At 38.3% G+C, this 61,710-nt stretch overlaps 2 protein-coding genes across 2 annotated transcripts; both read left to right on the forward strand.

Moving 5' to 3' along the window:
• Positions 1 to 1,608: 1,608 nt before the first annotated feature.
• LOC114472631 (uncharacterized) lies at positions 1,609 to 19,515 on the forward strand. The gene is made up of 10 exons (XM_028461941.1): positions 1,609 to 1,889; positions 2,953 to 3,072; positions 5,328 to 5,473; positions 6,327 to 6,447; positions 6,536 to 6,668; positions 7,714 to 9,130; positions 10,267 to 10,364; positions 12,078 to 12,144; positions 12,254 to 12,361; positions 19,400 to 19,515. Exons 1-10 carry the CDS (start codon positions 1,771 to 1,773, stop codon positions 19,513 to 19,515), a joined length of 2,445 nt encoding a protein of 814 aa, XP_028317742.1. The 5' UTR covers positions 1,609 to 1,770.
• Positions 19,516 to 22,599: 3,084 nt separating this feature from the next.
• LOC114472633 (uncharacterized) lies at positions 22,600 to 32,385 on the forward strand. The gene is made up of 6 exons (XM_028461942.1): positions 22,600 to 22,646; positions 25,357 to 25,502; positions 26,338 to 26,458; positions 26,549 to 26,678; positions 27,716 to 29,384; positions 32,300 to 32,385. The coding sequence occupies exons 1-6, from the start codon at positions 22,603 to 22,605 to the stop codon at positions 32,383 to 32,385; spliced, it is 2,196 nt and encodes a 731-aa protein (XP_028317743.1). The 5' UTR covers positions 22,600 to 22,602.
• Positions 32,386 to 61,710: the final 29,325 nt, after the last annotated feature.

The raw sequence follows: 61,710 nt of genomic DNA on the forward strand, positions 1-61,710 counted from the left end.
CGAACATCTGGAACTGTCTGATTCTCCTCTGAAGCAAAACTCTGCAATCAAACACAAGATAATTCACAGTCATTAGTATAAAAGTCATCTTTATTTTTACATTGAACATGTTCAGATTCTTTCTGTGTAAATGAGAGGCTTTACTTACATGGATTGTTTTGGCCCATCATGGTCCCGAAGATGAAGAGCGTGAAGAGGAAGAGAGCCACCAGAGCCTTCCTGCGCAACCGCGTCATGGTCGCTGTCCGTGGTGCTGCTGAGCCAGGCATCGGCTCTCATAGGCCGGGAGCAGGCATCACAGCATCCCCCAGCCCTGGGCTCCACCACACACCCGACAGAGCTCACATCATCGGCTCCTCCACCCGGATCACATTCAGGCTTTGTGTCCACCAACAACCCGGAACCCGCGGTGCTTTATTCCTGCAGGAACTAGCGTCACTGTCGGAGGGAGGAGGCTGTATGGAGGAAGATTAGTGCCACACATGATGCAACACTGACGTTACAATGAGGGGTGTAACCAGGGCCTGACCTACACATATTGGGGCCCTAAGCAGGATACCTTTTGGGGGCCCCACACTGCCAACTTAGAACAGTTAAGGAACACAAAAACCGATACAGTATTTTATTATAGTCTTTCATATATATATATATATATATATATATATATATATATATATATATATATATATATATATACATTGTGCATATTTGTGCAAGTTCTCCCTTTTAAAAAGACAAGAGAGGCCAGTAATTTTTTTCATTGATATACTTCAACTATGAGAGACAAAATGAGAAAAAAAAAATCCAGAAAATCACATTGTATTTAATATATTTAATTTTCTGAATGGCTTGCATTATATTTATTATTATTATATTATATTATAATATATAATAATTATATACTGTATATATAGAGAGAAGTTAGGCTAAGTCACCAAATAAAGGCATGGTTAGATGGTTGCTGAGCAACAAGAGAACATGTTGTATCCTGTATTGATTAATACTTATCAAGTCGGGAGGACTGTATTACCTTAACATTACATATCAAATGTAATTTACTTCTAAATAACTCAGAAGAGGTTTCCAGACAATGTGCTTCCATAATGCTAAAAGCACAACATTTTAGTGTTTTTCTATTTTAAGTTAAAGGACTAGTTTAATCTTTCACCAGTGAATTTTAACAACTAACTGCAGGTCTCACTGGACACAACATATATATTTGCTAAGCACTTCATTCATATGAAGTCATAATAGTAAACACTGTACAGAATGTTTTTATTATTATTATTATTATTATTATATTTAATGGTTTTTTTTTTACTTTTAGTGAAAATAAACCTTTTTGGGATTTTCAAAAGATTATTTTTCATTTTCAAGTTTGTCAAGGGAAAATGTGACATGAGATTAATCTGAGCATTAATACAGGAAAGAACAAAGAATGCTTTGTTCTTTGTGTGTTTTTGTGTTGATTTGTGACTCTTTAGTGTCATTTTGTGTATGTTTGTTGACGATTTGTGTGTTTTTGTTATTATTTTGTATGTTCCTACAGACAATAAATAAATAAATAAAAATATCCCTTTAAATATGACGCCCTCTGCTGGACTTCAAAGTAAAGTCAGTTCTCAAGCGGTTGCTAAGGAGACAACACAACAGACGCTGTTGTGTTGAAAGTGGCTTCGAAATTCTATAAGTTAACAGACTACACTGTGAGGTCTATGTTTCTTTGTTTTATTAAAATATTCACACAAGCTACAGCTTATCTTTTAGTTGATGTTACCGTGTTTTTCTGGCGGAATGACTTATGCTTTAAACGGAGTTCAGATCGGACCAGGAAACAGGACCATGACCAGGACCAGGCAGGGCCGCCAGGACTGCTACTTCTACCAAATGTATTCTTCATGCTTTGGTTTATTATATGATGATGAATTATTATGATTAGTAACATTATGTTGTTAGCTTCATCCACTCGTTTAATTTATATAGTTTTATAATGCTTTCCTTAAGTCTTAATGCAAGATTTATTAGAAGTGTGCTAATATATCGATTATTAGAATAATAGCGATTTATTTTGTAATATGATTACAAATAAATGGTAAATAAAAAAATTAAATAGATAAAATAAAAAATAAAATAAAATAAATAAATAATAAACTTAATTAATGGTACATAACCGACACATATACCTTGTTTAAAAGTATATGAAATAGCCACAAAATGAGAAAAATTAAAAAATATGCATAAAAAAAATCGTGATAATCGTTAATATCATAATAATTGTTGAATCGTAGTACCCTGAATCAAAATCTAATCGTGAGGTCCCTTAAATGGCACAAACCTACTATTTATTTAAACATGATGTGGATTTTATTTAAAAAAAAATATTATTTATCTATTTATTTATTTTATGTATTTATTTATTCATGTCCATCCAAATTCTGACCCACTTGTTCCTCCGAAAACAGTATTAAACAATTAGTATTTATTGTTTTTGCTCTTTATGTTTTTATTTTATCAAGCAAACCACAATAACATGTATTGTTATTGTTACAATGTTTGAACGTCAATATTCCAAAATTACCAATTGTGTGACTGATTTTTAATTAAACTGATGTTTTACATGTATTTTTTTTATCAATCATCCAGTCATTTTATTTCTACTTGTTTCCCTATTGTTAAATATGAGCTGATATATTTGTTTGCTGGCTTGCGTTGAGTCTTTTTTTTAATTTTTTTTCATTATTCCTAAGTTGTTTCATTAACATTTAAACATCAACTAACTATGATTGATCAATCATTTCCCTTAATTAATTGTTTTTTTTGTTGTTAAATTCATATTTAAAAATGCATTTATTTATGCATTTGTTAATTTATTTTGATCAATCTCCTAGTACTTTTCTTTCTACCCCCCCATTGTTATTTTATTATTATTATTTCTGACTTGATCTTGTTCAGAAATCCCATCCTGAGAGCAGACAAAACCGTCGAAAGTGAACGACAACTTTTGGTAGAGGAGCAAAAAGAATGCAAAGACAAGAATCGCAAGTTTTGCCAGGAAACCAACAGTCACAGAAGGTCAGTGTTTAAATGTTTTTTATTTGTTCGATTTCCTTCTCTGGCTTTTATCTGTGGATTATTCTCTGTGTAGCGATGAAAGCAGTGAGTGCAGTAGTAGTCACCCAACCGTCACCTTTGTGTTGATTTAAAATCCATCACAGATATTTTTAGCCATCTAAATATATTTGTTTCTAAAATGATATGTAGAGGCCTGGGAGCATGGGAGTTTGAGGCTAGATTAGAAGAAAACAGAGTTCAGGATTGGTTATGTAATAACCCACAGACAGGTCAACTATTTTAAAGAAGAGAGTGATGATTAAGGACCATGGATAATCTTTTTTAAATGATAGCTGATAATACACTGCACTTAAATTATTATCTACTGATGATCAACAACTATCTGCACTGTTCATTGTATGTATCATAAACTTTATTACAGTCCCTGACTCTTGTTAAATTCAGGGACTTGGTGGAAATGTGTGTGTTTACAGACAATAACATCCCATATCAGGTTGATCAATGGTAAATTAAACTTTTTTAAAAATGCATGAACTGTTATGCTTTATATCAGAAATAGGCAACTGGCGGCCAGGGGGTCACATGCGGTCCTCGGTCTAATTTAATGCGGTCCCCAAAGTAAACGTACAAAATGACAGAAAAATACACAAAACAAAAGCAAGAATACATTAAAAAACACAAATAATTACAACATTGCAGGAAAATACAGTAAAATGCAAAAGAAAAATACAGAAAAGTTTTCAAAAACACAAAACTACAGCAAAAATGTACAAAACTACAACAGTAAAACACAAATTTACTCAGAAATATATAAAATCACAGAAAATGACAACTAAAGTATAAAAAACAAAACAAAAACACAAAAAAACAAAACAAAAACACAAAAAATGACTCAGCAAACCCACAGTACTCACAAACAATAGAAATAAATAAAAAATTACTCTATAAAACGCCAAATGACAGCACAAATACACAATATAACTCCAAAAACATAATTTACAGGAAAAATACACAAAAAGACAACATAAATGCACAAAATTCCTCACACTGAGCAAGACAACAACAAACATAGACAGAATGAGAGAAAAAACACAAAGTTACTATAAAAGCCTTTTATTCTTTCCTGTGTTAATGCTCAGATTGCTCATTATTCTAAATGCTGACATGAATGTTCATCATGTGGTCCTCTGATCAAACAAACACTTTTTTGTGGCCCTGCTGTGATAAAAGTATATTTTAGTCTACTAAAAACCAAATGTCATTTAAATGAGTAAAACCAGACTATAACTGAAATAGTCCTGATGACTATATTTTGGCTGAAACTAAATTTTAGTCATAAGACTAAATGATTACTGTGTAAATCAACAATGCTGTGCTGCATGTTGTAGTGCTCTAGTTCTGGTTCAGGGCTTTACTGGTGTTTCTCACTATAAAGTTTGGCCACATTAGGTGTAATTTGGCAATTCTGAGAGTTTTAGTCCAGGCTTGGTGCTCTTTTTTTATCTGTAAATATTTTGTTTGTTCTTTTTAATCATGTTGTATTCTCTCTGTATTTGAATACCTTTTACATTCAAGTTTGCCTTTTAAAATCTGGCCACAAACACCAGTTGAAAACGAGCCTCTTTTGGCTAACTCTGGCTCATTCAGTATGGGGTGTCGATTGTAAAGTTGTGCATGCTAAAATAAACGTTTTAAAAACGTATGTGAATTTTTCATGTTACTTTTGACTAGATTTACAGCAATATTTGCGAAATTTGTGATATTTCTTTCTTTTAAAGAAAATACATGTCAATGTTAAATCTAAATCTAAATGTTAAATATTAAATCTAAATGTTACATTTAAATATGAATGTTAAATCTAAATGCTAAATGTTAGATCTAAATGTTAAATCTAACAGAACAATTTTACATTTAGCATTTAGATTTCACATTTATATTTAAATGTAACATTTTGATTTAAATTTAATGTTTAGATTTAGATTTAAGATTACATTTAGATTTACTATTGACATATTTTGACGAGAAAAGTAAATATAACAAAAACTTACAAATATTGCTGTAAATCTGGTCAAAAGTAAAAATTCATATATCTTTTTTAAACATGGTTTGTTGCTATAAATTTGTTTATTTTAGAATGCACAACTTTACAATCGATGCCCCATAATTTACAGCATGTCTGTTTATTAATGTGCTTCGTCCCTTTGAAATAATCAATAAATTCAAAATAAAATGTCTGTTGTTTCCTTTATTCACAGGAAGTTGGACGATAGACGCAGACAGTGGAACATGCAGGAGAGGCGTCGAGAGGAAAAGATCCTACAGCAACGCCGGGAGCAGATCCAGGACGCCACCGAGCGCTGCCGGAGAGCCAATCAGCCTCCTGCACAGAAACGTAGACCAAGTGAGTCGTTTGAAATTTAAAAAGTCGATCTCTTACCAGGGGTGGAGCAGTGATTTTAAAAGTGAGGGTGTTCTAAGGGCAGGGCTACCGTCAAATTTAATTTATTAAATTAATTTACTAAAACCATGATAAAGCTGTTATTAGTCAGTGATACTCAACATGTGGCTCCTCATGTCTTAATTTTAATTATAAATCCCACAGAAAACCTTAAAATTTAGAAACCTTTTAACTTCTTACCTTTTTTTGGCCCACATTGCAACTTCCTCTGTCCCATTTTTGCCCCTTTACCCAAAATTCTTTTGGAAGATTTCAATTTTAGCTTCCTTTTGTCAATACATATTACTTTTTCCTAATTGTTGTCCATTTTTGTAAGTTCTTTTTGACACTTTTATCCAATTTTTATCAATTCTTTAACCATTTTTTGACACTTTTCATCCATATAAGTACCTTTTTCCATTACATACCACTCGTATCTCCTTTATGTCAATTTTTTTCTGGCACTCTTGACTGCTATTGGCCCATTTCAGTCACTTTTCACTCTTTTCTTGCCACTTTTGGACCATTTTTTTTACCACCTGTTACAAATTCTTTGCCACTTACACTTTACTCATCACTGTTACTGTAACTCTTTGTTTACCTTCTCAGAATGACGGTTTTGTCAAATGGCTGGCTATGATTGGCTTGATCACCATTCAATCAATCTAAAAATGAATCCCTCTGTAAAAACTGGGAAGATTAATTTTAGTTTTTTTGAAATTGCAGGTGTCGCATCCGAGACGCACCTGTTTTTTGCACTTTGTCATGCATATCTACTCACTGATGTCTTTTCTTTTTTATTAATTATTATTCTTAGCTATTCCAGCCTTCAGTGGAAAGGTCATCAATCTGGACGATGCAATGAAACAAATTGGAGGGTCTTTCAATATGCCCCATTCCCAGTCCTCCTGCCTGTCTATGGAAACCATCAGAGCCAGGTGAGCAGTTGTACTAATATTCTCACTAAAGTTTTTGATTGATTATGGATTGATTATTCCATAACTCTTCCTTGTTTTTCTCATCAAGCAGCTTAATTCCTATCGAACCAGCCACTGTTTCTACATCCCATCATCACCCATTGCCTTCTGCTGTGGAGTCCAACACTGACGTTGTTCAGGAGCAGAACAAAACGGAACCAGAACAGGATCCCAGCCCACAGGTAGCCCACTGTTCTAAAGTCATGTCAAACCTCACAAATGCATAAAACGGGTTTTACTCAAGATTCACAAACAAACTCAGTGTGGTTTGCAAAAAACATTGTTTACAAACGAATGCTATACTGTTTTGTTTTGCAAATAAGAAACACACCAATCAACCAAATACAGCAAGTGCAAAAAAATCCTTTAAGTACAAACTAAAAAACAGGACATTTCTTAGAAAATTTACTGGCATTTATGTGTGGATCTGCAAAGTGAAAAATTAGTGGCCAAAGTCGAGTTTTTTGTAGTTGTATGTTGTTGCTTTTGTACTTGAAGACATGCTTCTTTGTATGTGTGAAACATGCTGTGTTTGTTTTTGAAGCATTATGTATTTGTGTAATTGGTACATTTCCTATTTGTAAAACAAAATCCATTAGTTTGTTTAGGAGCGCCGTGAACACAACCGCTCTCAGAGCGGAACAAACACAGCAAGTATCAGAGATGACGTAGAGTAAAGTACATGGGATTGTAGGTGATCAGCAGAGCCGGCAACAGCGCAAAACAGGGCTTTAAAACCACCAAAAAGCACGTCAACTTGTTGCTGCTTCATTGTTGAATGTTGTGAAAGAACAAACGGAGATGGCACAAGTTTCTGTGCACTCTTAAGCCCTCGCTTTGACCCATAGATGAGCCTCTTCTTCAGGTTTCTGTTTTTCTGCAGAGAGAAGTCTCTACTCTAGTAATGGCGCCCTCAAGCAGTTAGTTCATGCAACTGCACCAGAGGTTGTTTTGAACGAATCAGAAGATCAGTTTCTAATGCAAACCGAGCCAAACCAAGTTAATAAAATTATCATTTGTCCTTTACCCATTCGAACCGAGTCCAGGACTAAACCATTGTGAAACCAACTTTACACATTGATGTTAACTGGAATGTTACAGTCTACCAAAGCTCTATCTGACTGTCCAAATTAGCTGTGTTAATGAATAAGAGAAAGGAAAAACAATATGAATAATTAGCTATAATTAATTTTTCTCTAAACATCTTGGCTTTGCTTTCTGTTTCAGGACATCCATCAGTCTGACTGCCTCTTGTTTAAAGACAGTTTGGAGTGTGAGGACGATGTCTGCGACACAAACAAAGATCAGCAAGTCTTTTCATCATTTTTAATGAATGCGGAGAAAGCCTCTTCAAACCTGCACAGCCAGTACAATCCAACATTGGACTTAGCTCCCTATGCAGGGTTGACCCTTGTCGGCGTTGAGGCGTCAAAGAAACCGACAAAACGCAATCACAACAACCGAGACAAAACTGAATGGCGCCATGTTTCTAAACCTTCATGGGAGTTTACGCCCTTTGAAACACTAAGTCATGAAGAGTTTCAGAAAGCTCCACACAACTACAACTTTTGTGGAGGTATTGGTGAGCCCTTTGTGATGCACGCCAGGTCATCTGAGGTTTTAAGTCCCAAACTAGAAGCTTTGCTGGATCTCAAACAGAAAGTGATCCTTGAATCGCTACAAAGTGCGAGCACGTTGAAGTCACACTCGGACGCTGCTGCTGGTCCTGAGGAGGAATCACACGTGACTCAGATTTCAGGGGGACGTTCGGATATATCGGATGAGGTCGGGTGCACTAAAGGAATCCTTAAAATAAATCAATATGAAAAAAAGTCAGGACATTTGGGCTTTAAAAAACAAGAGACAATAAGGGACAGCATTGAATTAACAGAAGCAAAGTTTAAGAAAACAGAAGGTAGCAATGCAGTGAGAAAGAAGGTTCGTTGGCTGCATTTGGAGGAAGAGGCTCAGAAGCAGAACTCCAACAAGTCGGCTGAATTTATTCAGTTAAGAAACGACTACGAGGACCACCAGCCACTAGCGACCACACCCCCAGGAGCTCCCAGGCTTGCAGACTCCACGGCTTCTCGCCGTACAAAAAAGACCTGGACTGAGGTCGGGGTTCAAGTCAGCTTGGTCGTAGATGAAACAAATGAGGTCACGGTGCCACAGGACTGCAACAGGAGAGCTGGCCTTGAGGTCCCCCGGAGAGAGCATGCCACCGCAGCCAGAGCATTTCCTGTTTCCTCCACAACACCAAAGCGCATTCTGGTACGAACTCAATCCGCCGCCGAGCTGAGTCGAATTGCCAAAAGCAAAGGGAAGAGCATGATTCCCCGTCTACCACCTCGAACGAGGGCGGTGAAAGGACGGACAGCATGTGATCAAAAGGCTCCATATGGTGCGGCTCAAGCATCACATGTAACCCCAGCAGACAGAAGCCATGCTGCATATGCACCTCTACCATCAGCATTCACCCCCACATTCTCAGAGAACAACTCTAAGACCCCACACACCTCGTTACACCAGGACGCCCACAGCAGAGCAAGAGAGACATCTTCAAAGAAGTTACAGCTCACTCGCACAGACGAAGAGGTTACTCAGCTCTGGCAAGGACTTCGTAGAGGCCTGACGCCAAAGGAAGGTAAAGTATATCTTAGTTATTTACACAACAACTAAAAGCAAAGCAGACAAGGGCTGTGCTGGAAACTACTCATACTAAGTCTAACGTCAAATTTAGTATGTGTGTTCACATTAGATAGTATGGAAAGATTAAGTACACGAGAAATACCCATATGTAAACTATATTGGGACATTTTTTGAGAATGCATGGTAGACAGACTAGTCATACTCAACAGTCCCATGATGCATTGCGAAGGGAATGTAAAATGGTCCTGGGACCGGCTTCAAGCTAAAAATCAAACATCCCCTTTTCAAAATAAAAGCATCTCTTCTTTTCTTCCATTAGTTTATTTCAACGCTTTTGTAAATAGGGCTCTTGTTTTGAAGTTAACTGGAAGCTTGGTCAGTAGAACAATGGAGGGTCGGCATTAAATGTGTTTACGCAGGTTTTATGTAACAAATGAGCACATGTTGATATTCTTTTTGGTCACTTTCTCACTTAAAATGCTTTCAGAACTTTCAAAGGTGGAGAATCAACAGAGATATTTAGCTTCAGTGTTCTTCAGGTTTTTGTCGTCGTAAGTTCCAAATGCATCCTGGGAAACTTGGAAATATACTTCAGTGGGAACAATCATCATCCTAATCATACTTGTCATATATAGTAGAGAGTATATAAACTCAGTGAGTTTGTAGTGTATAGTACAGAGTGGGACATTGTATTACTGTAACTGCACAATTGCCTTGGTTTGTTTTATATACAATACTGATATCATGATATTTAGAATATTAATTTAGAAATGCAGTATTATTGTTTTATGTTTCCTCCTATTTTAAAATCTATATCCTCATCATTGGGTTGATTTCGTTTTCGTTAGGCACATTTGTGTCATTTTTTACTAATTTTTGTAGATGTTCGACAAAAAACATTTTCATGCATTTTCAAAGTAAAAGACCCCTAAGGTAAAAAAGTAAACGATTCTAGGAATTTGTATTGCATGACATAATGTAAGCAGCACCTGTTAGACTGCACTCACAATACGCCTTCACTGCAAGCAAGTTCAACACAATACTGACAAACATATTCAATGATTTATAGTTTTGTTTTAGGAAACTCGAGGTACTAACAATTTGAAATAATTTTTTTTTTTTTTTTTGTAGGTAAAACATCAACTAAAGGATATAAACCACCAGGGAGCGGCTTTAGAAACCCTTGCACTCAGCCTTGGCCTCCAGGGAACAGACATCTGACCCCTCAGGTACATGCATGCAGATGCCTGTATGTCAGTGTAAGTGTGTGTGTGCAGTGGCGCTGCCAGGATTAGATTTCAAACATTAGCCTGACAGTCAAGGACACAAGAGGTTTGTTTGTCACATATAAACAATTATCATTACTTAGAAAATGAGTATTTAATCAGAATCAGAATCAGAAATGTTTTATTTGCCATGTACAGTTTTAAGGACAGTACAAGGAATTTGACTTGGTGGTTGGTGCACAAAACAAGCAACAAAAAGAAATAAAAGAAATAAAAACAAAACAACAAAGAACAACCCAGCAACAATAATAATAATAATAATAATGATAAATATAAAGGATGAGGGATAAATAAAGGATAGATAGAGAATAAAGGATAAATAGGATAAATATAAATATATATATACAGTGCAGCAGGTATCAAGCTGGTGGAGGTGGTGATCGGGTTGGGGGGGGGTTCAGTGGGTGACTTGGGGTGTGTTCATGTGGATGGTGGCAGAGGGAAAGAAGCTGTTTTTGTGTCTGGAGGTTCTGGTCCTGATGGACCGAAACCTCCTACCAGAAGGGAGAGACAAGCTACCTACTTAACAACCGCTACAAACACTGGCATTAGAACGATTGGAGCAGCCGTAAACTACACAAAACATGGGAATTTTGATTATTTCACATTCTCAAGCTACTTCACTTCCTGCCCTCCATCTGAATTTTGCGCTCTCGCAATGCAGCAATGTGATGTCACGTGAAAGCAACCTAATGTCATAAATGACAATCATTGGCCTTTATGTTAGGCTTCAATTAATTGGCTTAAAAAACAGGTGCACTCAGCATGTTTAGCCTATTACAAACCAGCAACTGTATTATCCCCTCCCAAAAACAATAAAAAAAAACCCTTTAAATTATTATTTTTTTCCACACCTTGAACAGTACGTACAGTATTCCGGTTGGCGGCGCCACTGTGTGTGTGTGTGTGTGTGTGTGTGATGGGGGACAGCGGTGTCCGTGGGGTGTTGAGTTGCAAAAGCCTAGTCAGTCAGTCTTAGTGGATGAGTTTGAACTTGTAGAGTCAGGTTTGAAGCCTCTTTGTGAATTTTTGTTTATAAAAGTGATCAGCAACACTTATTAAGACAAGATATTGTGGCTCAACTTTGCAGAGCAGGTTTTCATACTTAATAAATGGGGGAAACCTTCTGTATGTGCTCACTGTTATTGTTTACATCCCCATTTATACATGTGAATGGCCTTGAACAGACAAGGGCAACTGGTGGCCAAGGGTAAATGCCCAAATTGACTCCAAAAACAAACAAAGTGACAGTGAAATATATAACTAACTCAAAAACACACAAATGGACAACAAATGAGGGTCAAATACACAAAATGACAATAAAAATACACAAAATGAAAACAAAAGCACCCAAAAATAATCCCCAAAACACACCTAAATTGACAACAAATGTGAGTAAAATAAAGTTTACAAAATGACCACAGAAGCACAGAACAATGATCACAAAATGGCAACAAAAATACACACATTAACGCTTTAAACCAAACAATAATAAAATGAGGAACTGATGAAATGAGAGTTTAAATATACCAATTGCTCATTATTCTAAATTCTGACATGAAAGTCGCCCTCGGATTATCAGTCAATCACATTTTTGTGACACCGTTGTGATAAAAGCAATAATAATAATAATAATGTTTTCTTTATTTCCTGTAGCCAATAAACCTGAATGCACAGCAACTCAAGTCATCAAATATAGACGGCTGGGACTTTCGAAATGAAGGTAGGAAGGTTTTTCTCTATATATATTCTTAACATATATTTTATAAAGTTATACAATGTCATTTCCAGTATTCCATGTGCTATATAACCTATGTGCGTATGATTTACAGGGTCTGACCTGGAAAGTGTTCAAACACAGAGGCAGCCAGTCATCGACATTTCCTTTGAGGAGCAGGAAATCCTCATCTCTCTAGAAAGACTCAATCGTGAGCTGCAGTGTAAGTGATTGTATACATAGAAAAAACAATGTACAGTTTTAAAATGCTATATGATGACAATTCAACTGAAAAATAAGAATATCTGCTTCTTTTTTCATTGCAGGTGTGCAGAAACGTTGTTTTGTACCCACTCCATCATGTGTAAGTACTTCTAAAAAGGTCTTTTTGATTTTGAAACACTCAATCAAAGGTTTACAAGAATTGCATCATTACAGAGGGACAATTATTTATAAATAAATAAAGAGTTTTTATAGTTACAGTACAGATTAAAAAACGTAATAAGTAATTTAAAGTTCCTCATTTCTCTAACTTCTCTACATGGTGTATACCCCAAAATAAGAACTAATAAAAACTAGAATATTTGCATTTCCCCATGAAAATTCAAGTGAAGATGCAGGTGCGCTGCACTGCATTAGCTTAGCAATAACTAGTATTAGCATTAGTTACCAAAAGATGTCATTAGCTAGCATTAGCATAAGTTAGCATTAACCAAACAACAATGTTAGCACTAACCTAGCATTAGTGTTAGCCTAACAATAGTGTTAGCCTAGCATTAGCCTAGCAAGGATGCCTCCCGCATCCTCACTAATAAATTAGGTAATAAAAGTTATTATTATTAATTAGTTAATTAATAATAAATTAAAAATACATATAAGTTAATTTAATGATCCATTAATTAACTAATAATAATAATTATTATTATTATTGTTGTTCTTTTAAAAGACAAAAAATATATAAATTTGAAAGTAATAAATAAATAGCACCATATCAAAGTGATCATTCAAGTAATAATTTGTTGCCAGACACAAACTAACAATAATAATATATTGATTATAAATCACTGTAATTAACAATAATAATAGATCTAAAAAGTTGTAGATTGTAAAATAATAAATAAATAGCATAATTTTAAAGTACCCATGTAACAGTTTAATATTTCTCACACATGTATTATTGTTTTTGTTCAGACAGGAGATGTGAAAGGTGTTCTTAACCAGCGTCAAACATCTTCAGCTAACCACCGCCCTCCAGCCCGGAAGAAAGTCTGACTTCCTCTTTGTGGAGCTTCAGAGCATACTTTAAGAATTAAACAGCAAATATATCTCGAGTCATTGTCAGTCTTTACTTCATACAAAACTACAGTAGGCCAGTTAAGTCAACTATTCATCAGCATGCATGGCTATGCTGTACACTACCCCCACCCCCGCTCAAAGAAAGGAAATAAAGGTGCGACTAAATTCTGTGCTGGTGCGACCAACTGAGAAAGTTAGTCGCACCAGTGCCACCACTGGAAAAGTTAGTATAGAGCCCTGATGTAGCAAGTGTTGCTAATGCTAATGTTGCACCACTTTAGTCAAACAAAGTAAAACGACTGTGTGTGACTATGAGAACATATCAGCCCTTTTGTTTGATGTTAATTGTACTTGGAACCAGTTTGATAAATTGCTTACATACAATTTTAAAAAAAATTGAAAATTACATTTTCTTAAATGATCTTTTATTCCTTTTTTTCATTTAGGGCGATGATTTTAAGTAAGTGAATTGGTTTGTTTTATTGGTAAATAACTTTAAAATAGTCTAAATGATTTGAAGGAAAAAAATCATGACGTGATCGTGATTTTACAAAGAATAAATCGTGATATGATTTTTTCCCTCATATCGTCCACGCCGACGTGTGTGTCTGTGCTAGACATTAACTTAAATTAATTTAAACTCTTATTCAGCTACTAGCAGTGTTATGAACACTGCTAGGAGCTGATTTGCACTTGTAGGTTATATCAGCATAAATACATAGTAAATGAAACAAATGCCTTGTCTAATCTGATGTTCATTTGAACTTTTCTTATTTGATTATTTTTGTATATAATAGTAATTTTTAATATTTTTTACATGATTAACTTTTAATGACCTTTCTGTTGCAGACAATTAGAGCTGAGGTAAAGGTAGCACTGCCTTGGGCCACAGTGTTTTAAGTGGGAGCCCCCTGCCTTTGTCATCAAGCCATCAACATCTGAAACAAACACCTACAACATGAGACATGTCCCCAAACAAATGATGGAGAGTGGGTTGAAATGAAATATTGACAAATAAATGTATTTTGTCAAAATTCTTGTTAATTTTCATTTCAAATTCATGGTTAATTAAAACTGGCATTAGGAGGCTACAGTGCCGGAAGAGCTGCTGGCATGGAGGTGAGGACCTCAGTCTTAAGGTAGAAATAAACGTTAAAACAGGCCAAAGCCATGTTAAAAAAGCATGCGGTGCCAAGTGTAAAAATGTAGCATAAAAGTTTGAGCTAACACATTTTCATTATTTATCTCACTTTTCTCATATTTAGCACATTTTCCTACATTAAGCACAACATTTAACCACATATATAGAGGTAAAAAAAAAAGCATTAAATCTAAATATTTAAATCTAAATGGTATATGTTATATCTAAATATTTAAATCTAAATGGTATGTTATATCTAAATGGTAAATCTATATCTAAATGTTATATATCACATTTATATTTAGATTTAAATATTTAGATTTAATGCTTTTTTTTAACCTCTATATATGTGGTTAAATGTGTTAAGAAAATGTGCTAAATATGAGAAAAGTGAGATAAATAATGAAAATGTGTTAGCTCAAACATTAATACTGTAGGTGATCAGCAGAGCCGGCAACAGCGCAAAACAGGGCTTTAAAACCACCAAAAAGCACGTCAACTTGTTGCTGCTTCATTGTTGAATGTTGTGAAAGAACAAACGGAGATGGCACAAGTTTCTGTGCACTCTTAAGTGCTCGCTTTGACCCATAGATGAGAGCCTCTTCTTCAGGTTTCTATTTTTCTGCAGAGAGAAGTCTCTAGTAATGGCGCCCTCAAGCAGTTAGTTCATGCAACTGCACCAGAGGTTGTTTTGAACGAATCAGAAGATCAGTTTCTAATGCAAACCGAGCCAAAACAAGTTAATAAAATTATCATTTGTCCTTTACCCATTCGGACCGAGTCCGGGACTAAACCATTGTAAAACCAACTTTACACATTGATGTTAACTTGAATGTAAAAGTCTACCAAAGCTCTATCCAACTGTCCAAATTAGCTGTGTTAATGAATAATAGAAAGGAAAAACAATATGAATAATTAGCTATAATTACTTTTTCTCTAATCATCTTGGCTTTGCTTTCTGTTTCAGGACATCCATCAGTCTGACTGCCTCTTGTTTAAAGACAGTTTGGAGTGTGAGGACGATGTCTGCGACACAAACAAAGATCAGCAGGTCTTTTCATCGTTAATGAACACGGAGAAAGCCTCTTCAGACCTGCACAGCCAGTACAATCCAACACTGGACTTAGCTCCCTATGCAGGGTTGACCCGTGTCGGCGTTGAGGGGTCAAAGAAACCGACAAAACGCAATCACAACAACCAAGACAAAACTGAATGGCGCCTTGTTTCTAAACCTTCATGGGAGTTTACGCCCTTTGAAACACTAAGTCATGAAGAGTTTCAGAAAGCTCCACACAACTACAACTTTTGTGGAGATATTGGTGAGCCCTTTGTGATGCACGCCAGGTCATCTGAGGTTTTAAGTCCCAAACTAGAAGCTTTGCAAGATCTCAAACAGAAAGTGATCCTTGATGACAAACCGGTGATTGATCAGTTAGCCGAAAAAGATCATTTGCCTGACAAAAACAGCAACACAATATTGTTTCAGTCTCAAAATATCTCCCTGAACAACAGCCTGACAAACAATGTGGTAAAAGAAGAAAACGATCAGCAAAAGGCACAAGAGAAGCATCATCTGTTATCTCAGCAGCAATACCTCAGTGCATCCATCAATAACCTCAACAAGATCAAATTTACAACCCCAAGCAGAAATGAACTCAGAATCGCTACAAAGAGCGAGCACGTTGAAGTCACACTCGGATCGTTCGGATATATTGGATGAGGTCGGGTGCATTAAAAGAATCCTTAAAGAAAATCAATCTGAAGAAAAGTCAGGACAAACAGAAGGCCGCAATGCAGTTAGAAAGAAGGTTCGTTGGCTGGATTTGGAGGAAGAGGCTCAGAAGCGGAACTCCAACAAGTCGGCTGAATTTATTCAGTTAAGAAACGACTACGAGGACCACCAGCCACTTGCGACCACACCCCCAAGAGCTCCCAGGCTTGCAGATGCCACGACTTCTCATTTTACAAAAAATACCTTGACAGATGTCGAGGTTCAAGTCAGCTTGGTCCAAGATGAAACAAATGAGGCCACGGTGCCACAGGACTGCAACAGGAGAGCTGGCCTTGAGGTCCCCAGGAGAGAGCATGCCGCCGCAGCCAGAGCATTTCCTGTTTCCTCCACAACACCAAAGCGCATTCTGGTACGACCTCAATCCTCCGCCAAGCTGAATCGGATTGCCAAAAGCAAAGGGAAGAGCATCATGCCCCGTCTACCACCTCGAACGAAGGCGGTGAAAGGACGGACAGCATGTGATCAAAAGGCTCCATATGGTGCGGCTCAAGCATCATATGTAACCCCAGCAGACAGAAGCCATGCTGCATACGCACCTCTACCATCAGCATTCACCCCCACATTCTCAGAGGACAATTCTACACCTCGTTACACCAGGACGCCCACAGCAGAGCAAGAGAGACATGTTCAAAGACGTTACAGCTCACTCCAACAGACGAAGAGGTTACTCAGCTCTGGCAAGGACTTCGTAGAGGCCTGACGCCAAAGGAAGGTAAAGTATATCTTAGTTATTTACACAACTAAAAGCAAAGCAGACAAGGGCTGTGTTGGAAACTACTCATACTAAGTCTGACGTCAAATTTAGTATGTGTGTGTTCACATTAGATAGTATGGAAAGATTAAGTACACGAGAAATACCCAGATGTAAACTATATTGGGACATTTTTTGAGAATGCATGGTAGACACACTAGTCATACTAAACAGTCCCATGATGCATTGCGAACAGAATGTAAAATGGTCCTGGGACCGGCTTCAAGCTAAAAATCAAACATCCCTTTTAAAAATAAAAGCATCTCTTCTTTTCTTCCATTAGTTTATTTCAACGCTTTTGTAAATAGGGCTCTTGTTTTGAAGTTAACCGGAAGCTTGGTCAGTAGAACAATGGAGGGTCGGCATTAAATGTGTTTACGCAGGTTTTATGTAACAAATGAGCACATGTTGATATTCTTTTAGGTCACTTTCTCACTTAAATGCTTTCAGAACTTTCAAAGGTGGAGAATCAACAGAAATATTTAGCTTCAGTGTACTTCAGGTTTTTGTCGTCGTAAGTTCCAAATGCATCCTGGGAAACTTGGAAATATACTTCAGTGGGAACGATCATCCTAATCGTACTTGTCATATAAAGTAGAGAGTATATAAACTCAGTGAGTTTGTAGTGTATAGTACGGAGTGGGACATTTCCACTTTGATCAAAGATGCCCATGTCTAATACTGTACAGTTGCCTTGGTTTGTTGTATATACAATACTGATATCATGATATTTAGAATATTAATTTAGAAATGCAGTATTATTGTTTTATGTTTCCTCCTATTTTAAAATCTATATCCTCATCATTGGGTTGATTTTGTTTTCGTTAGGCACATTTGTGTCATTTTTTACTAATTTTTGTAGATGTTCGACAAAAAATATTTTCATGCATTTTCAAAGTAAAAGATCCCTAAGGTAAAAAAGAAAACGATTCTAGGAATTTGTATTGCACGATGTAAGCAGCACCTGTTAGACTGCACTCACAATACGCCTTCACTGCAAGCAAGTTCAACACAATACTGACAAACATATTCAATGATTTATAGTTTTGTTTTTGGAAACTCGAGGTACTAACAATTTTAAATAATTTGTTGGGTTTTTTTTGTAGGTAAAACATCAACTAAAGGACATAAACCAGGGAGCGGCTTTAGAAACCCTTGCACTCAGCCTTGGCCTCCAGCGAACAGACATCTGACCCCTTAGGTACATGCATGCAGATGCCTGTATGTCAGTGCAAGTGTGTGTGTGCAGTGGCGCTGCCAGGATTAAATTTCAAACATTAGCCTGACAGTCAAGGACACAAGAGGTTTGTTTGTCACATATGAACAATTACCATTACTTAGAAAATGAGTATTTAATGACAAGCTACCTACTTAACAACCGCTACAAACACTGGCATTAGAACGATTGGAGCAGCCGTAAACTACACAAAACATGGGAATTGTGATTATTTCACATTCTCAAGCTACTTCACTTCCTGCCCTCCATCTGAATTTTGCGCTCTCGCAATGCAGCAATGTGATGTCACGTGAAAGCAACCTATTGTCATAAATGACAATCATTGGCCTTTATGTTAGGCTTCAATTAATTGGCTTAAAAAAACAGGTGCACTCACCATGTTTAGCCTATTACAAACCAGCAACTGTATTATCCCCTCCCACAAACAATAAAAAAAAACCTTTAAATTATACACAAATACACAAAATGAAAACAAAAGCACCCAAAAATAAACCCCAAAACACACCTAAATTGACAACAAATGTGAGTAAAATAAAGTGTATAAAATGACCACAAAAGCACAGAAAAATGATCACGAAATGGCAACAAAAATACACACATTTGAACGCTTTAAAACAAAGAATAAAAAAATGAGGAACTGATGAAATGAGAGTTTAAATATACCAATTGCTCATTATTCTAAATTCTGACATGAAAGTCGCCCTCGGATGATCAGTCAATCACATTTTCGTGACACCGTTGTGATAAAAGTTGCCCTTCCCTGGCCGAGATGATTGCTGTATAATCTGCATTGATACTCTACAGTCTATATTGTGGTTAATAGCAATAATAATAATAATAATAATAATGTTTTCTATATTTCCTGTAGCCAATAAACCTGAATGTACAGCAACTCAAACCATCAAATATAGACGACTGGGACTTTCGAAATGAAGGTAGGAAGGTTTTTCTCTATATATATTCTTAACATATATTTTATAAAGTTATACAATGTCATTTCCAGAATTCTATGCGCTATATAACCTATGTGCGTATGATTTACAGGGTCTGACCTGGAAAGTGTTGAAACACAGAGGCAGCCAGTCATCGACATCTCCTTTGAGGAGCAGGAAATCCTCCTCTCTCTAGAAAGACTCAATCGTGAGCTGCAGTGTAAGTGATTGTATACATGGAAAAAACAATGTACAGTTTTAAAATGCTATATGATGACATTTCAACTGAAAAATAATAATCTCTGCATCTTTTTTCATTGCAGGTGTGCAGAAACATTGTTTTGTACCCACTCCATCATGTGTAAGTACTTCTAAAAAGGTCTTTTTGATTTTCAAACACTCAATCAAAGGTTTACAAGAATTGCATCATTACAGAAGGACAATTATTTATAATAAAATAAATAGTTTTTACAGTTACATTACAGATTAAAAAACGTAATAAGTAATTTAAAGTTCCTCATTTCTTTAACTTTTCCACATGGTGTATACCCCAAAATAAGAACTAATAAAAACTAGAATATTTGCATTTCCCCATGAAAATTCAAGTAAGGATGCAGGTGCGCTGCACTGCATTAGCTTAGCAATAACTAGTATTAGCATTAGTTACCAATAAATGTCATTAGCTAACATTAGCCTAGCATTAGCATAAATTAGCATTAGCCAAACAATAATGTTAGCACTAACCTAGCATTAGGGTTAGCCTAACAATAGTGTTAGCCTAGCAAGGATGCCTCCCGCATCCTAACCAATAAATTAAGTAATAAAAGTAATTATTAATTAGTTAATTAATAATAAATTAATAATACATATAAGTAAATTCAATGATCCATTAATTAACTAAAAATAATTACTATTAATATTAATATTATTGTTGTTGTTCTTATAAAAGACAAAAAATATACAAATTTGAAAGTAATAAATAAATAGCACCACATCAAAGTGATCATTCAAGTAATAACTTGTTGCCAGACACAAACTAATAATAAAAATATATTGATTATAAATCACTGTGTAACACCCGTCCCAGGTAACCACTGTTTAATTCTATTTAGATTGGTGGTAGACAATGGGCGGGGTCCTGGGTACTCTTACTTTGTATTAAATAAAAAAAAATAGTAAACAGGAGATACAAAAAACCAAAGAAATAGTCCTACAGCTTCTAAATATTTTTTAAAGGTGCCTCCACTCAGCAAAAGAAAAACCGAGTTAACTATACTTATTTTTTTTTAACTTTTACGAAGAAAAATCTATATTAAAGTATACACATTTAACTATCAATGTAACCTCTAAAATACCAAAAAATAAACACACTCACTGGAAATTAACTTACAAAAATAAATAAATTGACAAAATGAATAAAACAATGGTTCAGGTATTTTGTTCAATTTTAAAATCACTTTTTGAATACTCCTCTATTGTTTTTGTGTTCAACCTAATAGATCTCAGTTCAGTTTTTGTTGCAGGCCTGATGTTGCTTGTGATCGTTGTGGCCTTACAAACATAAAAATGGCCTCTTCACTTGCCAAGCAAGCTTTTGAAAAAATAAAATAAAATAATAGCACGTGCACCTTGTGCCTTGAAGTGTACTCACAAAACCTTGGATTAGAAGTGATGATATGGGCTGAGATAGGCTGCAGCCGCACGAGGCCCAAACCTCGATGATGGCGGTGTTGAGTTCAGCTAACAGGCTTTCACCTGAGCAGCAGGCCTTCACTGAAACAGCAGGGCCTCACCGGAACAACAGGCAGATCCAACGATGTACAAACTTCTTTATACTTCACGGTCTAAAGAGGGTGTCTCTGGTCCACTGCATATATTAAAAAAAACTCTCCTTAGTCTTTCACAAACTTAACACGTCCATACACTTCATACAGGCCGCACCACCAACTAGCGTTAGCCGCTTTAGCATATGAAACACCGTGATCAGTATCCACATTCTGCACACACTTTCTGTCTGAGCATCTAAATACAATCAATACTCACTTCAAAAGCATCAACAAAATCCAATCCAAGCTGGTAGACTCTGCATCCACTGGATTAAATATGTTTTTTTTTACCGGACTGGTTCACTCACATCTGCTCTACTTCATTGCTTAAAGCTGAGGACTAGTTTGGCTCCGCCCATCTATCTCCTATTGGTTGACACAGGTACACGTTCAATAAAACTAAAAATAAATCAAAAACCTTAACCTAAATTAGAGGCATTGAACATAACAAAATTATCTTAAAGTATACATTTAAAAAAATTTAAAAAAAAAAAAAGCAAAACATTGCTTATGCAAATTAGCTTTTATCAACAACCGCTTTTAACATTTTCGTCAGCTTAGTTTAAAGTGCTTTTTTTTTTTTAGACTGGGCTCCAACTGTAATTAACAACAATAATAGATCTCGGTCGTATTGAGTCCCAGTAGCAGCATGTTCACGGACGTGCACAGTCAGCATTAAGAGCATCTATAATGATGAACAAACATCAAAATCAACTTATTGTCTTTATCTGCTGTACTTATGCAGGCGTAGTTGAAGCTAAGTAGCTTAGCAAATGCTAACACGGTCATTGTTAAGCAATAAAACATCTTTGATAATTACCTGTGTTCACAAATGTTGTCGCAGATTCCTGTGACTCCAATGAAGATGGTTACATTTGTTCAGCAGAATCTTTACGTAGGATAAGACAGTATTCATACAATGTTAACAGTCAAAACATGGGCTTCATTATGGCGCAAGTGCTCATGGGTAAACAGTTACGTATTCAGTGACGTACAGACGTATTGTGGTGACGCAAGGACGTGGCAAAAAAAACCTCCGCGCTCTTGGTGGAAAAGCCCTATGTGTGAGTTCACCATGTACATCCCGATGTAGTGTACGTGTGGTGAGCACTTGGGGATATTTCTCTCACCCAAGGGGTTGATGGGTAGGAGGTGTGGCTTCACGCCATTTATAATGTTTTGGCGCGCTTTGTATCAGTCATTCTTGTGATGCTGCTGAACTGATTAAAGCTCTACTGACCTCCACCTGAGTCGTTCCTCATCCTGCCACACACGCACGCGCATCAGCCGTGTGTGTTTGTTTACATTGTAGCTGCTAGCATCTTTCTTAGCACATAGTAGAATATGAGAAGAAACACTCACCGTTGCGCAGAACAAACAATAATCATAGTGGACCCATCTGCTCACAAAAACGTTACATTCATCTGTTTGAAGAAGCAGAATGTTTGCGATAAGGTAACGACCATCAGCACAGGCACCGCCCACACTCATGGAGACGAAGGAGGACGTGAAGTCTGTGACCCCAGATTTAAAGTAAGTTTGGAGTCACGGGAATAACAATAAATAACCATGAAATATTAACTTAAATGACTTTTAGCGGTACAAAAACGTTTTTCAATATCGACCTTTTTTTTTTTTTTTGACACGGTGACGTCATGAACCCGGAACCGGAAGTGGCGCGCTCTTACCGAGGGAGTCGTAATTATAAAATTAATGTATTGACCATTTTGCGTCACCAAGATGCACACACTCGGGGTATTTGGAACGTGGATGAATTCTTCAAAATGGATGCCGGAAGTCGTCTCTCAATACATGGTGCGCTAGCTCCCACTCACACCCTGAGGTCAAAAGTTGATTAGGTTTCATTTCGGGGCCGTCCAGAAGTGAAATAAAATTTAAATAAACATTTTGAAATGACCAAATTACTCCAAAATAACAGATACACACACTCGGGGTATTTGGAACCCATCGACCGAGTTTCAGGTCGAACTGGCACCGCGTCGGGGAGATATTTGCTCCACACATACACATCCAGACACACATCCACACAGACCTCCCTTGAATTATAGTATAGATAGTATAGATTATAGTATTGATATATAGCCACCAATTGTGCAAGTTCTCACACTTAAAAAGATGAGAGAGGCCAGTAATTTTAATCATAGGTATACCTCAACTATGATAGACAAAATGAGAAAAAAAATCCAGAAAATCACATTGTAGGATTTTTAACGAATTTATTTGAAAATATGGTGGAAAATATGTATTTGGTCAATAACTAAAGTTCATCTCAATACTTTGTAATGTACCCTTTTTTGGCAATGACAGAGGTCAAATATTTTCTGTAAGTCTTCACAAGGTTTTCACACACTGTTGCTGGTATTTTGGTCCATTCCTCCATGCAGATCTCCTCTAGAGCAGTGATGTTTTGGGGCAGTCGCTAAGCAACACGGACTTTCAACTCCCTCCAAAGATTTTCTATGGGGTTGAGATCTGGAGACTGACTAGGCCACTCCAGGATCTTTAAATGCTTCTTACGAAGCCACTCCTTCGTTGCCCGGGCGATGTGTTTGGGATCATTGTCGTGCTGAAAGATGCAGCCACGTTTCACCCTCAATGCCCTTTCTGATGGAAGGAGGTTTTCACTCAAAATCTCACGATACATGGCCCCATTCATTCTTTCCTTTACAAGGATCAGTCATCCTGGTCCCTTTGCAGAGAAACAGCCCCAAAGCATGATCTTACCACCCCCATGCTTTACAGTAGGTATGATGTTCTTTCTCCTCCAAACACGACAAGTTGAGTTTTTACCAAAAAGTTCTATTTTGGTTTCATCTGACCATATGACATCCGCCCAATCCTCTTCTGGATCATCCAAATGCTCTCTAGCAAACGTCAGACGGGCCTGGACATGGAGTGGCTTAAGCAGGACACGTCTGGCACTGCAGGATTTGAGTCCCTGGTGGCATAGTGTGTTACTGATGGTAGTCTTTGTTACTTTCACTAGGTCCCCCCGTGTGGTTCTGGGATTTTTGCTCATTGTTCTTGTGATCATTTTAACCCCACGGTGTGAGATTTTGAGTGGAGCCCCAGATAAAGGGAGATTATCAGTGGTCTTGTATGTCTTCCATTTTCTAATAATTGGTCCCACAGTTGATTTCTTCACACCAAGCTGCTACCTATTGCAGATTCAGTCTTCCCAGCCTGGTGCAGGTCTACAATTTAGTTTCTGGTGTCCTTTGACAGCTTTTTGGTCTTGGCCATAGTGGAGTTTGGAGTGTGGCTGAAACTAAATTTTAGTCAAAAGACTAAATGATTACTGTGTAAATCAACAATGCTGTGCTGCATGTTGTAGTGCTCTAGTTCTGGTTCAGGGCTTTACTGGTGTTTCTCACTATAAAGTTTGGCCACATTAGGTGTAATTTGGCAATTCTGAGAGTTTTAGTCCAGGCTTGCTGCTCTTTTTTTATCTGTAAATATTTTGTCTGTTCTTTTTAATCATGTTGTATTCTCTCTGTATTTGAATACCTTTTATATTCAAGTTTGCCTTTTAAAATCTTGCCACAAACACCAGTTGAAAACGAGCCTCTTTTGGCTAACTCTGGCTCATTAAGTATGGGGTGTCGATTGTAAAGTTGTGCATGCTAAAATAAACGTTTTAAAAACGTATGTGAATTTTCTCATGTTACTTTTGACTAGATTTACAGAAATATTTGTGAAATTTGTGATATTTCTCTCTTGTAAAAGAAATATATGTCAATGTTAAATCTAAATGTTAAATAATAAATCTAAATGTTAAATATTAAATCCAAATGTTAAATCTAAATGTTACATTTCATTATGAATGTTAAATCTAAATGTTTAATCTGAATGTTAAATCTAACGGCACAATTTTACATTTAGTTTAGATTTAAATGTAACATTTTGATTTAAAATTTAACGTTTAGATTTAATATTTAACATTTAGGTTTAGATTTAAGATTTTATTTAGATTTACCATTGACATTATATTTTTACCAGAAAAAAATTACAAATATTGCTGTAAATCTGGTCAAAAGTAATGTAAAAATTCATATACCTTTTTTAAACATGGTTTGTTGCTATAAATTTGTTTATTTTAGAATGCACAACTTTACAATCATTGCCCCATAATTTACAGCATGTCTGTTTATTAATGTGCTTCGTCCCTTTGAAATAATCAATAAATTCAAATTCAAATGTCTGTTGTTTCCTTTATTCACAGGAAGTTGGACGATAGACGCAGACAGTGGAGCATGCAGGAGAGGCGTCGAGAGGAAAAGATCCTACAGCAACGCCGGGAGCAGATCCAGGACGCCACCGAGCGCTGCCGGAGAGCCAATCAGCCTCCTGCACAGAAACGTAGACCAAGTGAGTCGTTTGAAATTTAAAAAGTCGATCTCTTACCAGGGGTGGAGCAGTGATTTTAAAAGTGAGGGTGTTCTAAGGGCAGGGCTACCGTCAAATTTAATTTATTAAATTAATTTACTAAAACCATGATGAAGCTGTTATTAGTCAGGGATACTCAACATGTGGCTCCTCATGTCTTAATTTTAATTATAAATCCCACAGAAAACCTTAAAATTTAGAAACCTTTTAACATCTTACCTTTTTTTGGCCCTTATTGCAACTTCCTCTGTCCCGTTTTTGCCCCTTTACCCCAAACTCTTTTGGAAGATTTCAATTTTAGCTTCCTTTTGTCAATACATATTACTTTTTCCTAATTGTTTGTCATTTTTGTTAATTCTTTTTGACACTTTTATCCAATTTTTGTCAATTTTCATCCATATAAGTACCTTTTGCCATTACATACCACTCGTTTCTTCTTTTTGTCAATTTTTTTCTGGCACTCTTTACTGCTATTGGCCCATTTCAGTCACTTTTCACTCTTTTCTTGCAACTTTTGGACCATTTTTTTGCCACCTGTTGCTAATTTTTTGCCACTTTACTTACACTTTACTCATCACTGTTACTGTAACTCTTTGTTTACCTTCTCGGAATGATGGTTTTGTCAAATGGCTGGCTATGATTGGCTTGATCACCATTCAATCAATCTAAAAATGAATCCCTCTGTAAAAACTGGGAAGATTAATTTTAGTTTTTTTTTAATTGCAGGTGTCGCATCCGAAACGCACCTGTTTTTTGCACTTTGTCATGCATATCTACTCACTGATGTCTTTTCTTTTTTATTAACTATTATTCTTAGCTATTCCAGCCTTTAGTGGAAAGGTCATCAATCTGGACGATGCAATGAAACAAATTATAGGGTCTTTCAATATGCCCCATTCCCAGTCCTCCTTCATGTCTATGGAAACCATCAGAGCCAGGTGAGCAGTTGTACTAATATCTCGCTCAACTTTTTGATTGATTATGGATTGATTATTCCATAACTCTGCTTTGTTTTTCTCATCAAGCAGCTTAATTCCTATCGAACCAGCCACTGTTTCTAAATCCCATCATCACCCATTGCCTTCTGCTGTGGAGTCCAACACTGACGTTGTTCAGGAGCAGAACAAAACGAAACCAGAACAGGATCCCAGCCCACAGGTACCGTGTCTGTTCTAAAGTCATGTCAAACCTCACAAATGCATAAAACGGGTTTTACTCAAGATTCACAAACAAACTCAGTGTGGTTTGCAAAAAACATTGTTTCCAAACGAATGCTATACTGTTTTGTTTTGCAAATAAGAAACACACCAATCAACCAAATACAGCAAGTGCAAAAAAAACCTTTTAAGTACAAACTAAAAAACAGGACATTTCTTAGAAAATTTACTGGCATTTATGTGTGGATCTGCAAAGTGAAAAATTAGTGGCCAAAGTCGAGTTTTTTGTAGTTGTATATTGTTGTTTTTGTACTAGAAGACATGCTTCTTTGTATGTGTGAAACATGCTGTGTTTGTTTCTGAAGCGTTATGTATTTGTGTAATTGGTACATTTCCTATTTGTAAAACAAAATCCATTAGTTTGTTTAGGAGCGCCGTGAACACAACCGCTCTCAGAGCGGAACAAACCCAGCAAGTATCAGAGATGACGTAGAGTAAAGTACATGGGATTGTAGGTGATCAGCAGAGCCGGCAACAGCGCAAAACAGGGCTTTAAAACCACCAAAAAGCACGTCAACTTGTTGATGCTTCATTGTTGAATGTTGTGAAAGAACAAACGGAGATGGCACAAGTTTCTGTGCACTCTTAAGCGCTCGCTTTGACCCATAGATGAGAGCCTCTTCTTCAGGTTTCTGTTTTTCTGCAGAGAGAAGTCTCTACTCTAGTAATGGCGCCCTCAAGCAGTTAGTTCATGTAACTGCACCAGAGGTTGTTTTGAACGAATCAGAAGATCAGTTTCTAATGCAAACCAAGTTAATAAAATTATCATGTCCTTTACCCATTCGGACCGAGTCCGGAACTAAACCGTTGTGAAACCAACTTCACACATTGATGTTAATTGGAATGTAAAAGTCTACCAAAGCTCTATCCAACTGTCCAAATTAGCTGTGTTAATGAATAATAGAAAGGAAAAACAATATGAATAATTAGCTATAATTACTTTTTCTCTAAACATCTTGGCTTTGCTTTCTGTTTCAGGACATCCATCAGTCTGACTGCCTCTTGTTTAAAGACAGTTTGGAGTGTGAGGACGATGTCTGCGACACAAACAAAGATCAGCAGGTCTTTTCATCGTTTTTAATGAATGCGGAGAAAGCCTCTTCAAACCTGCACAGCCAGTACAATCCAACATTGGACTTAGCTCCCTATGCAGGGTTGACCCTTGTCGGCGTTGAGGCGCCAAAGAAACCGACAAAACGCAATCACAACAACCAAGACAAAACTGAATGGCGCCTTGTTTCTAAACCTTCATGGGAGTTTACGCCCTTTGAAACACTAAGTCATGAAGAGTTCCAGAAAGCTCCACACAACTACAACTTTTGTGGAGGTATTGGTGAGCCCTTTGTGTTGCACGCCAGGTCATCTGAGGTTTTAAGTCCCAAACTAGAAGCTTTGCTGGATCTCAAACAGAAAGTGATCCTTGATGACAAACTGGTGATTGATCAGTTAGCCGAAAAAGATCATTTGCCTGACAAAAACAGCAACAAAATATTGTTTCAGGCTGCAAATATCTTCCTGAACAACAGCCTGACAAACAATGTTGTAAAAGAAGAGAACGATCAGCAAAAGGCACAAGAGAAGCATCATCGGTTAACTCAGCAGCAACACCTCAGTGCATCCATCAATAACCTCAACAAGATTTCAAACTTACAACCCCAAGCAGAAATGAACTCAGAATCGCTACAAAGTGCGAGCACGTTGAAGTCACACTCGGACGCTGCTGCTGGTCCTGAGGAGGAATCACACGTGACTCAGATTTCAGGGGGACGTTCGGATATATCGGATGAGGTCGGGTGCATTAAAGGAATCCTTAAAATAAATCAATCTGAAAAAAAGTCAGGACATTTGGGCTTTAAAAAACAAGAGACAATAAGGGACAGCATTGAATTAACAGAAGCAAAGTTAAAGAAAACAGAAGGCAGCAATGCAGTGAAAAAGAAGGTTCGTTGGCTGCATTTAGAGGAAGAAGCTCAGAAGCAGAACTCCAACAAGTCGGCTGAATTTATTCAGTTAAGAAACGACTACGAGGACCACCAGCCACTTGCAACCACACCCCCAGGAGCTCCCAGGCTTGCAGACTCCACGGCTTCTCACCGTACAAAAAAGACCTGGACTGAGGTCGGGGTTCAAGTCAGCTTGGTCCTAGATGACACAAATGAGGTCACGGTGCCACAGGACTGCAACAGGAGAGCTGGCCTTGAGGTCCCCCGGAGAGAGCATGCCGCCGCAGCCAGAGCATTTCCTGTTTCCTCCACAACACCAAAGTGCATTCTGGTACGACCTCAATCCGCCGCCGAGCTGAGTCGGATTGCCAAAAGCAAAGGGAAGAGCATGATTCCCCGTCTACCACCTCGAACGAGGGCGGTGAAAGGATGGACAGCATGTGATCCAAAGGCTCCATATGGTGCGGCTCAAACATCACATGTAACCCCAGCAGACAGAAGCCATGCTGCATATGCACCTCTACCATCAGCATTCATCCCCACATTCTCAGAGGACAACTCTAAGACCCCACACACCTCGTTACACCAGGACGCCCATAGCAGAGCAAGAGAGACATCGTCAAAGAAGTTACAGCTCACTCCCACAGACGAAGAGGTTACTCAGCTCTGGCAAGGACTTCGTAGAGGCCTGACGCCAAAGGAAGGTAAAGTATATCTTAGTTATTTATACAACAACTAAAAGCAAAGCAGACAAGGGCTGTGTTGGAAACTACTCATACTAAGTCTGACGTCAAATTTAGTATGTGTGTGTTCACATTAGATAGTATGGAAAGATTAAGTACACGAGAAATACCCATATGTAAACTATATTGGGACATTTTTTAAGAATGCATGGTAGACACACTAGTCATACTCAACAGTCCCATGATGCATTGCGAACGGAATGTAAAATGGTCCTGGGACCGGCTTCAAGCTAAAAATCAAACATCCCCTTTTCAAAATAAAAGCATCTCTTCTTTTCTTCCATTAGTTTATTTCAACGCTTTTGTAAATAGGGCTCTTGTTTTGAAGTTAACCGGAAGCTTGGTCAGTAGAACAATGGAGGGTCGGCATTAAATGTGTTTACGCAGGTTTTATGTAACAAATGAGCACATGTTGATTTTCTTTTTGGTCACTTTCTCACTTAAAATGCTTTCAGAACTTTCAAAAGTGGAGAATCAACAGAGATATTTAGCTTCAGTGTACTTCAGGTTTTTGTCGTCGTATGTTCCAAATGCATCCTGGGAAACTTGGAAATATACTTCAGTGGGAACGATCATCATCCTAATCATACTTGTCATATAAAGTAGAGAGTATATAAACTCAGTGAGTTTGTAGTGTATAGTACAGAGTGGGACATTGTATTACTGTAACTGCACAATTGCCTTGGTTTGTTTTATATACATTACTGATATCATGATATTTAGAATATTAATTCAGAAATGTAGTATTATTGTTTTTGTTTCCATTGTTTTATGTTTCCTCCTATTTTAAAATCTATATCCTCATCATTGGGTTGATTTTGTTTTCGTTAGGCACATTTGTGTCATTTTTTACTAATTTTTGTAGATGTTCGACAAAAAACATTTTCATGCATTTTCAAAGTAAAAGACCCCTAAGGTAAAAAAGAAAACGATTCTAGGAATTTGTATTGCACGATGTAAGCAGCACCTGTTAGACTGCACTCACAATACACCTTCACTGCAAGCAAGTTCAACACAATACTGACAAACATATTCAATGATTTATAGTTTTGTTTTTGGAAACTCGAGGTACTAACAATTTGAAATAATTTTTTTTTTTTTTTTTGTAGGTAAAACATCAACTAAAGGATATAAACCACCAGGGAGCAGCTGTAGAAACCCTTGCACTCAGCCTTGGCCTCCAGGGAACAGACATCTGACCCCTCAGGTACATGCATGCAGATGCCTGTATGTCAGTGTAAGTGTGTGTGTGCAGTGGCGCTGCCAGGATTAGATTTCAAACATTAGCCTGACAGTCAAGGATACAAGAGGTTTGTTTGTCACATACTAACAATTATCATTACTTAGAAAATGAGTATTTAATGACAAGCTACCTACTTAACAACTGCTACAAACACTGGCATTAGCAGACTCTTCTTCTCCTGACCGCAGACTTAAGTTTAAAATCCACTTTTTCTGTGAGCTTTTTAAATTTGTCACCTTTGTGAACGACAATCTTTGGTTCTCTATAAAATCTCTTTTCCTTTTCTTGGTTAGAACGATTGGAGCAGCCGTAAACTACACAAAACATGGGCATTTTGATTATTTCACATTCTCAAGCTACTTTACTTCCTGCCCTCCATCTGAATTTTGCGCTCTCGCAATGCAGCAATGTGATGTCACGTGAAAGCAACCTAATGTCATTAATGACAATCATTGGCCTTTATGTTTGGCTTCAGTTAATTGACTTAAAAAACAGGTGCACTCAGCATGTTTAGCCTATTACAAACCAGCAACTGTATTATCCCCTCCCACAAACAATAAAAAAACCCTTTAAATTATTATTTTTTTCCACACCTTGCACAGTACGTACAGTATTCCGGTTGGCGGCGCCACTGTGTGTGTGTGTGTGATGGGGGACGGCGGTGTCCGTGGGGTGTTGAGTTGAGCCTAGTCAGTCAGTCTCAGTGGGTGAGTTTGAACTTGTAGAGTCAGGTTTGAAGCCTCTTTGTGAATTTTTGTTCATAAAAGTGATCAGCAACGCTTCTCAAGACAAAATATTGTGGCTCAACTTTGCAGAGCAGGTTTTCATACTTAATAAATGGGGGAAACCTTCTGTATGTGCTCACTGTTATTGTTTACATCCCCATTTATACATGTGAATGGCCTTGAACAGACAAGGGCAACTGGTGGCCAAGGGTAAATGCCCAAATTGACTCCAAAAACAAACAAAGTGACAGTGAAATATATAAATAACTCCAAAAACACACAAATGGACAACAAATGAGGGTCAAATACACAAAATGACAATAAAAATACACAAAATGAAAACAAAAGCACCCAAAAATAATCCCCAAAACACACCTAAATTGACAACAAATGTGAGTAAAATAAAGTTTACAAAATGACCACAAAAGCACAGAAAAATGATCAAAAAATGGCAACAAAAATACACACATTTGAATGCTTTAAACCAAACAATAATAAAATGAGGAACTGATGAAATGAGAGTTTAAATATACCAATTGCTCATTATTCTAAATTCTGACATGAAAGTCACCCTCAGATGATCAGTCAATCACATTTTCGTGACACCGTTGTGATAAAAGTTGCCCTTCCCTGGCCGAGATGATTGCTGTATAATCTGCATTGATACTCTACAGTCTATATTGTGGTTAATAGCAATAGTAATAATAATAATGTTTTCTTTATTTCCTGTAGCCAATAAACCTGAATGCACAGCAACTCAAACCATCAAATATAGACGGCTGGGACTTTCGAAATGAAGGTAGGAAGGTTTTTCTCTATATATATTCTTAACATGTATTTTATAAAGTTATACAATGTCATTTCCAGTATTCCATGTGCTATATAACCTATGTGCGTATGATTTATAGGGTCTGACCTGGAAAGTGTTGAAACACAGAGGCAGCCAGTCATCGACATCTCCTTTGAGGAGCATGAAATCCTCATCTCTCTATAAAGACTCAATCGTGAGCTGCAGTGTAAGTGATTGTATACATGGAAAAAACAATGTACAGTTTTAAAATGCTATATGATGACATTTCAACTGAAAAATAAGAACCTCTGCTTCTTTTTTCATTGCAGGTGTGCAGAAACGTTGTTTTGTACCCACTCCATCATGTGTAAGTACTTCTAAAAAGGTCTTTTTGATTTTGAAACACTCAATCAAAGGTTTACAAGAATTGCATCATTACAGAAGGACAATTATTTATAATAAAATAAATAGTTTTTACAGTTACAGTACGGATTAAAAAACGTAATAAGTAATTTAAAGTTCCTCATTTCTCTAACTTCTCTACATGGTGTATACACCAAAATAAGAACTAATAAAAACTAGAATATTTGCATTTCCCCATGAAAATTCAAGTGAAGATGCAGGTGCGCTGCACTGCATTAGCTTAGCAATAACTGGTATTAGCATTAGTTACCAATAAATGTCATTAGCTAGCATTATCATAAGTTAGCATTAGCCAAACAACAATGTTAGCACTAACCTAGCATTAGTGTTAGCCTAACAATAGTGTTAGCCTAGCATTAGCCTAGCAAGGATGCCTCCCGCATCCTCACTAATAAATTAAGCAATAAAAGTTATTATTATTAATTAGTTAATTAATAATAAATTAACAATACATATAATGAGTTAATTCAATGATCCATTAATTAACTAATAATAATAATTATTATTATTATTATTAATAATATTGTTGTTGTTCTTTTAAAAGACAAAAAAAATATAAATTTGAAAGTAATAAATAAATAGCACCATATCAAAGTGATCATTCAAGTAATAATTTGTTGCCAGACACAAACTAATAATATATTGATTATAAATCACTGTAATTAACAATAATAATAGATCTAAAAAGTTGTAGATTGTAAAATAATAAATAAATAGCATCATTTTAAAGTACCCATGTAACAGTTTAATATTTCTCACACATGTATTATTGTTTTTGTTCAGACAGGAGATGTGAAAGGTGTTCTTAACCAGCATCAAACATCTTCAGCTAACCACCGCCCTCCAGCCCGGAATAAAGTCTGACTTCCTCTTTGTGGAGCTTCAGAGCATACTTTAAGAATTAAACAGCAAATATATCTCGAGTCATTGTCAGTCTTTACTTCATACAAAACTACAGTAGGCCAGTTAAGTCAACTATTCATCAGCATGCATGGCTATGCTGTACACTACCCCCACCCCCGCTCAAAGAAAGGAAATAAAGGTGCGACTAAATTCTGTGCTGGTGCGACCAACTGAGAAAGTTAGTCGCACCAGTGCCACCACTGGAAAAGTTAGTGTAGAGCCCTGATGTAGCAAGTGTTGCTAATGCTAATGTTGCACCACTTTAGTCAAACAAAGTAAAAAGACTGTGTGACTATGAGAACATATCAGCCCTTTTGTTTGATGTTAATTGTACTTGGAACCAGTTTGATAAATTGCTTACATACAATTTAAAAAAATATTTGAAAATTACATTGTCTTAAATGATCTTTTATTCCTTTTTTTTCATTTAGGGCGATGATTTTAAGTAAGTGTAACACCCGTCCCAGGTAACCACTGTTTTAATTCTATTTAGATTGGTGGTAGACAATGGGCGGGGTCCTGGGTACTCTTACTTTGTAATAAATAAATAAAATAGTAAACAGGAGATACAAAAAACCAAAGAAATAGTCCTACAGCTTCTAAATATTTTTTAAAGGTGCCTCCACTCAGCAAAAGAAAAACCCAGTTAACTATACTTTTTTTAACTTTTACTAAGAAAAATCTATATTAAGTATACACATTTAACTATCAATGTAACCTCTAAAATAACAAAAAATAAACCACACACTCACAGGGAAATAACTTGCAAAAACAATCGAAGTTTAGTACAAAAATAAATAAATTGACAACATGAATAAAACAATGGTTCAGGTATTTTGTTCAATTTTAAAATCACTTTTTGAATACTCCTCTATTGTTTTTGTGTTCAACCTAATAGATCTCAGTTCAGTTTTTGTTGCAGGCCTGATGTTGCTTGTGATCGTTGTGGCCTTACAAACATAAAAATGGCCTCTTCACTTGCCAAGCAAGCTTTTGAAAAAATAAAATAAAATAATAGCACGTGCACCTTGTGCCTTGAAGTGTACTCACAAAACCTTGGATTAGAAGTGATGATATGGGCTGAGATGGGCTGCAGCCGCACGAGGCCCAAACCTCGATGATGGCGGTGTTGAGTTCAGCTAACAGGCTTTCACCTGAGCAGCAGGCCTTCACTGAAACAGCAGGGCCTCACCGGAACAACAGGCAGATCCAACGATGTACAAACTTCTTTATACTTCACAGTAGGGTCCAAAGAGGGTGTCTCTGGTCCATTCAAACGCATCAACAAAATCCAATCCAAGCTGGTAGACTCTGCATCCACTGGATTAAATATTGTTTTTTTACCGGACTGGTTCACTCACATCTGCTCTACTTCATTGCTTAAAGCTGAGTTTGGCTCCGCCCATCTATCTCCTATTGGTTGACACAGGTACACGTTCAATAAAACTAAAAATAAATCAAAAACCTTAACCTAAATTCGGGGCATTGAACATAACAAAATTATCTTAAAGGGGACATATCATGGTTTTAAATCCTTCCTTTTTACATATAAATCATACAGTTGTGGTCTATATAAAGCGGAACTGCAATACTTGGGTCTGAATTCCTCATTATTATAGCTCCACCCCTTTTCTACCCCTTTTTTGATGTGCTTCTGAGAGCAACTCGTTTTGGTGCGGTCTCTTTAAATGCAAATGAGACACTCCATACCCCGCCCCCTCTTCAGGTGACACTCGGTTTAACTCCACCCTGCTCGGCCATTTTTGTAGTTTGATAGAAGCGATACAGCTATGTAGCGGTGCATAAACTTTTTATTCAGAGGTTATTTACAAAATGTCAACAAAGGAAGACTTGTCCATCCAGCCTTACATGTTCGAGCCAGAGTCGGACCCGGCGGAGCGAGATGAAAATGAAGATGATGAACCTACAGAACCCTAACAAGTGAGCTAACACAAGCACCGAGCTAACGCTAGCGCCAAGCTATCCTCACGAAATGCATTTTAATACAGTCTTTTCAGAGACAAAAACGGCAAAATGAAATGACTAATGAAAACTTTAGACTTAAATTAAATCACGTAGGCCAAATCATCAAGGATCTAAAACGAGCACACAGCGCTAACATATGAAGTCTGAAGACGGTGCAACTGCTAATGCTAACAAAACAATGACAGGGACGTCTTATCATCAAACTTTTTAGCGTTATTTACAGCTTACCGAAGTACTCTGTTCGTCGTTTCCAAAGATAGAAGGAATTGAACCCTCAATCAGACAAAGTCTTTCGGCAAATCCTTCTTTATACTGGCGGAGGTTGATGAAGCAGTCATCCTTGAAGTGCTTCGCGCACACAAAAATGACCTTACCCACAGATGTGGGTACATTTCCATGAAAAATAAAACTCAACCAAGCACTTCGAAAAGGTTCTGATGCTGGGAGACGTTGTAATGAAGCGTGTGGGTTACTACATCCAACAACCGAACATTTTGACTTATCCTCTCGTAACTTCGGCATCCTTGAGCTAGTAAGAAAAAAAAATGGCGGATTGCTCGAAGTGTTGGACCTGGAGTTGATGTACTAATTTGGCAGTTCCGCTGCAAATACTGTGATGTAATAGTTCAAAAAACGTAATAGAGAATAGAAAAATCAAAACAGATTAAAAAATATGAGCAAAACAGAATATAAAGATATCTACGGAGCACCTGAAGAGACTAATTTGATTTTTTCTGTACTTCTAAGCACTCTAAATATACAACAAAATACATTTAAGGGCTAAAACAGTGGATTTAGCATGATATGTCCCCTTTAAAGTATACATTTAAAAAAACAAAGCAAAACATTGCTTATGCAAATTAGCTTTTATCAACAACCACTTTTAACATTTTAGTCAGCTTAGTCTTAAGTGCTTTTTTTTTAGACTGGGCTCCAACTGTAATTAACAACAATAATAGATCTCGGTCGTATTGAGTCCCGGCAGCAGCATGGTCACGGACGTGCACAGTCAGCATTAAGAGCATCTATAATGATAAACAAACATCAAAATCAACTTATTGTCTTTATCTGCTGCACTTATGCAGGCGTAGTTGAAGCTAAGTAGCTTAGCAAATGCTAACACGGTCATTGTTAAGCAATAAAACATCTTTGATAATTACCTGTGTTCACAAATGTTGTCGCAGATTCCTGTGACTCCAATGAAGATGGTTACATTTGTTCAGCAGAATCTTTACGTAGGATAAGACAGTATTCATACGATGTCAACAGTCAAAACATGGGCTTCTTTATGGCGCAAGTGCTCATTGGTAAACTGTTACGTAATCAGTGACGTACAGACGTAATGTGGTGACGCAAGGACGTGGCTCCAACTTGCCGCTGCTGCGGTGGAAAACCAAACCGGTTCTTCAGCTAAACAGGTCTAGCTCTGAAGTAGCTCTGGCACCAACTCCAGCTCCAAAAAAACCTCTGCGCTCTTGGTGGAAAAGCCCTATTTGCGAGTTCACCATGTACATCCCGATGTAGTGCACGCACGCGCATCAGCCGTGTGTGTTTGTTTACATTGTAGCTTCTAGCATCTTTCTTAGCACATAGTAGAATATGAGAAGAAACACTCACCGTTGCGCAGAACAAACAATAATCATAGTGGACCCATCCGCTCACAAAAACGTTACATTCATCTGTTTGAAGAAGCAGAATGTTTGCGATAAGGTAACGACCATCAGCACAGGCACCGCCCACACTCATGGAGACGAAGGAGGAAGTGAAGTCTGTGACCCCAGATTTAAAGTAAGTTTGGAGTCACGGGAATAACATTAAATAACCATGAAATATTAACTTAAATGACTTTTAGCGGTACAAAAACGTTTTTCAATATCGACCTTTTTTTTTTTTTTAACCCGGTGACACGGTGACTTCATGAACCCGGAAACGGAAGTGGCGCACTCTTACCGAGGGAGCCGTAATTATAAAATTAATGTTTTGACCGTTTTGCGTCACCAAGATGCACACACTCGGGGTATTTGGAATGTGGATGAATTCTTCAAAATGGATGCCGGAAGTCGTCTCTCAATACATGGTGCGCTAGCGCCCACTCACACCCTGAGGTCAAAAGTTGAATAGGTTTCATTTCAGGGGCCGTCCAGAAGTGAAATAAATTTAAAATAAACATTTTGAAATGACCAAATTACTCCAAAATAACAGATACACAGACTCGGGGTATTTGGAACTCGTCGACCGAGTTTCAGGTCGAACTGGCACCGTGTCGGGGAGATATTTGCTCCACACGCACACATCCAGACACACATCCACACAGACCTCCCTTGAAATATAGTATAGATAGTATAGATTATAGTATTGATATATAGCCACCAATTGTGCAAGTTCTCACACTTAAAAAGATGAGAGAGGCCAGTAATTTTAATCATAGGTATACCTCAACTATGAGAGACAAAATGAGAAAAAAAAATCCAGAAAATCACATTGTTGGATTTTTAATGAATTTATTTGAAAATTATGGTGGAAAATAAGTATTTGGTCAATAACAAAAGTTCATCTCAATACTTTGTAATGTACCCTTTTTTGGCAATGACAGAGGTCAAATATTTTCTGTAAGTCTTCACAAGGTTTTCACACACTGTTGCTTGTATTTTGGTCCATTCCTCCATGCAGATCTCCTCTCGAGCAGTGATGTTTTGGGGCTGTCGCTAAGCAACACGGATTTTCAACTCCCTCCAAAGATTTTCTATGGGGTTGAGATCTGGAGACTGACTAGGCCACTCCAGGATCTTTAAATGCTTCTTACGAAGCCACTCCTTTGTTGCCCGGGTGATGTGTTTGGGATCATTGTCGTGCTGAAAGATGCAGCCACGTTTCACCCTCAATGCCCTTGCTGATGGAAGGAGGTTTTCACTCAAAATCTCACGATACATGGCCCCATTCATTCTTTCCTTTACATGGATCAGTCGTCCTGGTCCCTTTACAGAGAAACAGCCCCAAAGCATGATGTTACCACCCCCATGCTTTACAGTAGGTATGATGTTCTTTCTCCTCCAAACACGACGAGTTGAGTTTTTACCAAAAAAGTTCTATTTTGGTTTCATCTGACCATATGACATTCACCCAATCCTCTTCTGGATCATCCAAATGCTCTCTAGTAAACTTCAGACTGGCCTGGACATGTAGTGGCTTAAGCAGGAGGACACGTCTGGCACTGCAGGATTTGAGTCCCTGGTGGCGTACTGTGTTACTGATGGTAGCCTTTGTTACTTTGGTCCCAGCTCTCTGCAGGTCATTCACTCGGTCCCCCCGTGTAGTTCTGGGATTTTTGCTCATTGTTCTTGAGATCTTGAGTGGAGCCCCAGATAAAGGGAGATCATCAGTGGTCTTGTATGTCTTCCATTTTCTAATAATTCGTCCCACAGTTGATTTCTTCACACCAAGCTGCTTACCTATTGCAGATTCAGTCTTCCCAGCCTGGTGCAGGTCTACAATTTAGTTTCTGGTGTCCTTTGACAGCTTTTTGGTCTTGGCCATAGTGGAGTTTGGAGTGTGACTGTTTGAGGTTGTGGACAGGTGTCTTTTATACTGATAACAAAGAACCTCTTAAAGAAGAAGTTACAGGTCTGTGAGAGCAAGAAATCTTGCTTGTTTGTAGGTGACCAAATACTTATTTTACTGAGGGATTTACCAATTAATTCATTAAAAATCCTACAATGAGATTTTCTGGATTTTTTTTCTTATTTTGTCTTTCATAGTCAAGGTATATCTATGATGAAAATTACAGGCCTCTCTCATCTTTATAAGTGGGAGAACTTGCAAAATTTGGTGGCTGACTATATACTTATATATATATATATATATATATACATATATATTAATTCACTTTCATATATATTAATACACTTTCATATACAGTATATATTTAATTTTCTGAACGGCTTGCCATAATAATTATATATTATAAAATATGATAATTATATATAGAGAGAGAGAAGGTAGGCAAAGTCACAAAACAAAGGCATGGTTAGATGGTTGCTGAGCAACAAGAGAACATGTTGCATCCTATATTGATTAATACTTATCAAGTCGGGAGGACTGTATTACCCTAACATTACATATCAAATGTAATTTACTTCTAAATAACTCCGTAACATTGCTAAAATCAGATCTATCCTGACGCCGAAAAACTAGTCCATGCTTTTGTTACCTCTAGACTGGATTATTGTAATTCTCTTTTAGCAGGCTGCCCGAGCAAGTCACTTAAGACACTTCAGCTGGTTCAAAATGCTGCAGCACGTGTACTGACTAAAACTAGGACAAGAGATCACATTACTCCTGTATTAGCCTCTCTGCATTGGCTTCCCATAAAATATAGAATAGAATTCAAGATTCTTCTTCTCACTTATAAAGCCCTAAACGGACAGGCACCAGTCTATCTCAAGGAGCTTGTAGTGCCATACAATCCCCCCAGAACACTACGCTCTCAAAATGCTGGCCTACTCGTTGTTCCATTTGTCTCTAAAAGTAGTATAGGAGGAAGAGCTTTCAGTTATCAGGCCCCACTTCTCTGGAACCATCTACCAACCATGGTTCGGGGGGCAGACACACTCTCTACCTTTAAGGTTAGGCTCAAAACATTCCTCTTTGGTAAAGCTTTTAGTTAGGAACCAGCTCATAGCTCATAGGTAAGATGCAATAGGCATAGACTGCCGGGGGGGGGGGGTCTGGCATGCTCGGTTGGAGAGAGGTTGGAGAGGGCGTTAAGAGAGAGGTCATTTTGGTTAGAGAGGGACCGGAGAGGGTCCCATTCCTCTCTCAAACACTCCCTCTATGTCTGCTTCTTCCCTTGTGTGTTTGCTCCTGTACTCCTTCTGGCTTTTGTCTTGCAGGTCCGTGGGATCCTCAGTGTGGAGTTACAGAGTCTCAACAACTTTGTCTCCACCCTTTCCTCTGCACACACCCAACACAGCATAACGTGGATGGCTGTTCATCATAGGAATGGGATCCACACAAGGTTCTTGCTGCTTAACAGAAGGTTTTCCTTGCCGCCATAATGAATTCATGTTGGGTGTGGGATACATATGTATGTGTATAACGTATATATGCATATGTGTGTATCCATAAAATGAAGAGTCCGTCCTTAAGACTGCGCTACTGTAAAGTGTCTTGAGATACCATTGGTTATGATTTGGCGCTATACAGATAAAAGATTGATTGAGATTGATTGATATATTGTGCATTTGTATGTACTAATTCATTTATTTCTTGACTTGGAGTATATTTTATTTTTACAGATTGATGAAACTGTCATTGGAGATAGAGTCTCTACTGTGGCCTTCTGCAGACAAGCAGCACTGTCGCAAAAATCACCATCCAGGAAAGAATCCATACTTTCAAAGCTACGACAAAGACTGTCTGGAGCTGAGGGGATGCCTCCAAAAAAGAAATCATCTTAGTGGGCAGGAAATACAAATGCCAAACGGAAATTGAGACGAATTGAGGTTGGCTGGATGGATTTTGATGAGGAAGAGGAAAGGTACAAACAGGTGAAGGCTGTAAGTGGTGGAGGAACGAGGCATCTTTCTATTGACAAAGACGAAACAGTGGCAAATATCAAAGGTATTGCTGAAAACCTTTTTTTCCCCAACGGCCATTCAATAAAAAAACAAAAGTCTTTCACACTATTCAACTCATATTGAGAGCTCACAGATACATGTTGATGTGTCCAATACTGTAGACGAGTTGTATAGCCAAAGCAAAGTCAGAATGCTGCGACTTTATCTGTGCACCAAAAAGACAACAGGACAGCAGCCCTCAGGAGTGGAGGTAGGTGATCACGAAATAAGCCAACCCTCAGTATGTAAGTTATGTAGCAGTGGATGAACCAAACCTCGAAACACTCTTTCCAGAAAAAGAGGATGATGCACCTCCTCAAACAGTGGATCTGCCACCGGTGCTTGCAGGGGAAGCCGGTGTTCCAGCTCAAGCACTTCCTGAACCACAATCTTGTCCTGTAACGCTGATTGTAAGAAGAGGTCACTGTCTCACTGACTTGATCAGGTACATCGGGGAAATTGATTGCAACCATCTTCAGCTTTTCCTGCGGTTCTGTACAGGATCTGATCTCTTGGATAAGGCCATACTAATTGAGTTCATAGAAACCACAGATTTCCTCCGTAGACCACAGTCCCACACATGTGGATGTGTACTAAAGCTGCCCATTGGCTACTACAGCTATCCAGATTTTTGCAGGGAATTTAACATCATTCTCACAAGCTCAATGTGGGTAATGGGTGTGGTGTAGGTAGTAATATAAACAATAGCATGAAGGATGTGACAGCTCCTTGTTCGAATGGATGGTTTTGCTATTTGTAATATGTACTCCATTGTTGCTTTTTTATGTTTGACATTTTATTTCATCTGCCTTTAAAGGGGTTGCTGTGTTCTTTCACAGTCAAATGGTAAGCTTAAAGGGATGGTTTGGGTTTTTTGAAATGGGGTTTGTATGAGGTGTGTATGCTTAGTCGGTGTCTTACCTGCAGTAGACAGCACTCGGCGCTCTCCCAGTTTGCAGAAGTAGAGGGGAGTGACGGGACAGAAGCAGAGCAAACATTGCTGGGGACGGGGACAGCAATATCGCAACAAAACATCCTGTATTACTCTGGTTAGTGCCACAGGAAACTACTACTTTATGAGCAGGTGAAGAGCTGAAAATATTCCAAATATAGCGTACAGTTACTGTTCTACAAACTGGGAGAATTCTGAGCGCTGTCTACTGCAGGTACACTGACTAGGCATATGTACAGCTCCACTTCAAATACCAAAATCCAATTGATTAAGCATGTTTCATATTATTATTACCGTTTTTTGTAGCAACCCCAGTAGAAAAAAGGAAGTAAGCCTTGACTGATGTTTTCATGGTAAAAAGTGGTTTACACTTTAAAGAAGTTTAAATAAATAACAATAATTCTTTTCCTGTTATTATGTACAAAATACAACCTGTTTTTCAATGTGGCGTATTTTGAAAACAGACCAATGAATAAACCATTCAAGTTGGTTCAAAATGTTGATATCCTCTCAGTTACATTCAATACATCTTTACACTTGAACAATTCTAATGACACCACCCATAGTTATTTATGACATCACTTTCTAGCATTATAAATGTGCTGTGACTGATAATGAAAGACACAATTCTTCATCAAACATTCAATTGTTTTATTTTCTTCCATCATTATAAAAACAGAGGCTCAGGAAACATACAGAGCATTGTTGATACAACCATCATAATGATGCACTATACAGTCGTCTATTTGGTTTTCTTGTCTAATTGATCATAACATTAGAATCATGATGTCATTGCCAGTCTGTGTGGTTGCTGTCCAGGGTGCTATTGTCCTTGTTATGGATGGTTAGGTGGATATTTTTTGTGTTACCATTTAGGTGATGCCAATAAGAAATCAGTTTATTTTTGTTTGAACTTTACCCTAAAGCAAAATACCAAAAACGTGTAACAACCAAACTTTATGAACAACTTTTGAAGCTATTACAGTTTGACAAGTTTAATATTTATTGAAGAATAATGACTCTAGCCCCAAAAGATAGATTTTGTCTAACTTGTACAACTATTTAAGTTAAACATTTCTTATTTTTTAGCTAACTATAGCTATCAATACTTAATGATGAGCTAATTTACTGACAAATAGGTAAAATTGAAAACAGTAAGTTATACAGTCTTTTCTGATTATTTTGGTTTAAACAAAGACACAAGATGATCACACAAATATAAAAAGTAATATGTATATTATGCTATTAAAAAAATGTACTAAAGTACCAAATGTACCACACGATTTATTGTCCATTCAAATAGCCTCAAATAACTGAGAACGAACCGTGTCCCTCGGATGAAAATATAAATCAAGTGCCTGGGACAAGGTAGATGGGAACTCCAAGCTTGATTCCTCCATTATTATTGTGCACAAATCAAACATGTCCACATCACATGGGACTGAACTAAAAAATGTGCACCTGTCTCTACATGTGGTCAAATCTTCAGTCAGTGGAACAAGACATTCTTCTGCACCCCAAAGGTGAGGGGCCATGTACATGACATCAGGTATCCCACTGGGCACGTTAGTGTTCTTGGTGGGCCTTATACGGTGAGCATTCCAAACACTCCGGATGTCATTTAATACCTCCTGTTGAAGAAACAATAATGATTAAGTGACAGCTGGTTTACAGTGTATTTTTAAACAGTGATTAGGGCCTACAATAAGTGAAATATAGTCCTCTTTATTCTCTACATACCTTTGCAATGGGTAAGAAAAAGTTTGTGTTAAGAAAATAAAAGTACCTTAAATTGCATTGTGATACATACAGTTTGAACTTTAACACTGTGTTTAAATATAGAAAAATAAAACACTTTTTTTGTATTTATATTTTTTGACTATTTGGCGTACCACTAGATGGAGCCTGCTGTGGTACGCATACCACAGTTTGAGAAACTGTGGTCTAAATTCTCTGGTTCGCGGTACTTGCCCCTGTGATGTAGCTTCTTTCCGCTGCTCTGTCATCCACGTCATTTCTCCGTAAATACCGCTGAATGTCTCTCACCACTACGTTCTCAGTACCCATGTCAGTTTGTACAAGCCTGGGGCAGCCCCCACAGCGCTCCACTGCTTCCACGAAGTACCCCCCGATCACTTTCGGGTCACTGTTAGTGAGGGCGGCCGGCAGCCAAATGATGTTGCGTGAGAACCCGTCAATGCAGCCATTAATGCATATCCCATATGGCTTCAGTTTGTCGTATGAGTCTATGTGCCACACAAAGTTTGGTCCCTGAGCAAAATATTGCCTCCTTCTGAGACGTCTGGTCTGATGAACGTGAGAACCGATGGAGTCCAGTAGAGAGAGGAGGATCCTGACGTCTTCTCTTCTGATAGAAATACCGTGTTGTTTACACTTTGTATACATCCACCGGTAACCGTGATCCTTTCCAGGGCCTTGCAGTTGGTCAACAATGAAATCTATCCCGGCGTCCAAGTCGTACCTCCGCCGGTAAAGCAACCTGGCTCTCAATATTCTGTTTAAATGCCTCTCCGTAATAATGGTTCCTTGCAATGTTAGGCTTTTCAGAATGTCTTTGTAGCTCATTCCCAGCCAAAAATAAAACTCAATCATACTATTCCTGTCCATCGTGTAACTTTAGCCCCTCTACTGCCTCGACTTTAAATACTTTAGAGAAGGTGCGCTCAATTTGCTTACCCAGCTGACCAGGAATGTTATTAATTAGTATTTTGTGCGCACAAATTAGTATGTCTTGGCCACAAATTAGTATTTTTTTTTACCATGTCATGTCTGGGGCTCCGTACATTACTATTATTACATGTATATAAATGTATGTGTATATATGTATTTATTAGTGAAATATTCTTCTTGTACGGGTAAAACAGATATTTTCAAATGATACCAAGTACAATGTTTAATATGAAGTTTAGAGAATATTGCATGAACAATCTTACTGTTTGCGTTCTGATCAGATTCAAATGTGCTCTTTCACGTTTTCTCTCCAGATCGACATTGACGTCATTTGTCTCATGGATGACAAAGTTCTGGCAAACTATATTCCATCTTATAGAGATTGAATTGCCGTTTTAAAATTCTGCAAGAGCAGGCGGCCACTTTTGAATAGAAAGAAAGGACTTCTCGATAAGCTTCATGAGATGATGAAATCAAGAAAGGAAAATCCTCAGGAAAAGAGCTCTACTGTAGCAACTAGTCAAACAAAAAGAAAAAACAAACACGAAATCTTGAAATGGATGGATACACAACAATGGAGAACTTGCCAAACAAGTTAAGACTAAGCAGGGCGGTGGCACCAGAAAGATTCAGATTAGCGCTGAAGCAGGAATAAAGGACATTTTGCAGGAAGGAAAGAAACTTTTTTTCCCAAATGGAACATCTCCCAAAGGGCTCGAAAACAATTTTGAGTTTGAGTTGTGGGACTTCAAACAGAATTGCTTTACAGATGAGACATTCAAATCAGTGGCTACTATGTATGAAGCAACACGGCTAACAATGTTGCGTTTCTACATAGTAACAAAGGCAAAAGATGATGCTGATGATGAGGCCAGTGAGACATCAGAGGTGATCCTTGTTTCAGAAAACAGAACTGAGATCAATGAAACAGAAACAGTAGATGTCATGTGGTCTTCATACAGTGATCCTTCTGTGCTCGAATCTTCAGTAGAGTCAGAAGTTACATTTGGTCCAGTATTTGATGTTGAAGGAGATACAGATGAGACATTGATATATGAGGGTGTGCTTCAGCCATTCAGTCCTGATAATTCACAGGATGTAGTAACAATCACTATCCACCACTCAAACACATTACAGGACATGATCGCTGCTTTCTCTGATGGTAAGATTTTGAGCAAAACACTGCAGGTGAAACGGATACTTCCAGACACCTCTGAAGAGGCAGGGAGTGGTTCTGGCCTACTGAGATGTTGTCAGCTACTTCTGGCATGAATTCTATGAGAGTTGCACACTCGGTGGAGCAGTTCAGGTGCCATTTATTTACCATGATTTCTCTGCAGAGACATGGAAGGCAGTTGGCAGAATCCTTTTGAAAGGATATCAAGATTGCCAGTATTTTCCAAACCAACTTGCTCTTCCCTTTCTTGAGGAAATCCTTTTGTGTGTACAGCAATTTTAAGATTAATTTTCTGCAGTTTGTGAGCACTCAAGAACGTGAGGTTTTACTGGAAGCATTATCAGTAGACATTGATGATCTACTAGAAGTTCTTGACTGTTATAACTGTAGGAAAAGGATCACAGCTGAGACTTTTTTTCCTGCAATACTTGCAGAGATAGCTCACAAAGAGCTAGTCCAAAAACCAATGTTCGTTATTGACTGTTGGAGGGAAGTAACACATGATAATCTTACTCTCAGTCCAGAAGAACTTACCAAGTTGCTGTCTGACCTAAGACCAATGACAAAAAAGGTCTGTCAGCTGCTGAAGTTTCCTCAGGATTTATCCCCAAAGCAAAAAGAAGTAGGTAAACATCTAAAAAAATACATAAGAGAGCTAGATGATGTAAAACTCCAAAACTTACTTTGCTTCTGCACAGGATCTGATTTTACTGTAACAGACAGCATCTATGTGGAATTTCAGGATTTGTCTGAGTTTACAAGAAGACCTGTTGCACACACATGTGGCAAAATCCTTCACATAGCTGACAACTACAATAACTTCCCAGATTTTTATTCGGATTTTAATGCAGTGCTGGAAAGCAATGTATGGGTTATGGATATTGTTTAGTGCTGAAAATACAATTCAGACATTCGACCAGCACTCAAATGTGGGCCAAAAAAATGCACTGAAATTGCAGCTGTGTCAAAAACTATTCTTTTGTGATTTAGATGAAAAGTTTTAAATGCAATTCAAAGAGTCAGAAATCAAAATTTTCGTAATTTTTGCTCCAGAAGACTCTCAACAGCCTTTTAGTTTTATAATTTACAAGAATCTCACAGATTATTTGCACTATTTTTTGCAACTGAGTTCAGGTCTTTTGTTTAATTTGATTTACCACTTTGGACTCATGTTTAAAAATATTTTTTTAATTTACAGACTGGTTTAGCTGATATCATTGTTCATTCAACCAAAGCTGCATTTTGTTGGAAGTTTGATTTTTACTGTTTTTGTTTGACATTTCACTATTATTGCACATAATTTAAATTTGTGCATTTATATTTCTATTTTAAGTTACTGTATTGTTTCAAGTGCAGTTTACAAATTACTTGGATATGAAACTTGTCATTTGTTTCCTATGTGTGTAAACCGTTCAGAGGCCATTTAAACCAGGGTTTGTATTTTAACATTGCCATTTGTAGTTTTTAAGCTGAGCCATTGTTGAAATTTTTAACAATTGTAATGGAAAATAAAAAAAAAACCCACTATATTTAACAAAATGTGGTTTTGTTTCTTAAAATTGATGATGTAACTTTGAATTGTATGACACAGAACAAAAACTGATCATTAAAAAATGTTGAGATTTCTCCTGCACTTCCATCATGTCCTGAATGATAAATGACAGAAATCTTAGCACAGTCTTCAATAGCTGGACAGTAAAGTCAAAAACCTTCACAATATCAGAATGTCAAATCTTGTCAGGTGATTTTCAGTTGTTTTAATAATATATAATTACAATTCAGATTTCCTGTACACACATCTCCTTACTCTTTATTGTAGTTACTGAAGATTAACATTACACATTCTGTGATAGTCAACACATTTGTTTAGTTTAAAACAAAAGAATTTTAAACAATTTCACCAATATTGTAGCATTTGATTAAAAAAACTTTTCAAATTACAAAAGCACTTCTAAGACTGATGAACATGCTTAAAAGCTGTGCCATTCTTGTAAAAGGCTGTTAAGTCTCACTTCTTTTTGTTTTGTTTCAATTTACATGTAGTTTGAGTGAAAACTTTTAATCAACCTTCAAGGGCAAAACACCAACAACGTGCAATGTCATCTAGATTTCAGTGATATTCACTGATTAGTTTGGGCTTCATTGTGTTATTTATACTTGATAAATGTCTATCAAAAAACATTTCCTGTGTGTAAGCTGTGTAAAGTCACATCTGAAAAAGCAAACAATCAGTTAAACAAATGTTTTGTATTTCAAACTTCTTTCCAACTGTTACAGATAAACTGTAGCAAGACTTTTCCCATTCTATTTAAAAACAAAATACTCATAGCAAAACTGTACAAACTGGAATTAATGAGAAAACCTCCTTGCCAGAACAAATAAAATGGCTTCATGCATCTGTATCATACACCATTGTCACGGTTAGTTGTGGGTATGGACCCAAATGCAGGGAAAGATGGAGGCAGGATGCAGGAATAGCGTTCTTGGAACCAGTCCATGTTTATTTACCAAACAAAAGTAACTTAAATCCAACGAGGCAGGAGGTACAGGAAACAAAACGCAGCAGGACACGAGGAGGAGAGACACCATACAAACACACACACACAGATCCCGCAACCGACTGACTGAACTGAGGGAGTATATATACCCTCCTCTGACTTGACGAGGGAATGAGGAGCAGCTGTGGAGAGTAGAAAAACTGTGCAGGCAGAAAAACATGAACAGGAACAGGAAAAATCAAGGAACAGGGAGTGAATAAGGAGGTAAACAATGACTAACTAAGCAGACTCATGACAGACTTAAAATAAACAAAGACACAGAATAACTAAACTCCCAACAGAACATAACATAACATAACCCCCCCCTTTAAGGAGCGGGTTCCAAACGCTCCTAAAAAAAAATTCAAACCACCCCAAAAACCAAACCCGGGTGAGTGGACGGGGGTCCGGAGGAGGGTCGAAACCCCGTCAAGGCAGCCTCCCATGAAACTGGACCAGGAGTCCGGCGACCTCTCATGAGGCGGAGCCGGCGAGGCAGGGGACCAGGAGTCCGGCGGCCTCCCATGAGGCGGAGCCGGCGAGGCAGGGGACCAGGAGTCCGGCGGCCTCCCATGAGGCGGAGCCGGCGAAGCAGGGGACCAGGAGTCCGGCGGCCTCCCATGAGGCGGAGCCGGCGAAGCAGGGGACCAGGAGTCCGGCGGCCTCCCATGAGGCGGAGCCGGCGAAGCAGGGGACCAGGAGTCCGGCGGCCTCCCATGAGGCGGAGCCGGCGAAGCAGGGGACCAGGAGTCCGGCGGCCTCCCATGAGGCGGAGCCGGCGAAGCAGGGGACCAGGAGTTTGGCGGCCTCCCATGAGGCGGAGCCGGAGAAGCAGGGGACCAGGAGTCCGGCGGCCTCCCATGAGGCGGAGCCGGAGAAGCAGGGGACCAGGAGTCCGGCGGCCTCCCATGAGGCGGAGCCGGCGAGGCAGACGGGAAGACCTTCGGCGGGCCGGGCGAAGAGGGCTCAGACGAGGCAGGCGGGAAGACCTCCGGCGAAGAGGGCTCAGACGAGGCAGGCGGGATGACCTCCGGCGAAGAGGGCTCAGACGAGGCAGGCGGGATTACCTCCGGCGAAGAGGGCTCAGACGAGGCAGGCGGGATGACCTCCGGCGAAGAGGGCTCAGACGAGGCAGGCGGGATGACCTCCGGCGAAGAGGGCTCAGACGAGGCAGACGGGAAGACCTCCGGCGAAGAGGGCTCAGACGAGGCAGACGGGAAGACCTCCGGCGAAGAGGGCTCAGACGAGGCAGACGGGAAAACCTCCGGCGAAGAAGGCTCAGACGAGGCAGACGGGAAAACCTCCGGCGAAGAAGGCTCAGACGAGGCAGACGGGAAGACCTCCGGCGAAGAGGGCTCAGACGAGGCAGACGGGAAGACCTCCGGCGAAGAGGGCTCAGACGAGGCAGACGGGAAGACCTCCGGCGAAGAGGGTTCAGACGAGACAGGAAACCTGGGAGTTGGCGGCCTGGTGCGGGGAGCAGGCACCGGTGGCGACCTTGGCGACCTTGGTGCGGGGAGCCGGCACCGGCGGTGACGGGGAGCCCGGTGCGGGGAGCCGGGACTGGAGGCAGGGCAGGCGGCGGCCGGGTCTGGCGGCAGGGCGGGCGGCGGCCGGGTGCGGGGAGCCGGGACTGGCGGCAGGGCAGGCGGCGGCCGGGTGCGGAGAGCCGGGACTGGCGGCAGGGCAGGCGGCGGCCGGGTGCGGGGAGCCGGGACTGGCGGCAGGGCAGGCGGCGGCCGGGTGCGGGGAGCCGGGACTAGGAGCTAGGAGATACAGGGACGCTAGCCCGGGAGCTAGGAGATACAGGGACGCTAGCCCGGACGCTAGGAGATACAGGGACGCTAGCCCGGACGCTAGGAGATACAGGGACGCTAGCCCGGACGCTAGGAGATACAGGGACGCTAGCCCGGACGCTAGGAGACACAGGGACGCTAGCCCGGACGCTAGGAGATACAGGGACGCTAGCCCGGACGCTAGGAGATACAGGGACGCTAGCCCGGACGCTAGGAGATACAGGGACGCTAGCCCGGACGCTAGGAGATACAGGGACGCTAGCCCGGACGCTAGGAGATACAAGGACGCTAGCCTGAGAGCTAGGAGACACAGGGACGCTAGCCTGAGAGCTAGGAGACACAGGGACGCTAGCCTGGGAGCTAGGAGACACAGGAACGCTAGCCTGGAAGCTAGGGGATACAGGGATGCTAACCTGGGAACTTCGAGACTGGCGGGGCTGACCCTTCCTTTTCGAACGACCTCTACCTCGTTGTAGGTTCCGGGGTCCTCCCAAAGCCAGTCGAGTTCCCCAGTAGGAATCCCTAACAGGCTCGTCCTCCCATTCATACAACAGCGCCTCCCTGGCCTCCAGCAGGTAGCTCTGCCAGTAGGCAGTCCTTTCTGCCGTGTCCATCTCAGCCAAATCTATCTCCGCTGGGTCCACTTGAGGCGTGATCATTCTGTCACGGTTAGTTGTGGGTATGGACCCAAATGCAGGGAAAGATGGAGGCAGGATGCAGGAATAGCGTTCTTGGAACCAGTCCATGTTTATTTACCAAACAAAAGTAACTTAAATCCAACGAGGCAGGAGGTACAGGGAACAAAACTCAGCAGGACACGAGGAGGAGAGACACCATACAAACAAACACACACAGATCCCGCAACCGACTGACTGAACTGAGGGAGTATATAAAACCTCCTCTGACTTGACGAGAAAATGAGGAGCAGCTGTGGAGAGTAGAAAAACTGGGCAGGCAGAAAAACATGAACAGGAACAGGCAAAATCAAGGAACAGGGAGTGAATAAGGAGGTAAACAATGACTAACTAAGCAGACTCATGACAGACTTAAAATAAACAAAGACACAGAATAACTAAACTCCCAACAGAACATAACACACAATAGTAGCAATGCAAATCAAGATTAAGTTTTTATTATCAAATAATGTAGGTTCCCTATTAATGCATCTTTTTACAGACACTGGCTGACCACAAAGTATAACATTTTTTATTTTATGGTCTCCAATGTGTGAGAACTATAGTTGTATATTTTACACAGTCTGCATCATTTTTTCTCTTAACTGGATGTACAAATCACATGCAGCATAAGCATCAGCTGGAGCATCCCATTCATTTTCTGACACCAAGAGGCAGCAAAGTTCAAACACTGTCATCACATGGAAACTGTTTGTTTGGAGTACATTCCTCCAAACAAACAGTGATCTCCTCCACACAAACCGGCTTCAGTCAGTCTTCAGCATTATGCATTTCTGGGTATAAATACATAATGGCTGGTCGTCCTGTAACCAAATCATGTGTTGATTGTGCACGAATTGGGTGAGAATTCCAGGTCTTCACTACTTCATCAAGTTCATCCTGGAGAGATAGAAAATATAACAAACATAGTGGAATTAATCCTTGTGTTAAATACAAAGAACCATTAAGACACATATCACAGAATTTCCAATTATTGCTTTAATGTAATTCCATTATAAAAATACAAATGGCATGCAGTGATTCAGCACTTTTTCCATTAGTAGTTACTGGTTAGTGCTCGTGGCCAAAGAATCCTGCATAGCAGATGAACCAAACTACCAGTGTGTTCTATTCTGCACCTTGAATACTAGGGATGCACCCAAATTAAAATTCTTGCTGAAAACTGAAACACCGAAAGAAGTTAATTTGCAAATTATTAGTACCATTGCATTTATGGCTCTGAATGTGTACCAATACTACTAGTAATGATATTTATAACGCTGACCAAGTACAGTCGTGATAAATTCCAGAGGATCTTTGAGAAACGTGTGCTGACGGACTATTTTGTGTATTTTTCTGTTATTTTTGTAGTCGTTTTGTGTGCTTTGACCTTCGCTCAAGGTCATATTCAAGGTCATGGTCAGTCTTTTGTTTTTCCTGCATTATATATCTTGTCAACAAATCCAGATACAGGTTGTTATTTTTGCCAATTGTTAATTGCCAAATACGCATTCGCCTTGAAAATACAGGTCTTGTCTAGTTTAAACTTATTTTTGTGTCATTTTGTGTATTTCTGTTTTTTTTTGTGATTTCGTCTGTCTTTGGAGTGGGTTGATTGGCTGATTTTTGTCATCATTTTGTGAAGTTTTGTTGTCTTTTTTTAAATTTTTAGAGTCATTTTGTGTAATTTTGTGTTGCTGTGGTTTATGTTATTTTGTAGAGTTACTTTGGGTCCGCACAAAATTAGACTGAAGGCCACATGTGGCCCCTGAGCCACACGTTGCCCTTGTTGGTGTTAGAAGCACTGTGGATCTTTTTTATTTGACACTTTGGCACACTTTCAATTAAGAAAAGTATATATAGTATCTCTCTCGCTGACGAGGTTCCTGTGTTTTTGGATTGAGACCCAAACAATTTTTTTTTTACAGAATCACTGCAAACCTTTGAGGATATAATGAGATCTGCTGTCACCTAGTGCATTTCATGAGAAATTACAGTATAACAACAAAAAACCTACCAACCTACTTTTTTTTAGCACAGAAAAAATGAGTTACTGGGTATGAAATAAATTGTGAAACAGAAGAAATCCGACACAAAGTCAAACATGATAAATCGATTACTTTTTGGGCTCATTTAAAGTAAAAAGAAGCAAAACGGCGAGTTCAAATTCTTCGTTTAAACTACATTAAACCGTGCAACGTTATTAAAAAATAAAATACCAAGACTAAAAGCAAATAATGATTTTTTCAACAATCTAAATAGAACAAGAAACAAGCCTTTAATGCCATGTTTAAACCAACTAAATTATTTTAAACAAGATAACAATTAACATTCTGAAGGGCTAAAGTGTCTTGATTATTTGAAATATTTAAAAAAATACAGTAAAAAAATATTTACTCCCAATAGATTTGTTTCTGCTTTTGGTATTCATTTGTTTATTAGTTTTTTTTCTGTAAGAGCCCTTGAAACAACAAATAAATAAAACAGAACATAAAACATCCTATAGTATATATATATATATATATAACATAATCAGCGTTCGCACCAGGAATTGTTCACAGCATGGGGTCACATTTTGAAATGTACAACTCTTTGAGAGCCAAATTTAGTGAAGTAAAGCTTTGTTACTGCCTCACTTTAAAGCCCAAAGTTATTTGTTAGTACAAGGGTTAGGATCATATACGTTTCTACTTCCTCCTACTCCTTTTTTAATATGTACAGGCTTCATGTGCAGGATTTTAATCATTTATTCTCACTTTGCTTTGTTTGATTGTTTTCTAAATTACTATTATTAGCATTTTCATTGTAGTAAATACACTGCTGTTGTCTTTATGTTCCAAATTAAATTAAATCAAATGAATTGGTGAGGGTTCATGGATGAGTGTAGTTAGAGTTAAGCCTGGTATAGGTACTCCACTAATAAATACTCACAGACACTGTATAGACAAGAAATAACATTTTATTATACTGTACAATATATATATATATGTATGTAGTTATGCTTAGCACACATAACTACACACATGAACGAGTGCATTCACTTATAAACCATTATGTGTGCAGATGTCCACGTCACACCTACTGGGAGAGCACTGGGAACCATTAGGTTGTAAATGATCAATAAATCAACATGAACCATAACAAAAACCTGATGTAAAATAATAATAGTAATAGTTATAATAATAATACATTAGCAATTTATTGACAGAAATTGGCTCAAGTTAAACTAAAAAATACTTGAAATTTGGGTTGGGATGTATGCATCATACTGTTTAGAAAAGGAAAAGTCTAAATGTCATATTCCATAAATCATCTTCTCCATGTGTGAGCTGTGTCAGTCTGTATGAAGAACTGATGAAGAAACATCCCAGTGATGAAGATGAGCTGGATTCTGATGGAAAACACAGAGGCAGCCGGTCATCGACATCTCCTTTGAGGAGCAGGAAATCCTCATCTCTCTAGAAAGACTCAATCGTGAGCTGCAGTGTAAGTGATTGTATACATGGAAAAAACAATGTACAGTTTTAAAATGCTATATGATGACATTTCAACTGAAAAATAAGAATCTCTGCTTCTTTTTCCATTGCAGGTGTGCAGAAACGTTGTTTTGTACCCACTCCATCATGTGTAAGTACTTCTAAAAAGGTCTTTTTGATTTTGAAACACTCAATCAAAGGTTTACAAGAATTGCATCATTACAGAGGGACAATTATTTATAAATAGTTTTTACAGTTACAGTACAGATTAAAAAATGTAATAAGTAATATAAAGTTCCTAATTTCTCTAACTTCTCTACATGGTGTATACACCAAAATAAGAACTAATAAAAACTAGAATATTTGCATTTCCCCATGAAAATTCAAGTGAAGATGCAGGTGCTCTGCACTGCATTAGCTTAGCAATAACTAGTATTAGCATTAGTTACCAATAAATGTCATTAGCTAGCATTAGCATAAGTTAGCATTAGCCAAACAACAATGTTTGCACTAACCTAGCATTAGTGTTAGCCTAACAATAGTGTTAGCCTAGCATTAGCCTAGCAAGGATGCCTCCCGCATCCTCACTAATAAATTAAGTAATAAAAGTTATTATTAATTAGTTATTTAATAATAAATTAACAATACATATAAGTTACTTCAATGATCCATTAATTAACTAATAATAATAATTATTATTATTAATATTATTATTGTTGTTCTTTTAAAAGACAAAAAATATATAAATTTGAAAGTAATAAATAAATAGCACCATATCAAAGTGATCATTCAAGTAATAATTTGTTGCCAGACACAAACTAATAATATATTGATTATAAATCACTGTAATTAACAATAATAATAGATCTAAAAAGTTGTAGAATGTAAAATAATAAATAAATAGCATCATGTTAAAGTACCCATGTAACAGTTTAATATTTCTCACACATGTATTATTGTTTTTGTTCAGACAGGAGATGTGAAAGGTGTTCTTAACCAGCGTCAAACATCTTCAGCTAACCACCGCCCTCCAGCCCGGAAGAAAGTCTGACTTCCTCTTTGTGGAGCTTCAGAGCACACTTTAAGTATTAAACAGCAAATATATCTCGAGTCATTGTCAGTCTTTACTTCATACAAAACTACAGTAGGCCAGTTAAGTCAACTATTCATCAGCATGCATGGCTATGCTGTACACTACCCCCACCCCCGCTCAAAGAAAGGAAATAAAGGTGCGACTAAATTCTGTGCTGGTGCGACCAACTGAGAAAGTTAGTCGCACCAGTGCCACCACTGGAAAAGTTAGTATAGAGCCCTGATGTAGCAAGTGTTGCTAATGCTAATGCTGCACCACTTTAGTCAAACAAAGTAAAAAGACTGTGACTATGAGAACATATCAGCCCTTTTGTTTGATGTTAATTGTACTTGGAACCAGTTTGATAAATTGCTTACATACAATTTAAAAAAAATATTTTAAATTACATTGTCTTAAATGATCTTTTATTCCTTTTTTTCCATTTAGGGCGATGATTTTAAGTAAGTGAATTGGTTTGTTTTATTGGTAAATAACTTTAAAATAGTCTAAATGATTTGAAGGAAAAAAATCATGAAGTGATCGTGATTTTACAAAGAATAAATCGTGATATGATTTTTTCCCTCATATCGTCCACACCGACGTGTGTGTCTGTGCTAGACATTAACTTAAATTAATTTAAACTCTTATTCAGCTACTAGCAGTGTTATGAACACTGCTAGGAGCTGATTTGCACTTGTAGGTTATATCAGCATAAATACATAGTAAATGAAACAAATGCCTTGTCTAATCTGATGTTGATTTGAACTTTTCTTATTTGATTATTTTTGTATGTAATAGTAATTTTTAATATTTTTTACATGATTAACTTTAATGACCTTTCTGTTGCAGACAATTAGAGCTGAGGTAAAGGTAGCACTGCCTTGGGCCACAGTGTTTTAAGTGGGAGCCCCTGCCTTTGTCATCAAGCCATCAACATCTGAAACAAACACCTACAACATGAGACATGTCCCCAAACAAATGATGGAGAGTGGGTTGAAATGAAATATTGACAAATGTATTTTGTCAAAATTCTTGTTTATTTTCATTTCAAATTCATGGTTAATTAAAACTGGCATTAGGAGGCTACAGTGCAGGAAGAGCTGCTGGCATGGAGGTGAGGACCTCAGTCTTAAGGTAGAAATAAACGTTAAAACAGGCCAAAGCCATGTTAAAAAAGCATGCGGTACCAAGTGTAAAAATGTAGCATAAAAGTTTGAGCTAACACATTTTCATTATTTATCTCACTTTTCTCATATTTAGCACATTTTCCTACATTAAGCACAACATTTAACCACATATAGAGGTAAAAAAAAAAGCATTAAATCTAAATATTTAAATCTAAATGGTAAATCTATATCTAAATATTTAAATCTAAATGTTATATATCACATTTATATTTAGATTTAAATATTTAGATTTAATGCTTTTTTTTAACCTCTATATATGTGGTTAAATGTGTTAAGAAAATGTGCTAAATATGAGAAAAGTGAGATAAATAATGAAAATGTGTTAGCTCAAACATTAATACTGTAGGTGATCAGCAGAGCCGGCAACAGTGCAAAACAGGGCTTTAAAACCACCAAAAAGCACGTCAACTTGTTGCTGCTTCATTGTTGAATGTTGTGAAAGAACAAACGGAGATGGCACAAGTTTCTGTGCACTCTTAAGCCCTCGCTTTGACCCATAGATGAGAGCCTCTTCTTCAGGTTTCTATTTTTCTGCAGAGAGAAGTCTCTACTCTAGTAATGGCGCCCTCAAGCAGTTAGTTCATGCAACTGCACCAGAGGTTGTTTTGAACGAATCAGAAGATCAGTTTCTAATGCAAACCGAGCCAAAACAAGTTAATAAAATTATCATTTGTCCTTTACCCATTCGGACCGAGTCCGGGACTAAACCATTGTAAAACCAACTTCACACATTGATGTTAACTTGAATGTTACAGTCTACCAAAGCTCTATCCAACTGTCCAAATTAGCTGTGTTAATGAATAATAGAAAGGAAAAACAATATGAATAATTAGCTATAATTACTTTTTCTCTAATCATCTTGGCTTTGCTTTCTGTTTCAGGACATCCATCAGTCTGACTGCCTCTTGTTTAAAGACAGTTTGGAGTGTGAGGACGATGTCTGCGACACAAACAAAGATCAGCAGGTCTTTTCATCGTTAATGAACACGGAGAAAGCCTCTTCAGACCTGCACAGCCAGTACAATCCAACATTGGACTTAGCTCCCTATGCAGGGTTGACCCTTGTCGGCGTTGAGGCATCAAAGAAACCGACAAAACGCAATCACAACAACCAAGACAAAACTGAATGGCGCCTTGTTTCTAAACCTTCATGGGAGTTTACGCCCTTTGAAACACTAAGTCATGAAGAGTTTCAGAAAGCTCCACACAACTACAACTTTTGTGGAGATATTGGTGAGCCCTTTGTGATGCACGCCAGGTCATCTGAGGTTTTAAGTCCCAAACTAGAAGCTTTGCAAGATCTCAAACAGAAAGTGATCCTTGATGACAAACCGGTGATTGATCAGTTAGCCGAAAAAGATCATTTGCCTGACTGACAAAAACAGCAACATAATATTGTTTCAGTCTCAAAATATCTCCCTGAACAACAGCCTGACAAACAATGTGGTAAAAGAAGAGAACGATCAGCAAAAGGCACAAGAGAAGCATCATCCGTTATCTCAGCAGCAATACCTCAGTGCATCCATCAATAACCTCAACAAGATTTCAAATTTACAACCCCAAGCAGAAATGAACTCAGAATCGCTACAAAGAGCGAGCACGTTGAAGTCACACTCGGATGCTGCTGCTGGTCCTGAGGAGGAATCACACGTGACTCAGATTACAGGGGGACGTTCGGATATATCGGATGAGGTCGGGTGCACTAAAGGAATCCTTAAAAAAAATCAATCTGAAGAAAAGTCAGGACAAACAGAAGGCCGCAATGCAGTTAGAAAGAAGGTTTGTTGGCTGGATTTAGAGGAAGAAGCTCAGAAGCAGAACTCCAACAAGTCGGCTGAATTTATTCAGTTAAGAAACGACTACGAGGACCACCAGCCAATTGCGACCACACCCCCAAGAGCTCCCAGGCTTGCAGATGCCACGGCTTCTCATTTTACAAAAAATACCTTGACAGATGTCGAGGTTCAAGTCAGCTTGGCCCTAGATGAAACAAATGAGGTCACAGTGCCACAGGGCTGCAACAGGAGAACTGGCCTTGAGGTCCCCCGGAGAGAGCATGCCGCCGCAGCCAGAGCATTTCCTGTTTCCTCCACAACACGACAGCGCATTCTGGTACGACCTCAATCCTCCGCCGAGCTGAATCGGATTGCCAAAAGCAAAGGGAAGAGCATCATGCCCCGTCTACCACCTCGAACGAAGGCGGTGAAAGGACGGACAGCATGTGATCAAAAGGCTCCATATGGTGCGGCTCAAACATCATATGTAACCCCAGCAGACAGAAGCCATGCTGCATACGCACCTCTACCATCAGCATTCACCCCCACATTCTCAGAGGACAACTCTAAGACCCCACACACCTCGTTACATCAGGACGCCCACAGCAGAGCAAGAGAGACATGTTCAAAGACGTTACAGCTCACTCCCACAGACGAAGAGGTTACTCAGCTCTGGCAAGGACTTCGTAGAGGCCTGACGCCAAAGGAAGGTAAAGTATATCTTAGTTATTTACACAACAACTAAAAGCAAAGCAGACAAGGGCTGTGTTGGAAACTACTCATACTAAGTCTGACGTCAAATTTAGTATGTGTGTGTTCACATTAGATAGTATGGAAAGATTAAGTACACGAGAAATACCCATATGTAAACTATATTGGGACATTTTTTGAGAATGCATGGTAGACACACTAGTCATACTAAACAGTCCCATGATGCATTGCGAACGGAATGTAAAATGGTCCTGGGACCGGCTTCAAGCTAAAAATCAAACATCCCTTTTCAAAATAAAAGCATCTCTTCTTGTCTTCCATTAGTTTATTTCAACACTTTTGTAAATAGGGCTCTTGTTTTGAAGTTAACCGGAAGCTTGGTCAGTAGTACAATGGAGGGTCGGCATAAAATGTGTTTACGCAGGTTTTATGTAACAAAAGAGCACATGTTGATATTCTTTTTGGTCACTTTCTCACTTAAAATGCTTTCAGAACTTTCAAAAGTGGAGAATCAACAGAGATATTTAGCTTCAGTGTACTTCAGGTTTTTGTCGTCGTAAGTTCCAAATGCATCCTGGGAAACTTGGAAATATACTTCAGTGGGAACGATCATCCTAATCGTAATTGTCAATTAAAGTATAGAGTATATAAACTCAGTGAGTTTGTAGTGTATAGTACGGAGTGGGACATTTCCACTTTGATCAAAGATGCCCATGTCTAATACTGTACAGTTGCCTTGGTTTGTTGTATATACAATACTTATATCATGATATTTAGAATATTAATTCAGAAATGCAGTTATATTGTTTTATGTTTCCTCCTCCTATTTTAAAATCTATATCCTCATCATTGGGTTGATTTCGTTTTCGTTAGGCACATTTGTGTCATTTTTTACTAATTTTTGTAGATGTTTGACAAAAAATATTTTCATGCATTTTCAAAGTAAAAAACCCCTAAGGTAAAAAAGAAAACGATTCTAGGAATTTGTATTGCACGATGTAAGCAGCACCTGTTAGACTGCACTCACAATACGCCTTCACTGGAAGAAAATTAAACACAATACTGACAAACATATTCAATGATTTATAGTTTTGTTTTTGGAAACTCGAGGTACTAACAATTTTAAATAATTTGTTGTTTTTTTTTGTAGGTAAAACATCAACTAAAGGATATAAACCACCAGGGAGCGGCTTTAGAAACCCTTGCACTCAGCCTTGGCCTCCAGGGAACAGACACCTGACCCCTCAGGTACATGCATGCAGATGCCTGTATGTCAGTGTAAGTGTGTGTGTGCAGTGGCGCTGCCAGGATTAGATTTCAAACATTAGCCTGACAGTCAAGGCTACAAGAGGTTTCTTTGTCACATACAAACAATTATCATTACTTAGAAAATGAGTTTTTAATGACAAGCTACCTACTTAACAACTGCTACAAACACTGGCATTAGCAGACTCTTCTTCTCCTGACCGCAGACTTAAGTTTAAAATCCACTTTTTCTGTGAGCTTTTTAAATTTGTCACCTTTGTGAACGACAATCTTTGGTTCTCTATAAAATCTCTTTTCCTTTTCTTGGTTAGAACGATTGGAGCAGCCGTAAACTACACAAAACATGGGAATTTTGATTATTTCACATTCTCAAGCTACTTCACTTCCTGCCCTCCATCTGAATTTTGAGCTCTCGCAATGCAACAATGTGATGTCACGTGAAAGCAACCTAATGTCATAAATGACAATCATTGGCCTTTATGTTAGGCTTCAAATAATTGGCTTAAAAAAACAGGTGCACTCAGCATGTTTAGCCTATTACAAACATGCAACTGTATTATCCCCTCCCACAAACAATTAAAAAACCCTTTAAATTATACTTTTTTTCCACACCTTGAACAGTGCGTACAGGATTCCGGTTGGCGGCACCACTATGTGTGTGTGTGTGTGTGTTGAGTTGCAAAAGCCTAGTCAGTCAGTGTCAGTGGGTGAGTTTGAACTTGTAGAGTCAGGTTTGAAGCCTCTTTGTGCATTTTTGTTTATAAAAGTGATCAGCAACACTTCTCAAGACAAGATATTATGGCTCAACTTTAAAGAGCAGGTTTTCATACTTAATAAATGGGGGTAGCCTTCTGTATGTGCTCACTGTTGTTGTTTACATCCCCATTTATACATGTGAATGGCCTTGAACAGACAAGGGCAACTGGTGGCCACGGGTAAATGCCCAAATTGACTCTAAAAACAAACAAAATGACAGTGAAATATATAAATAACTGAAAAAACACACCAATGGACAACAAATGAGGGTCAAATACACAAAATGAAAACAAAAGCACCCAAAAATAAACCCCAAAACACACCTAAATTGACAACAAATGTGAGTAAAATACTGTACAAAATGACCACAAAAGCACAGAAAAATGATCACAAAATGGCAACAAAAATACACACATTTGAACGCTTTAAAACAAACAATAATAAAATGAGGAACTGATGAAATGAGAGTTTAAATATACCAATTGCTCATTATTCTAAATTCTGACATGAAAGTCGCCCTCGGATGATCAGT

The sequence above is a fragment of the Gouania willdenowi genome, chromosome 11 (genome assembly GCF_900634775.1).
Source record: "Gouania willdenowi chromosome 11, fGouWil2.1, whole genome shotgun sequence".
NCBI lineage: Eukaryota > Metazoa > Chordata > Actinopteri > Blenniiformes > Gobiesocidae > Gouania > Gouania willdenowi.

Bases quoted from the DNA above. Each gene is read 5' to 3' on its own strand.
- LOC114472633 (XM_028461942.1), top strand. From the start codon at position 22,603: ATGGAGACGAAGGAGGACGTGAAGTCTGTGACCCCAGATTTAAA. The intron at 25,503-26,337 runs GTGAGTCGTTTG...TATTATTCTTAG, and splicing joins TGCACAGAAACGTAGACCAA to CTATTCCAGCCTTTAGTGGA. The intron at 26,679-27,715 runs GTACCGTGTCTG...TTTCTGTTTCAG, and splicing joins AACAGGATCCCAGCCCACAG to GACATCCATCAGTCTGACTG.
- LOC114472631 (XM_028461941.1), top strand. From the start codon at position 1,771: ATGTTACCGTGTTTTTCTGGCGGAATGACTTATGCTTTAAACGGAGTT. The intron at 6,448-6,535 runs GTGAGCAGTTGT...TTTCTCATCAAG, and splicing joins ATGGAAACCATCAGAGCCAG to CAGCTTAATTCCTATCGAAC. The intron at 6,669-7,713 runs GTAGCCCACTGT...TTTCTGTTTCAG, and splicing joins AACAGGATCCCAGCCCACAG to GACATCCATCAGTCTGACTG.